Below are 72,089 nucleotides of genomic sequence, written 5' to 3'. Positions count from 1 at the left end.
TTAAATATTCCTTTTTATTCAGTTATATGTTGACGTTCCTAGTTTGTTATACTGTAAGCAGGCCAGTATGTAACCTTTAATTTCCTCTTTCTAGGTCTCCTTCTCCTCGTAGGCATTCTCCTTCCCAGAGGCGCTACTCTCCTCCAATCCAAAGAAGATACTCCCCTTCTCCTCCACCCAAGAGGAGACCCTCCTCTCCCCTTCCACAGCCACCTCCAAAACGCAGAAATTCTCAATCCCCGCCACCATCGAAGCACAGATTATCGCACTCGCCACCTCCCAAGCAGAAAGGATCTCCCCAAGGGAAGAGGCATTCCCCATCAACTTCTAAACACCGAAAAGGCTCTCCCCCGATCAGGCAGGTCAGAGAAGCTCGCTCACCACCGCCACAAGCCAAACGACTCTCTCCCTCACCACGTCCTAGGGTTGCTCGGTGCTCTGAGAGTCCACCAGTACAAAGAAGGGGGCCATCAACATCTCCAGTCAGGAGACAGGAATCGTCTTCTCCATCTACAAGGCCAATCAGAAGGGTGTCCAGGACTCCAGAACTGAAGAAAAATAAAAAGTAAGATTTCATTTACCTGTTACATGTGGTGTTGTGTTTTTATATATTTTTTAATCGGTTGAAGTTGCTGATATGCACAAAACTGATTTCTGTGGAAATTTTGTACAGTGCCAATCCCAGACACATAGACTTATTTTTTACATATGTATTTTTGTTTTTAGCACATCTCCAAGTCCGCCACCTCCAAGAAGAGTCTCTTCCTCTAGGTCTGTATCTGGATCCCCTGAGCCACCTCCTAAGAAGTCGACACCTCCGTCACCAACAAGATCGCGCTCTCGTTCAGGAAACTGGTCTCCTGCTCCTCCACCTGGAAAGAAGGCAAAGAGCACAACACCTAGCCCATCTCCCGCTCAGGTATGCAATCCTTTATCACAAATTTGTCAAGTTTTAAGTTTGGTGTGATGGTGGTTTCCCCTATTAAGTCATAACTACTGAAGGTGCAAGTGAAACAGCAACATAAAGTATGCTAGAAGACAGGCAGTAAGAATGCTAAAACTTTTATAGTGCAGATCCATGCAATGCAGCATCCTTTGTGGTGCTTTACATTTAAGGCTTTGGAAATTTGAACCTCAGCTGTGCTAGTACATTTTGTTTGATTATTCATATTAATCATTTTATTTCTACTTAACAACATAATCTCTTCAGATTGTTTTGTTAAACAAAGTATTACTTTTCCTCCTCTTTAGACTTCAGATCAAGAAGGTGGTGGGAAGAAGAAGAAGAAAAAGAAGGATAAGAAACATAAGAAGGACAAGAAGCATAAGAAGCACAAAAAACATAAGAAGGAAAAGGCTGCAGTAGCTGCTTCTCCTGAGACAGGTGAACAGGATGTGGACACTGATGTAAAGAAGGTGAGGGGGGTGGTTAAGAGGCTAGTTTAACCAGTTGGAGTCCTTTTCATGAAATCCATTCAGTGCCATAATGTAGTATTTAGGCCGCCTCAGAAATATGATCTCTGAACCAAACTTGTGTGCAGTCACAAGTTTGTGTTCAGGGAGTATCATTCTCTGTACGCGGTTTGGGAAGGGGATCAGTACAATATAGCCCCACTTACAACTATTCCCGGTCGCCAATCATTTTTCTGCCTCCTTTTCTGTCTTCCGCTGCAGTGTAATAAAAATTCTGCTGATGCCGGGCGTGTACCATCCTAAACAAAACCCTATACATTTCCCCCCCACCAGGAGACTGAAAGCGATGGAGAAGACAATCTAGATGATTTGGAGAAGCATTTACGAGAGAAGGCACTGCGGTCCATGAGGAAAGCGCAGGTTTCCCCTCAATCCTAGTTCCGCCATTTTTTGTTTTGCTAAATGTAAATTTCATTTTGTTTTGTATTTACTCCCACCTGTTTTTCTTCAGAAGGCTATTAATGCATTTGAGCAATTTCAGATACCAGTTGTAATTAGGTTGAGATTGCCATGTAAGTCAGAACAAAGTGGTGTTTGTACTAAATTTCATATGTAGTGGTTGGGATGTTTGTAATGCTGGAGGCAGGAGCAGGTTTGTTGTTTTTTTTTTGTTCTTTGGGGGTTTTTTTTTTAAATATGTCTGGATATTCATTGTTTTGAAGAGAGATCTCCTCCTCCCCACATATTATGGCTAAACTCAACCCAAATGTGTGCCCATGCCACGGATTTCCTATGTTTCATAAATTGTACAGACTTATGGTTTTATTTTAATTGTTTCGAGGAGTATATGAAGTGATCCATTACTGACAGCTGGAGCACATTTCCGATTAGTCTATTAAGAGATGTCGGTAGAGTTGAAACGTTAACAGCCTTATTTTAATGTTGGAATGGATATATCCCAGTTTATAAGGTCACGAAACCAGTTTACCTCTTGCTCTATTAGTGACATAACTGTTCTGTCCCATATTGTAACAGGCTGACACTTCTTTTACAGAGCAATCTTGGAACACTGGATTTTAAGTGTGTTGTTTTTGTTAAGGGGTGGGGAGTTATGTTCACTCAAACCATTGTACTCTGTCAGCCAGGTTTACCTTTCCCCAAAACCTGTCAAACTGTTATGAGGAATAACCTGGACTTTGGATAGTGTAACATCCTTTTTTGTTATGTTTTTTCTTTTCAAAAAAATGAGCTGTCTAAAGCGTCTGGATTAAACAAAGGTAAATTTCTACATTAAAAGATTTGTCTCTTTATTTTAATCTGTTAAAATGTAAAAAAAAAAAGCTTGTGTTAACATAAAACAAGGGGATGGGGTTTGCAAGAGGTGGCATTTGAGTGAATGAATGGTTTCATTTAGATCTGATGAAAATTAATTTTAAGTTTAAATATCATCAAGATTTGCCAGGCCTGTGAAATTTTTTTCTCTACCCTCCCATTAAATATAAGGCTGAGAAACCTAGTGCTCAAGATCTTGTCTATGTAGGAAAAAAAAATCACTACCCCCTAAAGGCCAGAAGTATAACAATTTAAAAAAAAAAACCCACTAAATATTTAAAGGATGGATGTGGCCCTCAAGAACATACTTATATAAAATGTGAATTACTATCAAGATATGTTGCCATATATAAATTTGGTCATTGTTTAGCAGGGGCTGAAGATAAAAGCTAGCTCTGGAATTGAATACCAGTCCTGTATTTTATGATCTGAATGTGGAGTCCCACAACAAAGTTCTTTGAGATCATGGAAAGATGTAATAAACAGTACAAATATTAGAAAAAAAAAGGTACAGCTAAATATGTAAGGGGGGGGGAGTATGAGCTACATGCATGATCAGAGAGAGAGTGTATACCATGGCAAGAAAAAGTAAATGAACCCTTTTGGAATCATAACAAACAAGTTGTAACACACACCACGTGATACGCAAAGCAACAGCATAACCCTTTAACCCCTTCAATCCCAGGGGTTTTTGGTACCTCAAAGCCCAGAGCAATTTTGTCATTTTTGCGCTATGTCGGTTCAGCGATGATTCTCTTTTCCTGTGAATAGTGTACCCATATAAACTATATATTGTTTTTTCAAGGAGAGATAGAGCTTTCGTTTGATACCATAGTTGGATGATTAGCTGAAAATTTAGAATGAGAAATTTAGTAAAAACTAGCGAAGATTAGAAAAATAAACTAATTTTTTTTTACATTTTCCCTCTGAATCCTCACAAAATTAGGTAAAGTGATGGAAAATCCCCTCCAAGTTTATTAATTCAGGTGTCCTGATTTCAGAAATACCTAATTTATATAGATTTTCCAGACTTTCCCAGCACCAGGGAGCATACTATAAGGTGTACAATTTTGTATAATTTTTATGCCTATGGCTTAACGGGTTTGGGGGTTATGAACGGGGGCAGAAGGGTTATACTGGCTAGATGTTATGCTAGGGCAATGGGAAGTAAGGTTTTTTTATATATAAATTATTTTACATTTTTATTTTTTATATTTTTACACAGAAATGGTTAGAGGTCCTCCTAGGGACCTCCTGAACATGCCAGTGATGTCACAATGACATCACAGCTCACATTATAATTTTTTTTGTATTGTATATATTTTAATGATTTATTTAATATTTTTTAAATGAATTAACTTTTTTTTCTGCTTTTCTCTTTCAGGACGGGAGGGGGAGTGAGAGAGATGGTTTCTCACTCCCCTCCCCGCGATCCCCCTGCACCGATCACACTGTGATCTCTATGCAGGTCCTCACAGACCTGCATAGAGATCGCAGCGTCTCTGTGCCTCATCGGAGGGCAGGACATCCCCGCAGGGTCCGATGACCTTCCGGGTTACATCAGCAGTGACGTAACCCGGAAGGGAATGCCCGATCGGGCACTTTCAACTAACAGCTTACCGGCTTTCATGGCGGAAGCTGTTACGGGAGATCGGGCAGCAGAAAGCCGGCGATGCCGGCTTCTGCTGCCAGCGGTGAGTCCAGGCTGGTCTCCCGTGCAGCGGCAGGGATGTGTCCCTGACGCTGCACGAAGGGCTGGACGTACCGGAACGTCCATAGGGGTTTCTTTGTGGGCGTTTTTTGGACGTCCTGGTACGTCTATAGGGGAATGAAGGGGTTAAACTGTGAATGCTGCTACCTAACAAGTACTACTCCAACGCTTAGTTGCAAATCCCTTTTAAAAGCAGGGGCGCAAACACATGTAAAGGAAAAACAAAATAGTGTAGTACACTGCTCAAGATAATAAAGGGAACACTTAAACACAATGTAACTCTAGGTCTATCACACTTCTGTGAAATCACACTGTCCATTCAGGTAGCAACACTGATGGACAATCGATTTCACATGCTGTTGTGCAAATGGAACAGACAGGTGCAAATTATAGGCAATTAGAAAAACACCCCCAATAAAGGAGTGATTCTGCAGGTGGTGACCACAGACCACTTCTCAGTTCCTATGCTTCCTAGCTGATGTTTTGGTCACTTTTGAATGCTGGCGGTGCTTTCACTCTAGTACTAGCATGAGACTGAGTCTACAGCCCAACACCGTGCAGGGCGTTGGGCGTTTGGCATTTGCCAGAGAACACCAGGATTAGCATATTCACCACTGGCGCCTCTGTGCTCTTCACAGATGAAAGCAGGTTCACACTGAGCACGTGACACACGTGACAGAGTCTGGAGACGCCGTGGAGAACGTTCTGCTGCCTGCAACATCCTCCAGCATGACTGGTTTGGCGGTGGGTCAGTAATGGTGTGGGGTGGCATTTCTTTGGGGGGGCCACACAACCCTCCATGTGCTTGCCAGAGGTAGCCTGACTGCCATTAGGTACCGAGATGCGCTCCTCAGACCCCTTGTGAGACCATATGCTGGTGCGGTTGGCCCTGGGTTCCTCTTAATGCAAGACAATGCTAGACCTCATGTGGCTGGAGTGTGTCAGCAGTTCCTGCAAGAGGAAGGCATTAATGCTATGGACTGTCCCGCCCGTTCCCCAGACCTGAATCTGATTGAGCACATCTGGGACGTCATGTTTCGCTCCATCCACCAACGCCATGTTGCTCCACAGACTGTCCAGGAGTTGGCGGATGCTTTAGTCCAGGTCTGGGAGGACATCCCTCAGGAGACCATCCGCAACCTCATCAGGAGAATGCCCAGGCGTTGTAGGGAGGTCATACGGGCACATGGAGGCCACACACACTTCTGAGCCTCGTGACTTGTTTTAGGACATTACATCAAAGTTGGATCAGCCTGTAGTGTGGTTTTCCATTTTGATTTTGAGTGTGACTCCATATCCAGACCTCCATGGGTTGATAAATTTGATTTGATTGAATTTTTGTGTGATTTTGTTGTCAGCACATTCAACTATGTAAAGACGAAAGTATGTCATACGATTAGTTCGTTCATTCAGATCTAGGATGTGTAATCTTAGTGTTCCCTTTATTGTTTTGAGCAGTGTATATTTAACCCCTCAAAGTGAGCAAGCAAACAACAAGCAGCCAGACAGGAAGCTGCTGGAGGGAGGTGGGATATATGTGCTTGTGTATATGTATGTGAGCATATATGCATAAGGGGTGAGATGTGGTGTGTGTTAGAATGAATCTGAACATGTGTAAGTGTGTGTGCCTGAGTGTATATTGAAAGGGGCAAAGAAGCCACTGACCAGCTGTTGAAGTTGGCAGGCCCTGAACAAGTTTTGTACAAGGACCCTCTGGTTTCTAGTTATGCCCCTGTACCACTGTTTTCTTGATCCCTTTTTGAATGTCCTTGTTTTCTGCTTGATGATGGCATGCTGTCCAGACCCTGAGACAGCAAAGCAGCCCCAAATCATGATCTCTCCACCGTACTTCACCCAGTGGGATGATTTCATATAGGTATGTAGTGCTGCGTATTATGAGCCATAAACCCTTAGTTTTATCAGACCACAAAAAAAATTCCCAGCACCGTTGTGCAGTGTCAAGGTGCTCTTTAGCAAATTTTAGGCACGCAGTGTCTTCATAAGGTAGACTCATGAATAGGGATATTGACCAGTTCCAATGATTTCTTCAAGTCTTTTAGTTCTAGGGTTCTGTTTTTTACCTCATTGAGCACTCTAGGTTGCGCCCTCGGAGTAATCTCAATTTATAAACAATTTGTCTAACAGTATTTAGTATTAGTTGTATTTTTCCAAGAAGCAAAAATGAGTCCTATGATTTCTATTTTTTTACAAATGCAATAACGGGGAAATACCTGTGTATATAGAAACCTATGGAATAATACAGGGTTTATCTAAATTTCTCCTGTTTTGACCACTTCAGCACTCCATTGTGAATGCTGCTACCTAGCTTATCTTTATTACTTGTCACTCTACTAACACCTCTCAGGGGGGCTAGTCGGGGTACTGGCCCACCAAGCGGTTACCTAATTTGCCAGATGGATGTTTCTGGCCTGAACAACTCTCAATGTTTAAACACATTTTATAGCAATTTGCCTATCCATGGCTAATTCACAGAACACTGTTTTTTTCCTCCAACATAAATTTCCTCTTTTCTATTCTGCATAGCCTCATATGTCACTGGGCCACCCCCTAGACGATGAATAACATGGGAGCTGGAGCTTTTTCGGTTCTCTGTAAAATAGTTCTTGATAAAGCAGAAATAGATACTTAACTGGGAAACTCCTTAACTCAGAGGCCCAATGCAATCTCAAAATGAAGAGTCTAAGGTGTGACTCACAGCTAACAGGAGCTACTAAAATCTGCCCTTACTGAGTAAGCAGCCACTAAAGCAGGGGTGTCCAAGTTTTTTCTGCAGTGGGCCACTTCATCAGAATTGTATACGTGTGCGGGCCGCACTCATTTTTCACTGCGTGAAAATATGGCCTTTAATAATATATGCATATTAAAATAAAGTAAATGACACAAAACCTTTACTTTTCCTCTCACTGATTTCTGGGCCTAGAAAGTTTTTTGACTACAAATTCAGGATTCTGGATAAGTTAAAATGAAATTGTTCTATTTATTTTAGGGATACACCGAAATGAAAATTTTGGACCAAAACCGGAAATTCAGGGTTCACTTAGCCAAAACTGAAAATGACCCCCCCACACACATACTTTTAATAAAAGTAAGTTACACACCAAAATTGTACAAAAAAAATTATATATTATGATTGTTAACAGCAATCTCAGGCATACCCAGATTCCAGTATGTACTGGTTGGCTGGGCATTGTACCCGTAATTTTTGTCCAATTTTAGTGTGTAACCACACTTTTATTAAAAGTAACACACCACAATTGAACAAAAAAAAATCAACAATATGACTTGGCATGATAGGAGTGTGATTGCTAACAGCAAACACACTTTTCATACCCAGGCAACCAGTAAATGCTGGAACCTAGGCATGATGGGACTGTGATTGCGCAAACACACTCTTTTTATACCCAGGCAACCAGTACATGCTGGAACCTGATAATGGGACTGTGATTGCTGTTAGCAATCACACTCCTATCATGCCAAGTCAGCCAGTGCATGCTGGTACAGGGTGGCTGTAAGTGCAGACCCCATACTGCTGGCAGCATCAATACACAAGGGGGGCAGGTAGCCAGGTTTCAGCATGTACTGGCTGACTTAGCATGATAGGAGTGTGATTGCTAACAGCCATGCTATCACACACACACTCATTTATTCATATACTCTTTCACACATTCATTCCCTCACAGGCATACTCATTCAAACACCCTCCCCACCCCCTTACCTACTACAGCTCTCGATGCCGCTCACAGACTTCAACAGGGGGCGCGGCCTCCCTCGTTCTCCCCACAGAGGAGGCAGGACTGGAGCAGAGAATAGACCCTCCCACAAGTAAGCAGCAGGGCTTGTGATCCTGGCTGCCGATCTCACGCGGGCCGCACCTCGAGGTCACATGTTGGACGCCCCTGCACTAAAGCAACAAACTCTTCTAAAGAAGACTTTTTAAGGTCACACCACAGCAACTCAATCAGATTCAAGTCAGGATTTTGGCTAGGCCACTCCTTAATTTTGTTTCTTTTCAGTCATTCAAAGGTGGAATTGCTTGTGTGCTTCAGATCGTTGTCCTGCTGCATAACCCAACCGCACTTGAGCTTTAGGTCACCAACTGATGACCACACATATTCCTTCAGGATTTTCTGGTAGCGAGCAGAATTCATTGTTCCATCCTATGGCAAGTGGCCCAGGTCCTGAAGCAGCAAAGCCACCCAGAACATCACACTACCATCATTGTGCTTGATTGGTGATATGGTGTTATTGTGAAATACTGTCTTTCAAAATGTTCCACTTTTAACTCATCAGTTTACAGAATATAAAAAAAAAACATAGGGCAAATATGTGATAATCATTCGTGTTATTTTTGGTAAGCAGTGGTTTTTGACTTGCGACTCTCCAATGGATGCCATTTTTGCACAGCCTGTTTCTTATTGTGGAACCATGGACACTGGCTTTAATTAGGGCAAGTGAGGCCTGCAGTTCTTTACATGTTAGTGTGGATTCTTTTGTGACCAACTGCATGACTCGTCAATGCGCTTTCTGGGGAATGTTGGTAGTCCAGGCCCTCCTGGAAAGGTTCACCACTGTTCCAATTGTTTTCCATTTGTAGATAATGACTCTCATGGTAGTCCCAAAGCCCTAGAAATCTGTAATCCTTTACAGACTGACAATTGTCAATTACTTTTTTATATCATATCTTCAGGAATTTTACTGCATCATCATCTGCTTTTTATGATGTTTAGCCTACTTTGCTTTGCAAAGGTTCTATGTAATTTATATTTAAATTCAACAGGGCAGACAGTAGATGTGTCCAGTGAAATTGAACCCATCCTCAGTTAAATTTGGTTAATTGGTTGAATTAGGAACTAAGGCTATGGGGACGGTTACTTTTTGACAAAGGGCCCAGTAGTGTTGGATAGCTTTTTTTCTATACATGAGATAACTCACGCAATCTCCTTAGGTATAAACAATAAGTTACTTAAATGATTTGGAATACATTCAGGCCTGCACTAGCCATCTGGCCAACTAGCCAACTGCCCCGTGGTGCCTTCCATGTATCTTTAGTGATGATTGCATGGTAGATCCCCATCTGCTGATTGGATTCATGTGGTGCAATTCTTTGGGATGTGGAGGAGACAAGTGTACCAAGCAGTTGCTGAAAACGTTTTCATGAGTGACCGCTCGGCGTCCTTCTCTCCCCTCCATTCCCTGCCGTCGGAGTGCTGTGAACCTTTTGCACTCGCCTCGGCGTGGCCCTGTTAATATGTATATGTAACTGTGTGTTGGCATGGATGTGTAAGTCTGTGACAATGCATATGTGAGTTATGGGAGGAGTAAGCAGCTGATTGGGGTGCTAAATATAGGATCCGCCATGCCAAATACGCCTTTGAACTGTCCTGTAACACAAAAGCAGGCAGGGGTTATTCCCATAAAAATACAAAAGGTCACTGTATTCAGAGTAGAGGTCCATATGTGAAGCAATAGAATGAGTTTTGGCATCCTCAGGACGTCAGGATATTATAGGGTGCATAGAGAGTTAATCTGATGTACTCTATCTCACTTTTCAGCTTCCTTTCTGGTACTACTCCGCAGAACTTCCTCCTTTCAAGAATCCAGTGTTCCAAATTCCAGGAAGCTAAAATTACACATTCATGAGTGATAAGGACCATGCACATGGTCCCTCCCAAAATCCTGTTAAAACAAGAACATGATTAGATCATTGAAATAAGCCTTATTTTTCAAGGTTACAGGAACTTGAGAAAGAAAAATAAAATACATTAAAGTGGCTGGGTATAGATGAATTTATTGGTACAATCACAAAAACTGAATTTTTAGTGTTTGGACCCAAGATGTATAGTACTTTATTCTACAAATAAACATGTGGACATTCATATTTTCTCAACTCAGGATCTACATTTTGTGTGGTCCTTCAACAGATTGGTCTCTTCCACAGTCTACATAGAACAAAGTGCGATCCAGTGGCTTTTCCCTGAGTAGTCAATAACTTTGGGACTTATGGGAATTTACAGAGTGCAGATGCTCAATAAAAAGTACATTTGGAATGCTTCTACCCAAGTGACATCTCAACATACAGGGTGGGTGCCATGGGACAGCAAGTAACACATCCACTGAATGATGTTTCTACAGTGGACTTAAATCTGTGCTGCCAATCCCAAGATGTATGAAAGATATTTAAAAATGGGTCCACGTGCACTCAAGAAGCTCAGGGCCTATATTTGGTTCCCGAAACTTGTCCTAATGAATTAACCATGTGATGAATCATTAACTAGCATTCAAAAATATGCTCTAAAAGCATTGTCAGAGAAATAGTTACCAGATTTTGGGTCACTCTGCGATAACTGTTATCCTGCCATATATTTATGGCCTTATTATAATAATGAGGTCTAGCATGAGACAACTCTCATAAGACAATTTTGTATTGCCAGAAATAACCCCACTATTAAGACGGAGTAAATATAAGTGGCAAACGGGACCTCAGCTACTTATCTGCTAAAGGGCATTTGTGACGGAAGCCTCCATCACTGGGGCCACTGGAGAAGCCTGACTGCCAGCCTCCTCCCTATTGACTATGGGCCCTGGGTTTGTAGAGACTTCTGTGGCTACCCCCAGCAGTATCATCTCATCACTGGCTGAGGGGATTATCTCCAGCAGACAGCCAGGATCTGCCACCAGGGAGTGACCACCATTCTTTGATGTTTAATGTTGTATAAATCAGTCTCCCCCCCCACACACACCTATTGTATTGTTAATCCCGTTACTGCCCCTGTTGTCTCTGAGAGGCAGATTAAGGGGGCGGTTTGTGTCCCAATATCTTGTTTTATGTTAATGTGTGTTTTGCTGGATATATCCAGTCCTGTGTGTCCAAAATAAATCAGTCTTCGTTTGGTTTTCCCCTACACTGAGTCTCGGCTAGTGACTGGGGAACCGGGGAAAGTGTGTTGTCCCAGGCTAAGGGAGCACAAGACAGCGGAGGCAGTCGGTCGGACTAGCCAGCTCCGTGACATTGGTGGCAGAGGTGGGAATTGCTTCTTAGTCCGAGGGACACTTACTTTCTACCGGGATTAACCGACAGGACGGCAGACTTCGGTCGCCTTGACGAGGACATGGATGTGGTATCAGAATTCCAGGGGCTGCTGCGGGTCATCCTCTCCTGCTACACCACTGCCCTGCCTACAGAACAATACCAGAACCTGAGGCAAGTGGTTCGACGGTCAGTATGGCAGAGGGCTGTTATACGCCGGGGTCAGTGTCTTCCAAGCTCCGAACAAAAGATTAGAGACCAGCGGGAACTACGGATGTCATTCCTGGGACAGCAACCCCAGGAGCAATGGGTATCCGAATTGGACAAGCTGGTCCAACAGGAGGTAGAGCTGGAAGATCACTATAGGGCTCTGCAGTGGTATACAGAGCAAGCATATTGGGGAACTGCGAAAGAATGTTCTCCAGAGGGCTATGACTTCGGTGGCCTGGGATTATTATGGGATAGTCTTCAGGAGGATCCAGACTTCGGCAGCACAGCGGAGTGGCGGATTGAGGACATCCGGGATTTCAGGGAGTGGGACCTCCCAGATGCACTAGAATTTAAAGGTGATTTAGACTTTTTAATTACACAGGAGTGGGAACTGGAGAAGGCGTATAAAAAACTGTTCGAACGCGTTCAACAGAATGCCCCAGTGTCCAGGGATTGTGTGGATTTTGTGGATGTGATTGAGTGGTCAGCTGAGGATGTTGACCCAGGCGGGGTGGATGGGACTGCGGTCTCCACCCCTGAGTCACAGGGATGCTGGGCAGCTAATCCAGATCCAATACTGGAGCTGTGCGACTTTACACCACAACCAGAGACTGGGGATTTATTTGATTTATTGTCTGAGGATGTTAACCCAAGAGGGGTGGATAACACTGCAGTCTCCACACCTGGGTCCTCAGAATGCTGGGCAGTCTGCCCAGATCTCTTAGTCCCAGCTGAAGAGCTAGCAACAGGGCAGAGCGCTGCTGGCTTCTGCCCCACACCTGCAATCACTACAGGGATCCAGGGAGATGCGGCAGCCGGCCCTTCTCCCCAGCGGCAGCTCACATGTCCGGGAGCAGAGGAAGCGGCCCTCCCTCCCCAGCGGCAGGCCGACCCACAAGATGCCCTAACCCCAGCTGAAGTGCTGGCAACAGGGCAGAGCATCGCTGGCCTGTGCCCAGCACCTACCAAAGCTGCAGGAATTCAGGGAGATACAGCGGCCGACCTGCCCCCCCAGCAGAAGCAGGGAGGTGGAACAGCCGGTCCATCTCCCCAGCGGCAGAACCTAATTCTGGGACCGGATCAACCTGAACTCCCTCCTCAACGGCAGCAGGAGCACCAGGGAGGGGATGCAGGCGGCATCCCTCCCCAGCGGTACCCGGGAGATGGCGCAGCCGGCCCATCTTCCCAGCAGCAGCAGGAGCAACAATTTTGGGAGGGCATTGATGGGCCAAATAAACTGACTGACTACGGAGTCAACCCGTTTGGGGTCTCATCCTATGTCAGTCCAATTCGGAGGGGGAAGAATTGTGACGGAAGCCTCCATCACTGGGGCCACTGGAGAAGCCTGACTGCCAGCCTCCTCCCTATTGACTATGGGCCCTGGGTTTGTAGAGACTTCTGTGGCTACCCCCAGCAGTATCATCTCATCACTGGCTGAGGGGATTATCTCCAGCAGACAGCCAGGATCTGCCACCAGGGAGTGACCACCATTCTTTGATGTTTAATGTTGTATAAATCAGTCTCCCCCCCCACACACACCTATTGTATTGTTAATCCCGTTACTGCCCCTGTTGTCTCTGAGAGGCAGATTAAGGGGGCGGTTTGTGTCCCAATATCTTGTTTTAGGTTAATGTGTGTTTTGCTGGATATATCCAGTCCTGTGTGTCCAAAATAAATCAGTCTTCGTTTGGTTTTACCCTACACTGAGTCTCGGCTAGTGACTGGGGAACCGGGGAAAGTGTGTTGTCCCAGGCTAAGGGAGCACAAGACAGCGGAGGCAGTCGGTCGGACTAGCCAGCTCCGTGACAGCATTCATAAATTAACTGCTTGTGGAAGAAAGTGGTGCATTATCTAAATTGAAAAGCTTAGTATGTATACCAAGTATTTCATTTCTCAGGGCTCACGTTTTTATAACAGGGCCCCTGGAAGTTCTAGGCAGCCATTAAAATGTATACTTATCTGATTACTGCTTCACTTAGCATTTGTTTTTATATTTGTATGAATAGTTTTCATACATTAGACGTCCAAGGTAAATCCTGCAAAATTATTTATAAGGACGCAAATACTTCCTTTTCCATCCCCTTTTCAAAGATAACATTATCTACTAGCATTTCCTCTCATTCACTTTTCAAAGCTCATTATCTGCAGTTACTCCCAAATCCTTCTCCATCAAGAATCTTCTTAACACAATACAACTTTCTGTGTCAAATGTTATATTCATTTTTATACATAAACTTGTAACATTATACGAGTAGTTCAACAGTGGAAGAATCAGAGTATTGTTATTCCATGTTATCACATTTCTAGCAGGATATAGCAAAAAGCAATGATGAGCATATTCATAGCATTGGCCAGCGGATACAGCAAAGGTCTACACAATTTCTGTGCACATAAACAGTATACTGTGCATGCAGTGTTTTTAATCAATCATCATGAAACTGTGCAGTTGATATTGTGTTTTTTGTTAACTTTCACGCGGTGATGATTCCAGCATTACAACAGCCCATTTTCAATAAAATCTGAGGGGTATCAAATGTGGTGTTAAAAATATATCACAAAGGTTTGTCTACATTAACAGATATTTAATAAGAGACAAAAACACAGTAACCTACAATAGAGTGACAGCCCAACATGCAATGCAACACTTTCCAAGACTAACCTGCAGCCAAAAGGCCCAACATAACGCAGAACAGCGCAGATTGCCTCATCCATGAAGGATGGTGGTGGGCAGAGAGAGAATGAACTAAGATTTTGCATTCAAGAAGCATATTGAATTGATTGTGAGATCACTGGAGGCGTGCCCTCGTTAACATATCAAAAGACACATGGGATACAGGAAGAGTTCGACTGGCAAAAACATTGACAACAATACTTATGTCACCACATCATAGACTTTTTAAAAGTTACTTTATTTGTTCTTGGTTTATAAGTGAAACAGCCTCCCATTAGAAGTGGTGGAGGCTAATACATTAAGTCATGTAAATATGCATGGGATAGGAATAAAGCTTCCCCAAAGACGAGATCAAGGACTGATTAAGGTTGTGAGTCTTCACATCAGGAAAAATGAACAGACTAGATGAGCCAAATGGCACATATTTGCTGTCAAATGATGTGTTTCAAACAGTGACATAGTTCAAAACCACAACTCTCCTGCCAACTCTCCCATTTTGATTATCACTCATCATCGATTCTTGAATCTAAATAAATAATGATATCTGAAATCCAAAAACTACAGATATATGTGTGGAAAAAACACCTGCAGATTGCGCATCCCTATGCTAAACCCAGATTATAATTAGGCCAATACGGTATTTCATTTAGATAAAATAAATCTCAATTTTTAGATGGTCAGTTAGCTTTAATAATGTTATTCATTTTTGTCATAAGTGTCATAAGAGTAGGATCTTTTAGAAACTGAGCAACACCTCTGCTCAGCTATAACTGATTGTATAAAGCATTTATTTCCACTGCAATAAAGTAGCAATGTAAAAGTACAAAATGAAAGAGAACATTAGAAGTGTAAACCACATCTCAACCTCAAATGTTACAGAAATATTAAGTCTTTTGTCTCTTTCCTCAAAAATGTTTCTCCTATCTCTTTTTCAGTTTCTTTTCTCTCCCCTCTTATTTCCACCTTTTTTTACCTTCTCTCTTTTCTTTCTTGTTTCTTCTTTCTCCACTCTTCTAAACCTAACATTTTAGCCACACTCCTTTCAAAGAATGTCCAGGAAACAGCTTGGCAAAATGTGGCATCCCTAGTTATATTGGTAATTTATGACTCAGTGTCTTCAGCTTGTGCACACTTTCTTCTTTAATGTATTATTTTTAGATTCTACCCATGAGAATGACTGAGCTATTCCAAACAGACATTATGTCATAGGTTATGAAATCATCCTTCTGGAAAAAAGTTTCCAAAAAAGTCTTAGATCAACACTGTAGCGTGTCAGCCAGCCAGGACTCAGGATTGGAAATGTTACAGAAAGAATTGGGCTGAACTTCCTTTAACATGCAGCCTCTATTCATATCCTTTTGCATATTCTATTAGCCCGATTCCTTGTGTTCTAACTAGGTATAATTTTTTGACATAAAATTACTTTTTCTGTACTTATGTGATCTGATCTGTAATAGCCAGCCTCTCTTTATAGGGTGATACTGTTTTCCTATTTGCTGCATTACAACCTGGAATTAAAATGGATTTTGTATTGGAATTCATGTAATGGACATAGTCCATAGAAAATAGTCCAAGCTGGTAAAGTGAAGAAGTTTTTTTACAAAATGTAAAAAAATGGAAAAGTGATGCATGCATTTGTATTCACCTCTGGTAACACCAGTTACCTCCAGAAGTCACATAATTAGTTAAATAAAGTCCACCTGTGCGCGATCTAAGTGTCACATGATCTATCACATGATCTCAGTATATATGCACATGTTGTGAAAGGCCCAGAGTCTGTAACACCACTGAGCAAGGGGCACCATCAGGCAAGCGGCACCATGAAGACCAAGGAGCTCTCCAGGTCAGAAAAAAGTTGTGCAGAAGTACAGATCAGGGTTGATCTTTAACTTTAAGCCGTACACTCCACAGAGCTGGGCTTTACGGAAGAGTGGCCATAAGACTCTGGTCAGACAAAATAAGACTAAAAAAGAGCTTTTTGGCCATCAAGGAAAACGGTAAGTCTGGCGCAAAACTAACACCTCTCATCACCACAAGAACACCATCCCCAGTGAAGCATGGTGTGGTGTTTTTCATCGGGACTGGGAAACTGGTTAGGATTGAAGGAATGACGGATGGCCCTAAAAACTTGTCTTTAAGGGGGTGAATAGTTATGCAAGCTCAAGTTTTCTAGTTTTTTTGTGTTTTTACTTGTTTGTTTCACAATAAAAAATATTTTGCATCCTCAAAGTGGTAGCCATGTTGTGTAAATCAAGTGATACAAACCCCCAACAAATACATTTTAATTCCAGGTTGTAACGCAGCCAAATCAGAAAAATGCCAAGGGGGTGAATACTTTTGCTAGGCACTGTAAGTATAGGGTGGTATTAATTATGCTAGTCTATGTGCGGATAAGTTATATTGATCAAGAATGTCTCTCTTTCTGGTAAGTAACATGTTCTCTCCATGTGCATAACAATGCAGCCATAGTTTACTGTTTTTCTCTGAAGCCAACATTTTCTAAGAACTGTAAATATTTTTCTTACAGAATTGTGCTAACAGATTATCTAGCTAATGTGTAATTAAAATGTTTAGGTCATTTTGTAATGGCTGTAACAGTGAAATCACTTCATACATTGAGTAGTGCCCTAGGATTGTCTTTACATGTGTTGTTGAAGTATTATGATTGTATTATAGTAATTATAAAGGTTAGAAGCAGACTATATATTATATATATTAAGCACAATTTTTTGCGTTCCATTTTTTTGTGTTCTTGTTGTCAATCTTGAAGTCTTCTTCATTCATGCTGCCTTTGGTACGCATCCTCCCCGGCTAGACTGATGCTGACATTTCATATAAACAAAGCTCCAGTCGGCCTTTACCTGGCTAGCAGCACTTTGTGCACCTAATGTCTTTGGCCTAGAGGCTGGCGGCTTTCCACATGCATGTGTCTTCCAGAAGTCATGCGTGTGACTTAAAGGCACACCTCAGCAATACAATGTGACCTCCTATGAAATCAGCTTGTCCCTTCCTCCTTAACTTTAAACTGACTGTTCTCCTCAAAATCTGACCTAGCCTGTTTTACCATTAAGCTCAGCTTTTATATGCATAACTAGGAACATCCCAGGGTAGGCGACTTGGAGCTCTCGCTCTTCTGGGGCAGTGACTTCCTAATGAGTGGGGCTATCCACATGCAGGGGATCTCTCCACCAGAGAGGTGGAGGTTTATCTCTCCACCAGAGAGCCTGGAAAGTGGGCAGCGAAAAGGTGGAAAGTGAGCGAGGAGTAGGCACGTCAAAAAAACTCTCCCCTGTCTGAGGAAAAAAAAAATCTGAGATCTTGGGAGGCATTCATTCACCCGGGGACCCTGGGCCAGTCCCAGTCCCAATGATAATTTATACAATTTAAAAATCACCTATTAAGTAATAATGACAATAATAAATAATGATCTGCCAACAAAATCCTCTCATCAAATGAGCTGGGATAGCTTGTGGAATTGAAAGGCAGCAGCTGCCACAAAAGCTCTTGTAGCCCTAAACATACCAGGGACATGTATAAAAGTGTCACACGCGCATGACCAAACCAACTTAACCCAATCTCCTTCTGTAACACACATATACATACGCGTGTTATGGATGCAATACCCCTATTTCGAATGTGAGTTAATTTTGTTTGGTGTTTTTTTGATGGCCTAAAATCCCCCCAAAAATATTGGATGCACAAATTTTTATGACATGGTTGTGCGCCTTTTCACCACAGATCTACTCTTGATGAGACTGTTTCATTAGTGAATAGTTGCATGAGTACATTCACAGTTTTGAGTGGTTTCCAGCATTTCTGCAACCCAAAATGTATATCTTAGGCCCGCTATTAGCATCTGAGGTCTAAACACATGGCTGTCCCTGTTAGCATTTGGATTGACAAATAGGATTACTTTATACCCCTTAAAACAATCACATTAAAAAAAATCTGCACCGTTGGATTACTCAAATACGTGCCTACAGTAAAGTAATCCCTGAAGTGATTTCCTTTTTCTTTATACTATAAATATCCATATTATTGCATCATATTACAGTTTATCACACAGCAGTATAAACTCCTTAAAGCGACTACTTATGAAAAATGCATACTGCAGCATTACTAGGGAATAATACAACATTGCACAGTGCGCATTTTCACGTGTCCTCAAATAAAGAGGAAGTATGGTAATAGAAAAATTTGAATTATTTATTGGGGTAGTTTCATGAAATTTCTTTTCGGTCTCAAATCAAAACAGACTTATTTTTGCAGCATCAACAACCTAGATTGTAAGCTCCATGGGGCAGGGACCTCCTTTCCTAATGCATTCATACATATTGTATCCCGCCTTTGTTATAACGTTAACTGTAAAGAGCTAAGTAAATCTATTAGCGCTCGATAAGGGAAAATATAAATATACATCAATATTGTGAGAAAGAAATGGTTAATTAGTCCATTTGCCCTTCTTGTAGCTGCCCCTCCCTCTCTCTTGCTCTCCCTCTCTCCACCCTCTCCTCTCCTGAGCTCTGTGTAAAGTCCCGTTAGACAGTGTGCTGTACCAAAAGCTTATTCATCAGAAGCACAGTGTGGGTGAAGGAGGGGTGCAAGAATTAGGGAGACTCAGCCTAGAAAGGAACAAAGAAGATACTAGATAGGGAGTGCAAGACAATAAGTGGTAAGTGAAAGGGGGAGAGCAAAGTGTAGAGGCTGGAGAGAGAGAGAGATATAGACATATTTATAGAGGGAAGAGAGAGGGTTAAGGTAGTGGGCATTACAAGAAAATACAACCAAACAAGGATAAGGAGTAAGAGGGAAAACAGGGGGAGGGAGTGAATAAGGAGCAGCCCAGTAGGAAAGAAGTTGGCTGTTTTACACTATAGCGCCGACGGTGACTGGGAGCAGCAGCATTGTGACTGGGAGCAGCAGCAGGGTTACTGGGAGCAGCATGTCTCTGTCCGTGCCACAGAATGGAATGCAAGAGGACAAAGACAACCTCATCGAGCTCTTTGTGAAGGTGAGTAGCAGCCGCTCTTTCTGTGTTCTGCTCTCTTTATGGGTCCCTGGGACAGGGTTTGGTACAAACCCAGCGATCACATTTCAATTGGTAATGGGGCGGCATGTGGCGATCACCATCAGTAGCCTGCTGCAGGTCATCGTCTGATACATGATAGGGCTTACGGTGATCTATGATGTGTGCACGTGTGTGAAGTTCGCCTTATCCCTTGTAAGTTGTTATACTGAGTGGCATGGGGGGAGTCGCAGTGAATTCAGGCAGCCCATCTTCCCTAGCAGTGGTGCTGTATACTTTTCAGATGTTTTAGAGGGGACCGGTAAACGCTGCCTCCACCCATCACATTCACAGCAGGCTGGTGCAGACATGGCAGGATCTGCATGATGTCATCCTTATTACTCCCCAGAAAACGTGCTTACTGGTAACCGATCACACTGGACGTCTGATTGACCCAATCCCTTCTATTCTTAGTCTGTGTGACGTCATGCAGAATTACTGAAGATGTCTTGTGTAACAAGGGTTTTCAAGTCAGACTGTCACTGCCTTGTCCTATTTTCTATTTTATAGATCAGGTTGTTTTTTTTTACTATGGAAATACAGAAAGCTGGAGGTAATGGATGCTTTCAGATGACCTGATATCACTGCTTCTTTTGTCCTTATGTTATTTATTCAGACCACACACTGGGAGTTTGCTCTGGGGGGATCCTGTGTCCTATTTTTCTCTTTCATCCTCTCTAATAATAAAATAAAATGTCATATGTCTCATCTAACTATCTAAGAGCCAGCTGTTATTTCTCATTGGAACAAATCTAAATCTTGCTAACAATACACCATCTGGTATAATTATTGTGAAGAATACCTTTTTAGCAACTTTTAACATTGCACTTCTGTAAGTGTTTAAAATTTAGCAAAAAAATCTGTAAAGTCAGCGTCACAATCAGGAGTTTTCAAGCCCGTTGTACAGCGCTCCAGAATATGATGTTGGTATATAAATGAAATAATTAGAGGGTAGGAAGATTGGCCTCTCCTCTGGTGCTGGTAAAGACGCCATGGGGCGTGTATACCACTGTTACTATGGCGTGGCAATTCATCATAACACTGTGCTCTCCTCCGAAACCTAATTGGCTCCAAGCCTTTAGGGAATCTAATGTTCATGCAGGCACCTCGGGAACTAAAGGGAGAGAGGGAATGTATCAGGATATTTTCCACTTGGCGGAAACAACCAAAGATATATTCTTTCACCACATCCCTTATATTCCCGTATTTTTTTACATATTTAAAAATGACGGTAGAAGAACTTCCCAAATATATATATATTTTTTTAATTTTCTGCTTAAGCTAGTCTAGCGATGTGACTTTTATTCTTATTAGAATACCCGAAATACAAGCTCGATGCACATTTTTGGATTCAGTATTTTCTAGGTTATAAAGTTTAGCTTTAGGAAGTTGATTTTGGTGGTTTCCAAAAACCTTGAGGGAAAAAAATTCTCAATAGATAATAAGTCTTTGTCTGATTCTCCCTCTTCATGTCTATCTCTAATAAAAGCAGGGAGCATACTTAATCATGTGCACCACAGCTATCTTATAAGTGGAGGGAGAAGAGCCAGTGTTCACCTATAATACGCTCAAATTGTTGCCTCTTCCCCCATTCATTTCATGCATACAGCTTATGTATAAGAAGCATACCAAAGTATGCTTCCTGCTTTCAGTAGGGACAGGCAGTGGGAGGGGGAATGTGAGCCAGGAGTCAAATTTGTCTTATTCTAGTAGCGAAATAACATATGTGCTTTTTTTGTAAGCAGTAAAAGGCATTGGGTCTGTGCAAAACATACTTCAATATGAATTTAACATAAATAGGAGTGCAGCGTCCCTTTAAGGGGTTTGGTGTTTCAGTACCAAAGTAGCATATTATTATTATTATTATTATTATTAATAATAATAATGTCAATTATATTTTATGTATATGGTGCAAATAACAGCGCTTCTTGCAATACATAAGGGTACGAAACAACTAAAATTGACAGACCAATACATTAGGTAAATAAGGCCCTGCTCGCAAGTTTACACTCTATACGGTAGATATCTAGTGGTATATGGTTTTGGGAATATTCTAAAGAAAATAATAATCACATAAACATTTAATACAGTTTCAGCTCTTAAAGTGTTTTTCTTTTAAAGTATTGATGTTTTCAATCCTTGATGGGGGGGAATAATTAGATCTGGAAAGCAGTGTTAATCGTGTAGCAATGTAAATTCTGCCACAGTGGTGCCCATGAACATTACTGTTTGTAAATCCAATAAATAATCTTTCTGGAAAATAATCATGTTATTTTAAGGCTCAAGGGGTTGGTTGCCAGGAGCAGAGTACTCTTGGGATATGCTATTAACCTCTGCCTTGCCAGAGTTCTTCAAATTTGATGTGTGCAAAGTGTTTAAGGTGGGTGCCACAGTCATGCCAAGCAAGACACATAGGACTTTAATAATGTGACTTCAACAGCTCTGTTTATGAAGTACGGGGTCTTCTGCTTTTAGAATAATTGCCTAGTTTCAAGAATGGCTGTTTGTTGCTGTCTTTGTTTTGGATTTCAAAGCAGATTTCCTATTGAACTGCATAGACAGAATGTACAGAAATATTGGTATTTCGCAAAGCCAGAGTAAACAAATTTTTTTTGATGATTCTTGTCGATATTGTTTTGAAGGGAACATGAGCAATTTTCTTGGCTGTCTACTATTGGGAATTTCTTGGCTGTCATAGTAGTATGACATCATAGACTTTTGTTTCAATCCAAATAGATTTACCCCTTTTGGGGTCTAATAACAGATCTGTGGCATTCTTCCATATATACGCACCATCTCCAAAGACAACTATTGCGGTTGTGTTTGTAGGGTCAGGGTTGCCATCTCATATGTTCTGGGTTTTTTTGTCCACGTGCTGGCTTGTCCAGATTCAGTCTAGTTTATATATCCACAGGAAATTCTGAAAAATAAAAACTAAAGTAAAATAACATTTTCGACATCTTACATTTTATTTACAAGTAATCTATACCCTCCTTACAGAAGATGCCCACTGTGGAGCTTAATTGTTTTGTTCATGTCTCTGCAAAATGCAGCCGTGCTTTGTAAGGGACAGTGACAGGCAACATTTGAAGAGATTAAGTAGGATACCCGGCTGCAAGCTTCTTTTCTTCTTTACCAGAACTGGTAGTTTAGTACATCCCTCCATAAATGACCTCTGCACATGCAGTTCCCTTCCCCCCACAATGTCCTTTTTATTCTCTCCCCCCATACCATATTCTGCCTCTCTCTTCCCCCTCCTCTCTCACGCTCTCTTGACTTCTGTTCTTGTTCCCTCTCTCCTTTCCCTCCTCTGCTATGCTCCCACCCATAATCTCTTGTCTTCCTCTCCCATATACTGGAGTGTCTGGAAAACTTGGCCTATTAACACTATTCCTGCCAGGCCAGACATCACTTAAAATATCATTCGTGTCACTGGTGACATTCAACAACCTTTAAGTTCTAAACAAAATAGTGCCCCTGAACTACGTTGAATTATACTTAATGTTAGCAATGCTTATTCAGACCCGGTAGGCCATACACTCTCTCTGTATATAAAGTATGTATTACCATATCTTCCATAAATATTTAAGAGTATATGTATGGCTATGCGGCCGGTGTCAATGACCTGGCATTGTCCATTAAAGCAATGGGCTCCCAGGGCCCCTAGACACATGCCTCATGGACAGTCCCAGACTATCAACAATTCTGTGTCTAATGAATAACCCCCTGTGAGACTTTGCTTTGAAAATGAGTCCTTTATTTTTCAGTAACACTGAGATGTCCAACGGCTCATGTAGCGCTGTCAAAGTATCTTTGGAGTTCATGCCAACTTTTTACAGAGATCATTATGTAATAAAGTTTAAACAGCTCATTCTCTGTCTGCCCTAAAGAAACTGTTTATTATTCATTCGAAAGTGAATATAAAACAGCTCTCTGTAGGTGAATGTAATGCAACCTTTTAGAGGTGTTGTCAGCTAGCTACAGCCACATAGGATCGTAACTATGAATTTATTTGCTGACTTGTGTTTCTGCTCATTCATTCACTATTTATTAATGCCAATGTGTTTAGATGCACCAAAGGTATGGCTGTCCCTATATAATCTATCTCTAAATTAGCAACATTTCTTCTGTTTCCTCACATTGAATTATGCTTTATACAGGGCCAATTCAGCCCTTTATATTTAAGAAACTTTCAGGTGCCCTTCACAATGAATAGAGAAATAATTTTAAAAAGGAGTATAATTAAATTCTTCATTAATGCAAATCAGTGCCTATGTCTTCAGGGTGTACATCCAAAAGGACCCTGCTGTAAAAGCCAAAGATAAGCAAAGTGTCTGTACAAGGATACCAGTGTCATTGGCAAGGTTTGTGAAAGTCCTTAGAGCATCCATAAATTGTCCACCACAGACCCCAGTAAATGTCCACCATGAGCAGTGTTAGTGCTGACCTCTAGTAAAAGCTTGATATGGTGGTTACCCCTCTCAGTGTCCAGTAAGATTAGTAAAGTAAGTAAATCTTAGTAGTACCGTTTTGGCTTGATTATAGGCCGCACCCTTAAAGTTTGGTGCTATTTTAAAGATTTTATTTTTAAAGAAAAAAATACACATTAGTGGAATGGTAAAACAGTATTTTACCTAATAAACTGGAATACATGTATTTTAACAATTTTGGTATCTATTATGCAGTTGGTCAGCAATAGTCATTTTAAGGTCCCCCCTTCATAATGCACCTTACTTATAGATGAGCCACTCTGCCCCCCCTGATATGCCACTCCGCTCCCTAGATATGCCACTATGCCCCCCAGACTTACCAATGCATCCCCAGACTCCCTGGTGTCTAACGGGGGCAGCCGGTGGACGTATACGCGTAGACAACCTCTGACGCTGCTCGCCACTTCTGTCAGCAGCAGAAGTTATCGGCACTCATCGCACAGACGTTCACTGGCTGCCCCCGAGGAGGATACAGGTGTCTTCAAGCGCTCCAGGGCTTCTACGTTGGAGCATCGGAAGGCTATGTCACGCCGGTGCTCCGTTATAGAAGCCCCGGCGGAAGTGCCGACAGCGGAGGTTGTCTATGTGCATCGCGCAGACGTCCACCGGCTGCCAGAGAGGAGGATCCTAACCCTGCTGCTTGCCCGTAGCGGGGCTAAATAAAAGGGGGGGAAAAAACACCCGCCCGCGCCCGGAACTGCATGTCTCGGGTGGCGGGTGATAGGAATTGCACGTCCCTGGGCTAAACCCCGATTATAGGCCGCACCCCCACTTTAAAGACTTAAAGTTGGGGGGGGGAAGTGCGGCCTATATTTGGGCCAATACGGTAGATATAAAGTAGTTATTATGAACCTCTAGCCACAGGGGTGTCCACTCCTTTCTTTACTGTGCCACCGTGTTCTAATAACCTCTTCCTGGAGGACATTTTGTTGGTAGGAGAAGGTAGCCAGGATATGGTAGACTTGGGTTCCAAATGTGAATGAATTAAAAGATCCCTAATATTTTGTGGCCAGATTAATTGCATAACGGGAGGAAAAGTCCAGGGTTAAACCTATAATTAAAAGATCTTTCTTTCATCAATATTTTTCTCTTGGCCAGATTAATTGTATCCACATATATTATCCGAAATCCTTTTGTGGTCATTGCCGCAGGAAAAGTATTGACATTCTTCTGTATTTCATGTTTTAAACAAATAAGAGATGTTCTAAATGTCATTATATTTGTGAGTGAAAATTAAAACATGGCATATTCACCTAAGAAAAAAAGAGCCACATATATAGCTTACCGCAGGACTGCTCTTTAACCAAACGCAATCCCATCTGGTCGTCTCGGCTCATTATGAAACAATATTTTCTCGTAACTGTCATATTGTAATTGTTCTGCTGGGAACAGGTGTTATTTAAATTTCTGCCTCAGACAGAAAATCTTGCAGAGGGATTGCATCAGCTTTTTTGGATTTTTGTGGTTAAAGCATTAGTGTGAGACCTGCTCAGTGGGGGCAGGAAGTCTATGAGAGTTTGGGTGGTCATGTGGTGTTCTATCTTCTGCAAAATTAAAACACATTGGTTTTTGACGTATCTAATTTTATTTAGTTTCTGTGTTATTCTGATTTGTAGACCAAAGAAAATCTTGTCAAGATATGAGTGTGGTATATATTAAAAGGACACTCCAGAATTTTAATGCATATGTTAGCTGCGTGGTCCTTTTAAAAGTTTGTGCTGTCTCTTTTGCAAATGTATGGGGAGATCCTTGCAGTATGCCCCCCATATAAAGATATCTAACTTGGCTACATGCCTTCTGAGGCCTGACTCAGCAGCACCCTACCGCTTACTTCCATAGCCGCTGTTTACTGTGCTGTGTGCCGATATGATGTCATATCCTGGCGCACTGCATGTATGGTGTTTTGTTGCACCTTTTTAGGGCTGCAACTAACGATTATTTTCATAATCGATTAGTTGGCCGATTATTTTTTTTCGATTAATCGGATTAAAAAAATTTAAATTTTCATTTATTTAAAATAATTTAATAAAGTAACGTAAGATGTAAGAAACAAACTGCAGAATAAAAAAACCTGATAATGCATTTCTTGTTTTTATTTCCCAACCTGCCCCCCCCATTTATGCATATTTGAGCCCAGGCTTGCCACACTGCCCTCCCCAGATATATAGCCTATATGCCTTATACCCCCAAATATGTCACTCCGTCCTCCCAAGGTATGCCGTATACCCCCCTGATATGCCATAGTACACTCATAGATTTGCAGACTCGTTCACAGACAATACTTTTATAAATAAGTACTGGGTTAATCTTCACTGCCCCCAGGATTTAGATTCCCCTCAGTTTGCCCCCCTTTAGCTCTAACTGCACCTTAAGTTAACTTTATTTAATAACAACTGCCCCTAAATTAACCCTAAACACCCCATTAACTATAACAGCCCTTATGTTAACCCTAAACACCCCATCAACCACAATTAACCCTAAACACCCCACTAACTATAACTGCCCCTAAATTAACCCTAAACCCCCTCACTAACTATAACTGCCCCTAAATTAACCCTAAACCCCACTAACTATAAGGGTTAACTATAACTGCCCCTAACTTTCAGCAGCCCAAATATAAATTTTATACTCGCCAGTGAGTTCTTGAGCCATGTTGACGGTATTGGAAATGGGTGGGGCCAATCGGCACGTTGGCCCCGCCCCCTTTTCTCCCTGTCCCTCCCTGCAGTCCCTGCCGATTGGCCCCGCCCCTTTCTCACTGTCCCTCCTTGCAGCCAATCGGCAGTGACTGCAGGGAGGGACTGGAAAAAGGAAGTGGGTGGGCCAATCGGCGGTGATTACAGGGAGGAACTGTAGGTAGGAGCTGCTGCTGTGAGTCAGACACTAAACGGATTATAAAACGAGGGATATTTTTCAGAACCCTCATTTTATAATCGATAAAAATCGTTTCAACTAATCGATAATGAAATTCGTTGGCAACGATTTTCATTATCGATTTTATCGATTAGTTGTTGCAGCCCTACACCTTTTGTCATGGGTGCTTTAATAAAAAAATAAATTAAAAAAAAAAAAAAAACCCTAGCAAGAGATTCATTCAACTGAGTATAGCAAATATTGGAAGTTTTAAGTATTTGGCAGCTTATTGCAGGTGTTTCCTAACAGATGATATTACCTAAAAGTAAGAAAGTTTAAAGAACCTGTCAGTAACAGAAATGTTGCTACACTGGGTGAAAACAGTGAGTAAAGTAATTTAAAGTAAGTTGTATAACATATGCAATAATGAAATCTGTGGTGGCGGTCTTACTTTCTATTTTTATTTGAATAAAGTAAACAGCCCAGTTTATTATTAATAATAATGTGACAACATCTTGTAATCTTGAGTAATGCATTATACTGGATCCAACTGTGTTGTATATATGATCCCAGTGGATGGTGTTTAATGAAATGCCCCTTCTCAGAATAGTATAAGACTGCTTCATAATTACGAAACCGTGTCTGATTATGGGAAAAAGAAAAAAAAAAAGTATGTTATGTTTTTTATGATCAATGTTTTTTTTTAATTATTATTATTATTAAATAAAATCGCACTTGGGTGTAATATGTCTGTGTGCAGAGGAAATGCGTTTGTGCATTTAGATCCTGTGCAAATCAGAACTTGCTCCGCAAGGGGCCAACTGGAGATATCCATGGTTGGCCTGAAGCTGCAGCTGCACGTGCCAGATGATGCAGTCACCCTTATTCTGTTTTTTACCATTAGTCTGTTTTGGTTGTTGGGTGGCCTGACCTATGAAGTGTGGTCTTTTCTGTTCTTATTGTTTCGTAAGGAAGTTTCCAGGGTGAACAAGATATCATCTACAGCGTATAACAATGCTGTGGCTGTTTGCGGGAGACAGAAAGACACAACAAAAATGAATCTCTCTTTTGAGAGCTTTTTTGATGCTGTACACAAGCAGTATTTTTTTCTGCAGTCCTACAGGAAAGTCACTTTATTGCAGTACATTTAAAGGACATACCAAAGCATTTGGGGAAATACAGAATTTTGCGTTTTGTACATGTTTTTGTGGTTGAACTCTCTATGTATTGTCTGTTTTTTGGTGCAGAGAAAACTTGCTGGTTAATTACTGTATCCATGTGATTGTGAAGGATAAAGCACATATCTTGGCAGTATTGGTAAAGGGAAAGTAACCAGATTTGCCATATCCAAATTCAGTGCTATGAACTGCTCCAATATACAATAATTACCATATGTTGGCTTGCTATTTGGTAAGCACAAGTTATATCTAATAATCCATGATATACATACATGCACTAAACACAAGTAAGAGGTGTATTTTATCCCTCCATCACTAGCAATGTTTACCTTTTTGTTTGGTCCTTGATGTTGTAAACAGTCTAACTCTCAACATCTTTGATATGATGAGATCTGGCTTTAAAGCAGAAAATACCATAGAGAAGTACATAGTAGATATCCTTGTACCTGTATGTTACAACTTTGGCATGCTTTATAAGGACATCATTAGCTTCTAATTACAAAACTCCTACTCTGTTTCACACTGCTTCCTCTGGCTGGACGGATAGTAAAAAGACACACAAACTTACCGATAAACCTACCCTTAAAAGTTCAAAAAAAAGTACGTATGTGGCAGATGATTTATTTATAGTAGTCTCAGTTTTTTTTCCAATTAAATGTATGGACACTTCTTGAAAATGAAGTGGTAAATAATTTACTAAACCCTTGTAACTTTAATCCCAATGACATCTTTAACGTTCTGCAAAATTCATTTGTTAACAGATGTTCTAACAAAGAACCATTATTTGAGTTGATTGGTTTACAATGTGGGATTAATGGAAACTGGCTTCCTGCACATTATGTGTTACTAAACCCTATATAATCGTTTGTTTTCCGTGTTTTATATAGCCATTTGTCTGGCCTTGTTTTTAATAACTTTGGTAGGTTGGTCTCGATACACCCTTTATCTATGAATGGAAAAGTTCTGCAGCCTGTCATTGGGTCATTTACTTCCCACTTTATCTGTTAACATAATAGGTAACCTATAGGTACTCCATAGCCCTTGAGTGCAGCTCTCATTATGCTCTGGTGAAGGGCCAGCATTTTATGAATTGGATGTCATTAGCGACATTTAAAAAAACTAAATAAAAAAAAAATAATTATATATATATATATATATATATATATATATATATATATATATATATATACACACACCGTATTTGCTCGATTATAAGACGACCCCCCAAATCTGAATATTAATTTAGGAAAAAAAGAGCCTGAATATAAGACGACCCTATAGGAAAAAAGTTTTACCAGTAAATGTTAATGCATCTAAACTATTTTTTTTTTAATAAAAGCTATGATTGAGAAAAATATTTTGGTTTTATTTCCTTCTATTTTCCAACCTGCCCCCCAGTTATGCACATCTGCCCCAGAAATGCCTTATACCCCCTATATGCCACTGTGCCCCATGATATGCCTTTTGACCCCCTATGTACCACTCTGCCTCCAGAAATGCCTTATACCCCTATATACCACTCTGGCATTTAGAGGGTTAAAAGGCATATTATGGGGAAGAGTGGCATATAGGGAGGTTTAAGGCATTCAGGAGGCAGAGTGGCGTATAGAGGGTTAAAAAGGCATTTCTGGAGGCAGAGTGGCATTAAGGGGGTTAAAAGGCATTTCATAGAGCACTCTGCCTCCAGAAATGCCTTATGCCCCCCATTTAACACTCCCTCCCCCGCCCCCCCCCCAAACTTACCGGTGCTTCTGACTTCCCTGTCATGTAGCCGAGGCAGCGTGTAGATCCCATGCACTTACGCTGCAGCCGGAAGGAGGCGTGGCTAGCAGCGGGGGTTGTCTGCATCCATCGCGCAGACCTTCCCCGGCTGTCAGAGATCAGACCGCTCTGATCTCTGACAGCCGGGGAAGGTCTGCGCGATGGATGCAGACAACCCCCGCTGCTAGCCATACCTCCTTCCTGCTGCAGAGGAAGTTCTCTACGCGAATCGCGTAGACATCTACACCCTGCCCCAGCTACACACCGGGGACTCAGAAGTACCGGTAAGTGGGGGGGGGCAGGAGGATCCGGGTCCCCTACAGCTGCGGGGGATCTGGATCTTAGTCGTCTCATAGTCAGACCTATTTGAGGTCTGATTATAAGACGACCCCGATTATAAGACGAGGGGTAGTTTTCAGAGCATTTGCTCTGAAAAAAACCTTGTCTTATAATCGAGCAAATACGGTGTGTATATATATATCTGCAACTAACGATTATTTTCATAATCGTTTAGTTGGCCGATTATTTTTTCGATTAATCGGATAAAAAATATAAAATTTTTCATTTATTTTAAATTATTTAATAAAGTAACATAGGATGTTAAAAACAAACGGCAGGATACATTTTTTTTCTTGTTTTTATTTCCCCAACCTGCCCTCCAGTTATGCATATTTGAGCCCAGGCTTGCCACACTGCCCTCCCCGACATGCCACACTGCCCTCCCCACATATGCCTTATATACCCTATATGCCTTATACCCCCAGATATGTCACGCCGTCCTCCTCAGGTATGCCGTATACCCCCCTGATATGCCATAGTGCACTCATAGATTTGCAGACTCGTTCACAGACACAATACTTTTATAAATAAATACAGGATTAATCTTCACTGCCCCCAGGATTTGCCCCCTTTACCTCTAACTGCACCTTAAATTAACCTTATTAAATTAATTAAATTAACCCTCAGTCCTCAGCATTAAATTAATCCTGAAGAGAAGACCCCATTAACCACAACTGCCCCTAAATTAACCCTGAAGACCCCATCAACCACAACTGCCCCTAAATTAACCCATTAACTATAACTGACCCTAAGTTAACCCTAAACACCCCATTAACTATAACTGACCCTAAGTTAACCCTAAACACCCCATTAACTATAACTAACCCTAAGTTAACCCCCACCTCCCCTAACTTTCAGCAGCCCAAATATTAATTTTATACTCAGTTAGATGAGTGTCACAGCCATGGCGATGCTAAGGAAATGCACTTTCTTCCTCCCTGTCCCACCCTGCAGTCACTGCCGATTGGCCCCGCCCCTTTCTTTCTCCAGCAGCGATTGCAGGGAGGGACTGGAAAAGGGAAGTGGGCGGGCCAATCCGCAATGACTGCAGGGAGGAACTGTAAGTAGCAACTGCTGCTGTGACTCCTGTAAGTCACACTAAATGGATTATAACACGAGGGGTATTTTTCAGAGCATTTGCTCTGAAAAAACCCTCATTTTATAATCGATAAAAATCGATTCAACTAATCGATAATGAAATTCGTTGCCAACGAATTTCATTATCGATTATCATCGATTTTATCGATTAGTTGTTGCAGCCCTATATATATATAATGGTCAGTCTGTTAGTGTTTGGTGTGTGTAACCATGTTTCAAGAGGCAAGAAATATGGGATCACAGCGTTCATTACATGGTTACAAATTCCCAAACCGTTAAATCATTACAGTTTTTCGAGTTGGGTGGAGGCTCCATCTTTAGGAACCAACACACAGTATAGCAGAAAGGTGCCTTGCAACGTGTTTGGCATAAAAATACAAAGCAGAAGGCACCTGAGAGGGCTTGAATTTTATTACATTTTGGGTTATATGTTTTTTTTTCTTTGGTTACATGACCCTTCCCTTAACCTTTTAAACAGCCACAATGCACTCAGTATGCCAACCAGGTTCCATCTCCCTTTTTATGTATCCATTTCTGTAGGAAGAAGTCTTACATGTTTAACCGTATGCAAGAGACTTCTGTTGGAGGAGAAATCCTTGTGTTTACAATTAAATGTATATGCTTCCTCTGTAGTTAAGAGATGGCTGCAGATTGGTCAGCAGTGCCACCAACAAAATTATGAGGGGGAAAAAAAGGAATCCTGGCTAGCCTCAATGTACTCCAGCCCTTTGGCAAGAGTGCGGGTTGATGGGGTCTTGTCCAAACTGTTCAGTGTCTAACGATAAGAGGCAAGGATGTTCTCTGTCTCCATTATTGTTCATCCTGACATTAGAGCCACTAGAACATACTATACTATGGCCCTAATATCCATTGGGTTACCATGTGGACAACCTCACAGAAACTTAGTGTGCTGACAACCTTGTGGCTATATTCCTCGGCAGAATTGTGAAATAGTCAACAGTGAAAAGTGAAAAGGCGTGGATTGACTTGGAACATATTTTTCATAGACCTACCCCTTGACTCCACACCCTGGATTGCAAAACAACATAGACCATTGGTATGTACAACACACACTATTAAACCCACTCTCGTACACTGGGACAGACTATCACAACCTTTTCAACTAGGGCTGCAACTAACGATTATTTTAATAATCGATTAGTTGGCCGATTATTTTTTCGATCGGATAAAAAAATTTAATTTTTTTTCAATTTAAAATAATGTAATAAAAAACGTACAATTTACACTTTCATCTCTTTATCACAATGGCCTCTCTCTATTCACCTTCTTATTTTACTGACATAATAATAAAAGCTACAAGAACCCAAACACAGTGTTTCTCAAACTAGGTTTGAATACAAAGTTATTAGTAAATATTAATTCATATGTTAACTATTTTTCATATTTAATAAAAACCTATGAGAAAAAAGCCTTGTTTACATTTTTTTTATTTACCAAACTGCCCCCGGTTATGCACATCTGACCCCCAGCTTGCCACTCTGCCCCCATATATGCCTTATACCTCTTATATGCCAGTGATATGCAACTGAGCCCCCTGATATACCTTTTACCCCAGATATGTTTTATGCCCCCCTGATATGCCTAATATCGATATGCCTTATACCCCCTATATGCCACTGAGCCCCCTGATATACCTTTTACCCCCAGATATGTTTTATGCCCCCCTGATAAGCCTAATATCGATATGCCTTATATGCCCTGAAATTCATAATACCCCCATACACCACTATAACTCACCCATACACCACTCTGGCTCCTCCCCCTCCCATACACCACTCTGGCTCCTCCCCCTCCCATACATCACTTTGGCTCCTCCCCCTCCCATACTCCACTCTGCCTCCTCCCCCCTCCCATACTCCACTCTGCCTCCTCCCCCTCCCATACATCACTTTGCCTCCTCCCCCTCCCATATACCACTTTGCCCCCTCCCATACTCCACTCTGCCTCCTCCCCCTCCCATACATCACTTTGGCTCCTCCCCCTCCCATACTCCACTCTGCCTCCTCCCCCCTCCCATACTCCACTCTGCCTCCTGTCAGCCACGGAGGTTCACAAGACACCAGGGAGCCGGGTGGAGAGGCAGAGTGCCGTATGGGAGGGGGAGGAGCCAGAGTGGTGTATGAGAGGGTGGCTCCCATACACCCCTCTGACTCCTCTCCCCTCCCATACACCGCTCTGCCTCTCTACCCGGCTCCGTTACTGACAGGAACTTTCACTGCAGCTTCATAGAAGCCTCAGCGTAAGTGAAGGTGAGTAACGGAGGCTGTCTGTGCGATGTAGACCCCCACCGGCTGACAGAGAGGATGATCCTCTGTCAGCCGGTGGGGGTCTAAACGATGCGCACAGAGAGCCTCCGTTACTGCCCTTCACTTACGCTGAGGCTTCTATGAAGTCAGTAACGGAGCCGGGTAGAGAGGCAGAGTGATGTCTGGGAGGGGGGAGGAGTCAGAGGGGTGTCTGGGAGGGGGGAGAGAGACGGAAGTGAGAGACCGGCCGACAGTGAGGGGAATCCAGGTCCCCTGCAGCGTTGCGGGGGATCTGGATTCTAGTGTTATAATCCGATCTCTGTTTGAGGTCGGGTTATAATTTTTATAATCGATAAAAATCGTTTCGATTAATCGATAATGAAAATCGTTGACAACGATTTTCATTATCGATTTTATCGATTAGTTGTTTCAGCCCTATTTTCAACTATCTAGAACATCCTCTCTGATGACACCACAGCATATTAGAAAATCTACCAGATGACCTGACCCTATTCCTGCATCATATTGTCAGAGGGTACGCTCAGACCTTTGACCTCCTTCCCTTGTATAAACCAAACATTGTTCTCCGCAAAACTGAGATATCCCCAATTACATGTGAACCATTGCAAAAATACATATATACACATAAATGTTTAGTCATTACATTACATTATATTTATTTATAAATCGTTGGCCGATTCCGCAGCGCTGTTAGTCATTAGAACAATTTATAAACTCATACAATAACAAACTGGTGTAAAGGAGACGAGGGCCCTGCTCTTGCGAGTTTACAATCTAGTCGGTGGTTGAGGGGAGTGAGACAATAGGAGAGGACTGCTTGGATGTGGTTGATTGTTGATTTAATCAACAACAAAGTTCCGGAGACTTCTTTTATATATTATATTTTAGATCTGTTGTTAACCATTTATATTTCTTGATACAGATAAGAAATGCTGGGGATGCCAGAAGGATTTGGGGAACAGATATGTACGTTTGGACATGTAGCAGTCTTGCTAGACCAAACACCACACTCCTAATACCAAAAGACATGAACTACTCAATTACTAAATGCATCAAAAGCCCTAATCCCTATAAAGTGGAATTCCCCACATCCACTCCCCTACACAGAAGGGGTAGACAAAATACAATTAAACCATACCATCGAAAATATTTTACATACAGTTCGGGGAGGTGGGGGACAGAATGAACTGCACTGGATGGCCTGGGCAGACCACTTGAGATCTGATCTCCATAAGACCACCCTGAAAATATCCAAAAACCTAAAAAAAAACAAAAAAAAAAACAGGTGACCATGGCAACCAGCCACTTACACTTGCACTTACCAATATATTTCTCTTTCTTTCTTCCGCCTTCATTTTGAACCTGTGGTTAAACTTTCGCTTATTCCTAAGAGTGTACAGGGTGACCTGAGGTAGATGACAGACTTGTTGTATGCTTAATATTTAGATATTTGATTAACATGATGTCCTGTGTTCATCCTTTATCTCCCTTATATTTCTCTTGTGAAAACAAAATTAATATTGAATCAAGAAAAAGGGAAAATCCAATTATGGATGAGAGTGATAGGAATTGTAGCTCTCAGGCGTGTGCACGAGAGGTGCCATAAGGTTTTGGCATAATGAAGGAGTTTAACCCCTTCTTATATGTGCCCACCCTCTAATGTGTACTGTCAACAATATGGGCTACATGTGCAATCTACATGTATGTACCTCTGATGCCATCTCTCAAAGGGTTAAGAGCAGCTGTAATGCTTCCATTTAATTGTATGCACATTTGCATTTCTGCTAGTGTTGTTCTGGTAGGTAGTATAGGAGATAGAACTGTGGAATTTTACCTGATCGCTAACAAACATTATTTGATGTTTTGTACTCTTTTGTCATAAAGTAGTGGACTCTTCAACAAGCCAGTCCATACATGCCACCTCCATGATGGGGTACATCGACTATGTTGGATCCCAGAAATGAAGGGATGCATCTGCAAAGATACATAGGTTCAGTAGGAACAATAGGTTCATGAAGCAATGTTCATCTACCTACTATAACTGCAGTTGTATCTTTGGAGCAACTATTTACGCAGGTTTTACTGAATTGTGAGTGCTTTCTAGGAGTGGGTTTTCCATATGTAAATTGTTTATTTGCATAAGACATTCTATAACCCTGTACCCATATGTCTTCTAATTATATGTCTGATATTTAGCCTTTCAATGCTTTATGGATTTGTTTAAGTGGATCTGTTACCTTATATAATATTTGTTTTACTTTTTAATTTTTCAAGTATAGTTTCCCTGAGCTAATCTCCTGTATTCTATTTCTGGAAAATTCAGAACCTTTTTCTGTGAAATGGGATGGGTTAAGTTACAGAAATTGGGTTGATTACTGCACACATCTGGTCATGGTCGGATTTGGTTCAGGAAGGTTTTTTTGTAGTTTGAGGATAATAAAACATAAAAGGGAATCACTTGAAAGGTCATTTTACAGGTGTAGTGAGGTGCTGTTTTCCAAAACACTTGAATTAAAACATGACATATCCTTCTTGCTGTATCTCCATCCATGCTCTGTGCGGGAAACCTTAGCTTGATCTCTAAAACCCACTGTGGCCTGATGTATCTTTACAGAAGATAATCTCTTTAAGCAAGCTAAGCTAATTATAGTGTTATTCTTTTGTAAGCAGAAGCTAGCTTCAAGAAGAGCCTTCCCCCATTTTTTCTACCATCACAACTAGAATCCTACTGGTTGCACATATTTTCTTAAAGGTACAAGTCCATCTAATCTGCTAAATATAACATACATTAACAATGGCACATCCATTACTTATGAGTAAGGCTGCAACTAACGATTATTTTCATGGATTAATCGGATAAAAAAACAATATGCAATTTTTTTTGAATTTCAAACACTAGGTGTTAAAAACAAACATCAGAATAAAAAACTTAATTTTCATTAACATATCATTGCACTCTGTGCACACAATACTTTTATCTCTATCACAGCCTTATTTTACTGACATAATAAAAGCTATGTTTTAAAGAAGCAAGAACCTAAACACAATATTTCTCAAACTAGGTTTTAATACCTAAAATGTTCTATGGCCTCTATGGCGGAGCACAGGAAGGTCATGTCACGCCGGCGCTCAATCATAGAAGCCCCAGCGGAAGTGCCGGCAGCAGCAGAGGTTGCCTCCACACATCGCACAGACGTCCACCGGCTGCCAGAGAGGAGGATCCCGGTCCCCTGCAGCGCTGCGGAGGATCTGGATCTTAATGTTATAGTTAGACCTCTATTTGAGGTCGGCGTATAAAACGAGGGGTATTTTTCAGAGAATTTGCTCTGAAAAAAACCCTTATCTTATTTGATAAAATCACATGACAACAACAATTTTCATTATGCATTTTATCGATTAGTTGTTGCAGCCCTACTTATAAGTAAACAAATTGGACCCAGAGAATTTGAATCACTGACTACTTAAATATTCTAAATTAGCAGTACATTTCTAAATTATCCCAGTGCTTCAGTGCTATTTAACATCTTACTTGGGCTACATCGAATAACCTCCTCAAAGGTGATCTGTGCCATTCAAGACCCAACCTGAGTCTTCATTCTCTCTCTTCCTACCCCTGACAAAAATTTCATAATTGGCTCCATGCACCGGGCTCAGTAATGATTAACGTGGACATGTAACTTTTTTCATCATGTAACAGGCTTTTAAATTGGATTTGGAGGGGAAAATTAATTTGTTGTACAGAAAAAAATGTCTATTTTATTCTGCATCCCAGTAGCTAGGTAAGAATAACTTTTGCTTTTGTGAAACTTTAGCAAGATAAATAGTTTTTCCTTCTATTCAAAGCCACAATGCTAACAAGTTTTTGAAGAGCTTCACTAATTATAACATATATACATATAAGTGATTTGCGGAAGGTAAGCCAAAAAGTAGCAGTGGAAAGAAGGAAATCATATCACCTGGTCAATCACCCTGGGGTGATTTTTTTTTTTTTTTTTTTAATGTAGTTCTGCATATGTAACAATTCGCTAAATTAAAATTACAGCTGAATTACACTTTCTTTGTTAGTGATTGTGGTAGTCTAGTGTCAAGTAGTCAAGATGGCTGCTTTCACTGACTTAAGTTTAATGAAATAAACCTTAGAAATCCCAGGATCCTTGACCTCCGCCCTCACTTGAACATACATCTATTTATTTTCTGCGCCCCTGACGCCCGTCATTCATTTACATTCAGTCTTGGTGTATTACTCACTGACTTGGATTGCACACAATACAGGCACAGTTCTCTAGCTTGGATTCTGGCAACATCTGGAAGCCTCACAAACAGAACTACTGTGAACAACCTTTTTATGCACATCAGGTTTCTGTTTAGTTTTGGCACTTTAGGAAAACAGTGCTCCTAGTAACAAAACTGGCTACACATTACACATCCACGTGTACATCAAGGAGGGACGTTAATTAAAATGCTTTTTAACACCCTCCACACCCTGCTTTTTGTAATCTAGTTTCCTAACAGCGAACAACTTGTCGGCTAGTTATTTTGGCCCAGCCGACCTGATTAAAGCCATGTTTGTCTCATGGCTACAGATAACAAGAACCAGTATTTACATGAACTAATAATAGGGCATTGTGTTATGCAAGTAGAATGTGAAGGGGCTCATACACAATCCTTTTATAGATGGAAGAGTGTTTGGATAATTAAATGGCCATTTGCATTTCTGGTAGTGTTCTACCATAAGAGATAGAACTGTGGAATTTTACCTGATATACTAGCATTTTTACAAACATTTGATGTTTTCAACAAACCATACTTGCCACCTCCCATGATAAGGCACATAGATACCGCATACCGGCTGGACTAAGTTGGATCCCAGATATGAGAGAGGATGCATCTGTAAAGATCCATAGATTTAGGTATAATAGGTTCATAAAGCAGTGTTCATCCACCTACAATGACTGCAGTTGTCTCTTCGGACCAACTTTTTACCCAAGTTTTCTCAGTGCTTTCTGGGAGTGGGTTTGCAGTGGTTATGTAGTTGATTCCCCCTTTTCAGCTATAACCGTTCACACTCTTCTGTGAAAGGTTCCACAAGAGTTTGTGTTTCTATGGGAAGTTTTGCCCGTTAATCCAGTAGAACATTTGTGAGGTTAGGCACTGATGTTGGATAAGAAGGCCTGGCTCTCCAATCTACATTCATCCCAAAGGCATTAAATGGCATTGAGGTCAGGGCTCTTTGTGGGCCAGTCACGTTCTTCTACACCAAATTCATCCAGCACCGTTTTTATAGACCTTGCTTTGTGCACTCACAGTCATTCTGGAATAGAAAAGGACCTTCACCAAACTTTTCCCACAATGTTGGAAGCATAGAATTGTCCATTTTGGAAAATGCTATGCTTCTAACTTTGGGGGAACTGTTCACAAAGCAAGGTCCATAAAGACATGGTTGGATGAGTTTGGTGTGGAACAACTTCACTGGCTGCACAGAGCCCTGACCTCAACCCAATCGAACACCTTTGCGAAAAAACTGGTACAGAGATTGTGAGCCAGGCTTTCCTGTCCAACATCAGTGCCTGACCTCAGTCATAAATGCTCTACTAGATGAATGGACTGGAATTCCCACAGAAACACTCCAAAATCTTGTGGAATGCCAACCCAGAAGAGTAGAAGTGGTTATAGCTGCAAAGATGGGACCAACTACATATTAATGGCTATGCACAGTATTTAGAATGTACAGCGCTACGGAATTTTATGGCATATTTTGTTTTGAAGTAATAGAAAACAGAAATGTCAGTTCTCTATTAAAATGTATATTTGATGGCAGATAAGAACCATCTTGTCTGCCCTTTGAGCAGAAGTTACGGTTCAACAAGGCTTTTGTAAACTGCCTTTTATCCAGAGTCACAGGGCTTTATATCCTAAAAGGAGAGTTCACGTAGTTTGCAGGAGAGTTGTGGTTTCGGCTTCCTCACTTCATTATTCATTATGAAGAGACAACACAGGTACGTTTCTCCAACTAGGACAGAGCTAGCCCTGCAGAATGTATATTTTAATGCTAGAGAAGAACTCTGATTTAACTATACACGATACAGGGCCAACAAGCTATTCCTGAAGCATAAGCATGCTGATGTTGGCACTTTATAATGTAAGGTGAAATCAGGCTGTTGAAACCGCAACTCTTTGAAATTCTCCTGTCAATTTTCCCTTTAGTGACAATATCACACAGGCTTGATTATATTATATAATATTATATAAGAGCACTCTTGAGTTTATGTTTGAGAGATATGCGTAAGTTAAGACAAACAGTAGTGGTGAAAATTACAGTCCTCTATTGCAATGTATGTTTTGATGTTCCGACAATCCAACATCAGGGAGCCAGAATCAACAAACCTTTTAATGTATATTTTTGGTTTGAACCAGAAGGTCTATAGACCTATTAGAAAATGGCTCACTAAAGAAAAGAAATTCAGATAATTAAAAAAAAAATTTAATCGTTATGCTTTATTTCTCAATTGTGCTTCAGTTCTTTGCACTATATTACTTACGGATTTGCTTTAAGGTAGCAGGGCATGTAAACTAACCCGTTCCCTGATGTGGATAGCTTTGTTGAATATTACATCAATTTCAGTGGCTGTATGTTTTCCTTTTTAGGCCGGAAGTGATGGCGAGAGCATTGGAAACTGTCCATTCTCGCAAAGACTCTTCATGATCTTGTGGCTAAAGGGTGTAGTGTTTAACGTGACAACAGTTGACTTAAAGAGGTAAGAATTTGAACTTTATTTTCATAAAAATTTTCATTCCAGCTATATTTCAGATTTAAATATGGACTTTACTGCCTTTTACTGAATGTGGTGAAATTAAATTAACGTTAACAGCCACGGTGCATTTAATTATATGTATTACCTTTTTAAATGGTTAAATGGTAACTTGCCAGAACAAATACGTTGATATATGTTGATCATAACTTCACTTAATCACTGTAATAAAGGAACCAATATGAAGGATTATCCTTTGAAAGCTTAACTTTTTTCATTTTGAAATCAAATTATTCATTCTAGAACTGTTTTCCTTAAAGGGACACAACAGTTAACCATTTAAAGAAAGAATACATATTAAAGAACTTTGTATGTACTAACTACCAGGTCTAAATGCGTTTCACAAATGCCTCGCTTGTTAAAACATAGAGGGGCTAAAAATAACCACGTACAAACAGGAAAGCTTGTTTAATGGTGTAATGTAATGAGCTGCAACACTGAGTGAATGAATTAAATTCACAACACGCATCTGTAGGCCTGTTCATGTCACACACAGCCTTGTGTTCTCTAGTGTCTGCCCTGCAAGGGATTCTGGGAGATTCTTTACAGCGCTTAATTTAAAGACCATCTTATGTACTTTTAGGGCCAATACTAATGCTTCTTAAGTAATCATTTTTTGACAAGTTAGTGTAGACCTCTGACCGTTTATATAAAATGTTCCTCAAGTAGAGCTGGACAACATAAGTTGTCTATTTTCTGTGTAGTCTTTTTCATTACCCCCTTAGTCATATAGTTACACAGTTACATAGTACATAAGGTTGAAAAGAGACCTAAGTCCTTCAAGTTCCAACCCTTCTACCTAACCTTCTTACTCTTGATCCAAAAGAAGGCAAAAAAACCCTAATTAAGCTACTTCGAATTCTGCCATCAGGGAGAAAATTCCTTCTTGACTCCAAAAGGCAATCGGATTTCTCCTTGGATCAAGAGGCTCTAAAATGTTGTTCTATTTATATCCCTGTATGTCATGCCTTTCTAAAAAAAAAAATATTCAGAGCCCTTTTGAAGGCATCTAATGTATTTGATAACACCACCTCCCTTGGCAGTGAATTCCATACCTATTATTGTCCTCACTGTAAAGGATCCCTTCCTTTTGTCTATAAAATCTAATCAGAAGAAATTATTTTTTTTCGAGAGTGTTCTTCTAACTCATTTGCAGAAACTTTTTGCAAGTTGTGTGTGTTGGGAGGATCTATTATTTATTTAATTTTTTTGCTAAACGAAAACCTACTAGTGGTACTAGTGCAAACGATCTGTTATGTGAAGGAGGTGAAACCACTTTAACTCAACGCGTAAAATGAATTCTATGCATTGCATTACATATAAAGCGCAAACCGAATTTTTTAAACCCAGCTATTTTATAGACGCAAGTTACAGAATAAAAATGAAGTTGATTCTATACGCAGAATAATCAGCTGTGCCCTAAATAATTTCTAAATTGAAGCTTCAGCCTGCCATTCTGTGACTGCATGTTTTAAGAGGAAAGGAATTTGGGTTAGGAGTGATTCAACTGCTGGGACAAACAGGCTTTTGGCATCTAAGCGATTTCCTGCAGTTGTTCTAAGTGAATTTTAATTGCGTAAAATCCCTCTAATACTACTTCTGGGATTAGCTTGTTGAATTGTACTTGTTTGGGCATCTCTAAATGACTCCAAACATTTTGCTCCATTGATTGCCACCGTTGATATCTTTTCTCTACGTGGCCTTATAAGGTTTTCATACAGTTAACTGTGATTTTGTAAAGAAATTAAACATGTTAGGTTTTACGTTGTAAATAAATGAAATGCTTAGTAATCGTACTTGTTTTCTTGCAGAAAACCAGCAGATTTGCAAAATCTTGCTCCGGGGACACATCCGCCTTTCATAACTTACAACCACGAAGTGAAGACAGATGTGAATAAGATAGAAGAGTTTCTTGAGGAAGTATTATGTCCTCCAAAGTAAGCACAATTACTACACCTGTCCTACCTGAAAGTCCACATCTCTTTTCTAAGGAACTCACAAGCCCTTTTGATACTGTAGGTTGAGCAATATTGCACTTTAACAGAACAGGATTGTAAATACCATATTAATTTGTTTGGAATTGGTTGTTGGTGAAAACAAACTTTAAAACTATTTCCACTATTTAGCTGGTAAATCATTGTTGTTCATGGCTGAGGAAGATGATCCTGGTTTATTATTTAACTCTAATTTCAGTTGAAGTATGCAACTTTAAGCTAATGTTTTCTAATAGATGGTATTTATTATTAAGAAACATACTTAGATAGATCTGAATTTGTTGGCCCATCTACTCTGCCTTTTTGTCCTGTTTTAAATCACCATTCTATTAACATCTAGCCTTTCTGCTTATCGATCAAGCTTTCATTGAAGTAAAACTTTCTTACATTACATCCACGACCCTGTAGTTTTAGACTTTGACCTCTTGCCCTATATTTTTCTCTTGTAATTTGTTAAATTCCTTTACTTATTTAAATATGTATAACTTTTCCCCTTACTCTCGCTCCACTCTTAGCCAACTAGGCATAAGATGCCTCTATGCTTCAGAAGATGTGGTCTCCAGTACCGTACAACAAACTCTGGTCTTAACTTCCCAAGTGCCGAATTTTACATGTATCAGCATTGATCGACAATTCACTTAAATAACTAGCTATTTGGCTTATTCCACTAGGATTGTTGCAGACTTTTTTTTATTGATTTTGAAAAGACTAATTTAGAAGTGTGCTTTTTTTGTACCTTGTGTGAAAGCATAGAATACTGACATATAGCTTAAACTTGCTATAACTAGCACCATTATTTGCACATGAACTTCACAAGTGTTTAATAGCGTTAAATGCACTAGTGTGGGTCATTCCTATAACTAAGTAATTAAAATCCCACATACAATGTAATTCACTGAAATAAAAATTAATTGGTTATTATTGTGACCCCATGCCACCCAAGTGGCAACTCTTCTTGTAATGCTGCCCTGTAGTATAACTTACTGTCCATAAGGTGCCATCAAGTCAGTCTACTGTATATCCCACTGTTACATAGTATGCTGCCTTTGATTTTGGTTTTATAGAAGTAGAATTTTGTGAAAAACCTAAAGTTTGTCATTGGCATACAGGTGCCCACATAAAAATACATACTCCTCCAGCCAGAACTATTGTATTGTATTGTATTGTTTTTATTGTTAACAATCTATACCGGTTTTCTTCCTTGGAACTCAAACCTTCCTAGGAACTCAAACCTGTTTCAGACTTTCTAAATAACAATCATACTTGACAAAACAAACTATGTATAGTCATTAAATTATATTTGATTTATATAATGCTAGTAGATTATGTGGCGCCATTACTATACGGGAAGGTGGATATTAACAATAAAAACATTAACTTTGGACATAATGGTAAAGAAGAAGGCTCCTGTTCTTGCAAGTTTAGAATATTATTAGTTATACAGTACACTAATAGTCATTTTTTTTCAACATTATTTCATTAGAACGATGATACCCATTCTCTGTCAGATTCGCCATACCTTCTATACTTCCGTGTCCCTTTCTCTTTTACTGCATACGTTCTTTCCCCTTACTTGCTGGTTCCAAGAACCTATAAGCGACGTTAAGGACTGTCTGTGGTTCATTATCATTATAGAATTACCGGCGTTTATACTTTTGAAAGAAGAAACAGAATGTTCATCTAAATGTTCTCTTAATATTTATTTAAATCAGGTACCGTAAGCTATCAGCCAAGCACCCAGAATCTAACACAGCCGGTATGGACATATTTGCCAAATTTTCAGCTTACATAAAGAATTCTCGACCGGACGCCAATGAAGGTATGTTTCTAGATTGACATAGACAGTGGATGGCAGCCATGAGTCACTTGTTCCTTATAGTCTGCTTTTTTTTTTAGCTGCTCTGTAAACCTTTACATGACAGTAAATTCTTGACCTACTGGTATGTTTAAGATAGACTTGCCTGAATTAGCCTGGCAAGTTCCATTCAAAGATACTGAGTGCATGTGATGGTATTAAAAAGGCTAGAGGAAATTAAAATGTTTCGATGCTTCAAGCCGCCTGTTTTCATGTTGTGTGTGTGTGTGTGTGCGTACGCACAACAGATCAGATACAACTAACAAAAGCAAAAAACGGCAAGGGATGCTAATATTTTTTTTCAAATAACAGTGACTGTGTTCACATTTTGTTTAACCCCTTCAATCCCAGGGGTTTTTGGTACCTCAAAGCCCGGAGCAATTTTGCCATTTTTGCACTATGTCGGTTCAGCGATGATTCTCTTTTCCTGTGAATAGTGTACCCATATAAACTATATATTGTTTTTTCAAGGAGAGATGGAGCTTTCTTGTGATACCATTGTTGGATGATTAGCTGAAAATTTAGAATTAGAAATTTAGTAAAAACTAGCAAAAATTAGAAAAAAAAACATAAGTTGTTTTACATTTTCCCTCTGAATCCTCACAAAATTAGGTAAAGAGACAGAAAATTCCATCCAGATTTATCAATTCAGGTGTCCTGATTTCAGAAATACCTAATTTATATAGAATTGTCATACTTTTCCAGCACATAAAGCCAACATACTATAAGGTGTACATTACTTTATACAAAGCCGTTAAATTTTTACATTAGGTATGATGGGACTGCAACTCTAATTTTAAACAAATAAAACAAAAACACCCACAAAGGTATATATTTCTGTAAAGCAGACAACCCAGGCTATCCTATCAGGGGTATTTGGGCACTCTACATGCAGGTATTTGGCCACCAATCACTGTCAAAGGTGGCCACCGAAATGAGTTCCTGCGCTTTTTTTCAACAACGCGTCTTAGTATTTTGTAGTATTCTTAGGATTTTTTGTACAAGGTATGTGTTACGGCAGAGAAATTGTTCAGCCGCCTCTCCTGATTACGGAAATAGGCCACATGCCTAGTTTTTTTTTGTGGTTTTTCTGGACATTACAGGACTATGCGCGTTATAGATTCCAAACGTGAAATTTTCACATTTTGCTTTAGTAGACCTATGTTTCATTTGGGGCTGTTTAGCACCCCCCTAATTATAAATACCCCCATAAAAGTATATATTTCCGTAAAGCAGACAACCCAGAGTATCTGATCAAGAGCATTTGGACAATTTTCATGCAACCATGCAAAGTCAGCCGTAGCAATAATTTCATGCGCTTTTTTCACCAACACATCTGTGTTGCTGAGGATATTTTGCACATGGTATATGTTATGGCAGAGAAATCCAGCCTAAAGTGTTCAGCCTCCTCTCCTGATTACGGAAATACCCCACATGCCTAGTTTTTTTTTGTGGTTTTCTGGACATTACAGGGCACAAATGGGACCATGCGCGTTATAGATTCCAAATGTGAAATTTTCACATTTTGCTTTAGTAGACCTATGTTTCATTTGGGGCGTCGCTGGCTTCTGCTGCCAGGGGGGAGTCCAGGCTGTCAAACGACAGCCTGGTCTCCCGTGCAGCGGCAGGGATGTGTCCCACGAAGGGCTAGACGCACCGGGACGTCCATAGGGGTTTCTTAGTGGTCGTTTTTTGGACGTCCCGGTACGTCTATAGGGGATTGAAGGGGTTAATATAGGGAGTTTGTATAGTTTGTATAGTAATTATTACCATGGTAACAAATTATTACCATTATTATTAATTATGGTAATTAATAGGAAAGCCTTGGCCTCCCTTTATAATTGTATATACCGTTAATATGGCTAAATAAAGTGTAACATGCTGTCATTTTATACAACCCATACAACACATGCTAGGATTCGTGTCTATTGAAGCAGTGGCCGTTTATCTCATGGTTACAAATGTGTAATAGCTGTGTACAAGGTACACAATGCTGCCCTCTACTGTTCTGGAAAGAAATAACTCATTCTGTAACCAAAGTCTTGAAGTGGAAGAGAGATTTGGGGGAAACGTTAGCAAAATGTTTGAGTTTACCCTAGTAGTTTATAATATGTATCATCCATATAACTCACATTTTATTGAGCGTTATAATCAACTTCTCACTACTCAAGTTTGTTATTCTTAAGCGACTGATTATGATAGGGCTTACAGTCCACTGCAGGCTGTGTGCCAAAAATACTATTAGCTCTGCCTAACGCCTGGCTGAACCCAACTACCATGATGCTGAGCAAGTCTGGATTAGTACGATGGGAGTTGGAATTAAATACAACCCATTTGATTCTCATTTTTTTTTCAGTGGTGACCCCCGCATATGGAATAAAAAAATGTTTGTCCTACTGTTTATAATTTAAATGAAGAAGTTCCAGTATTTTAGGTTATTTCCTTTTTTCCGTGAAATAGCCTTCCCTTCCCTTTATACAACATGTATTTAATATATTTATTTATTTATTGAATTAAATGCATTATGGTTAAACTGCTTCTGTTTGCTGATGCTGTTTGTTTTGTCAAATAGGTGCCCAAGCCAGCGAGAGCTCTAGTTTTAATTCTCTGTAATTTGTCTGTATCACACCGAGATCTGTTAACAAAGTGTCTGTTCTATCCTGCAGCTTTAGAGAGAGGCCTGCTGAAAACCTTGCAGAAGCTGGATGAATATCTTAACTCTCCTTTACCGGACGAGATTGATGAGAATAGCATGGATGACATCACAACTTCCAACCGCAAATTCTTAGATGGAGATGATATGACTTTAGCAGACTGCAACTTGCTCCCCAAACTTCACATTGTCAAGGTACATTCGTCAAAAGTGTTGGGCACAAAGTGGTTGCAGCCATATCCTACTGTTCTATCATCTTTAGAATAAGTTGTAGTAAATAAGGGTTTAATGTCCCTGATATAGAAAAAATCATATTTAAACTATTCTGTGAGTACTGGTTTTAACAACCAGTTAATGGGACTTGGGTCAGGGCCCAACCAGGATAGATAGAGATTAGTTACCTGAAGGTGCAGCTGTGCTTCAGCAGATGTCATCATCCTCCATAGTCCGAAGCCGCCGATAAATTGGAGGAAAGTTCTGGTGCTTTCCCCACATCTACAGTGTCTGAACAGAGCCCCCTCCTGCAGCACGATAGCAGCACAATGTGCTTGCTCGCATCCATGTTTGGTCTTCATGCATGACCGCAAGAATGCAGGTAGTGATGAGGCCTTGGGACTGGATCAGCCTCGGCATACATAATGTGACATTAATTGTTATGGCGATTTTTTTTATTTTTTTGAACTGTGTTTTTTGCTTGGCAGGTGGTGACCAAAAAATACCGAAACTTCGATATACCAAAATCCATGACTGGTATTTGGAGATATCTGACCAATGCCTACAGCAGGGAAGAATTTATCAACACTTGCCCAGGAGATCGTGAGATCGAAATTGCCTATGCAGATGTAGCCAAGAGACTTACCAAGTGAACTGTGGACCACAAACAAAACAAGGCCTTAATTTCCACCTGAAATTTTATATATATTTAGGGGAGGGGTCACTAATTCTTACATTTTGTTTTCTCTATAATTCCGTTATTTGTGAATATTCAATCCAGAGCAAGTATTTTTTTTTCTTTTTAAGCATTTAAGTCCCACAAAGGTAAACTTGCTAATGTATGGCATATTTATTGGTTAAAGAAAGATGTTGATATTAATGCTAAAGTTACAGTTGTTCAAAGTCTACAACCTTTCCAGAAACATGTACTTTTAGTTTTAGTAAACGCTTTCTGTGAAAGGGTTACGTTATATTTATTTCTGTTAATATTTCCTTTTTCAGTAATGACTATGCTTTCACAAGAGGCCTCATCAGTGTTGTTGCCATAATTATTTTTAATGTTTTCTAAATGAGTATGTGCAGTGTTTATTCTCATGTTGGACAAAGGTTAATGGTATTGCATATTTTTGGCATTCATGTCCATATTGTGAGTTGACGTTAAGTTAGTGCTAGAGGGTTATTTGGTTATAACGCCTCCCAGTTGCACTCGGTAAAGATTTCTAAATTGCGTAACATTAAACAAGCAGAATTGGACCTTATTATGTTTAGCATTGTTACAAACCACTTCCGTATAACTAGCACCCAAATTATTTTAGGACTGATCTTACACCCACACCTCTACCTACATATTTCCCCTTTCTCTAATGTATCCTTTAAGCACTTGCACCAACTTGTGTGTTATTAGGAACCTATGCTAATTTCTAAAAACTCATCCAAAAAGAGGTCTAATAATCACTCAGTATAGACTCCACCTATTGCTTCATTTAAATTAACCCCATTTTACCTAAATGCCTTCAATTTTGTCATGTGTAACCCATTATGAACTATTACTCCTTACAGAATCTTTTATCTTAAATACATCATACACTCCCCCAAGCCACTTAATTAAACCATATTTAAATAACCCATACCTATTCCATGTTCGAATAGGTATGGAAATAAAAACATAAAATAACTATGTGGGGTTTTTTTCTTTGTCCCCAAAGAAAACTATTCCAAAAAACACATAAGGAAAATCTATTACATAAGCCCTTTTGCAGTCTTTTAACACTATAAAGGCAACTTTTTGGTCCATGGTTTAAGTGAGATGCATATTTAGAAATGGGATTGAAATCTTTCATCATTGGATTTACTAAAGAGTTGGCTGATGAGTTTCTAGAATTGTGCTTTTGATCACAGTTGACTATGCAGTGTGGTGGCCCTGTACAGATAAATTGGCTCTATGTATTATTGGCAGCTCACGTATTTTGTGAAAGAAACACTTGTCGGTTTCACCCCTTTATATTGCATAATAGAGAGTGAAAGTTCAAATGGCAACTCTCAGGGAAACGCTCCTTCATAGTCCTGTTGGTATTTACACCAATTTCCTGTGTTGCAAAAGAAATGCTTTCCACCTAGGGGCGCTCGTGTGAAATAAACACAAAAGCAGGACAAAAGAAAACAACACAATAATAGTGCAATAGTAAAGTAGATAGCTTAGTGTCACTGTATACCCCACATGATTTGAAAGCAAATGCATAAAGTGTTTAATCAGAATGACTTTTTTACATTTGCACAGTTTCCTGCCCCACTGCTCCTTGGCTTGCAGGAGATGAGTTTAGCCAAACGCATCTCTTGCTTACAAGTGTGCATGTGTGGAAACGTACCAACAGCCAGCTCCAGCGAAGCTTGCTTCATATCTCCAGGGAGCCTAAGAAGTCTCCAACATGTATACACAGAAAGTGCTCCATTGATTTTAATAAGAGCTGCTTTGTGCCCATAATTGCCTGCTCATACGAGACTTGCACACATCTTGGAGGCTGCATCTGTGGTGTTAGAGACTTCAACAGGTAATTTAGGTTTGTGTTTTTTTGGAAAGTAAAGAATGCATAATAAGTACTTATTAAGCACTTTAAAATGCATTCATCATTGGTGAGGCTATTCGGGACAGTGAACAAACCATCAGATCAACCATCAGATCAATGGATTGATAAACTAAGAGCACAGCTATTCTATTGTTTAAAAAAAAAACTTTAACAAGGCAAAACCTAAAAACAATGCACCTGTTAGTGTTGACTTTTTAAACTATATACTTCCAATGTATGTGTACATTTAGATATAAAATTCCACAGTCTGATTTGTTTTTAAAGATTTTTTTTAATTAATGCTGTCACATAAAACTAATTTGAATCTCTTATACTCCTGTATTTAAATAATGCAACAGCATATTCCATGTGTCATAAGTTTCATATCCAGTTTTTCTCCAGATGTTCTGGCATTTGAGGTTTTTACATATTAAGTTATTGTTAACCTGCATGTCTGTCTCACCTAGTACAGGACACCATTACTGCAATATCCAGCACGGAGTTAATTCTGTGTTATTTAAACCTGCCGTTTTAAAGTAAAATGTATATTTTTGAAAACTTTTTGCTTTTTCTCTTTGTTTATGGTGGATATTCTCATGTAGTAAGGGTTTCTGAAAACATGAAAATTTCACTGTTGCTACTAAGTTTATACTCATGTTGACAATACTCGGTTTTTTAAACAATTATCTGGTATTAACATCTACTTTCAAATAAATAATTACAGATACATTGTTTTTTCTTACTGTACATTTTTTATTTTTATTTGAAAACTTCATTTTATATAAGCAGTTTGTGCTTACGATTTCCTTGCTAATTTTGGGTTCCAAGATAACTAATTTCCTGACTATCCACAAAACCTGTTCCAAGGTATAGACCACTAGACTACTAGTTAAGTAGATCTATTTACTGTTTCACTATAAAAAATGACAAAATCTTCTTCTGATGACCAAACAGCTATACATTGAACAAATGTATTTTGCTAGTATTTTAATTTTAAATGTTACTCTCCCCTTTGGTCTCTTCTAATAGTTTGGAAATCTAGATTGAAAATTCGTTTGAACACAATACTTAATTATTTTAGGGTATGTTTTTATTAACAAATAAACAAGTGGTTTTATGATACTAAATGCAGTCTATGTGGTGTAAATATTTATCTTTAACTTTGTATATATTATATAGGGACAGCAACATACTTACCTTTTTCTCTGCCCTAAGGCTGTGCCCAAGCCACCCCCTCCGCAGCCGGGATCTTCGTTGTATTGAAAGGCACTGCCTCCATAAAGTAATTGGACTGGTTGAGGAGATCTCCCTAGTAACTAACCCATACTTGAGGGTCTGACTGTCCAAGAGGGGGACTGCCACCCCTGGCAGTAACATTTTTCAAAAACTTGACTACAGACACTACATTACAGTTGTTTCACACTTGGTTAAGTGTGGAGGTTTCCAACTGCTCTGTGTGGGCCAGGAGCAACCTGCTCTTTGAAGAATGGCAGTTAGGGCATCTGATTGGGGAGATATCTGTCGAACCATAAAGCATACATATTGGAGATATTCATCTTGATATTTGGTGTAAATAATAGACCAAGAAACTTTTTACAAAAACTGTCAGAAAATTACCAAAGGGAATGATGTGTAGTAGTTATTGCTAACATCATTGATACCCTTCAGGGCCGTAGGAAGGGTGAGGCGAGAGAAGTAGTTGCCTCGGGCGCAGCTGCGAGAGGGTGCACAGCCGCCCGATCAGCAGCTGCAGCCTGCTCCCTGACCAGTCCAACGTTAGGGAGCAAAAGGTCTGTCACTTTAGACCTCGGCTTCCCTGCTCCCTAAGCACTACATTACAGCAAATGATGCCGGGATATGACGTCATACCCCCGCGCTCTGCATCAATAGCCAAGGCATAGTGATGACGGAGCACTAAAGCAAAGGCCTGTTGTGACGGACCTTACGCTCCTGAAATTGGGTGGAGGATGGAAGATGAGAAAGGTGGGGGAGGGGGGATGTAAGGGCAGTGTGTGTGTGTAAGCTTGTGTGTATGGGCAGGTGTGTGTAAGAGCAGTGTATGTATTTGTGTGTTTGTAAGCTGGTATGTGTATATGCATATGTGTGTGTGTGTGTGTGTAAAGGGCAGTGTATATGCGTATTTATAGGCTGGTGTGTGTAAAGGGCAGTGTATGTGCATTTTCTAGGCAGGGGTGTGTATAGGCAATGTGGATGGGCAGTCATGTGTAAGGCCAGTGTATGTGTATATGTGTGTTTATGGGCAGGTGTGTGTTTAAAGGTATTGTGTAAGGGCAGTGTAAATAAAATAGCCTGGGGGGCAAATCTGGTTTTCTGACACGGTAGCATATTTTGATGCAAAATGCCTTGGTAATTCTCTGATTTCATGATTCCCTTAATACATTCAAGGCCTCCAGTACCAGAAAGGTAGCTTATAAGCTTAATTTTGTTGTCAATAAGCATCACTGGTCTTCATTGCCAAAGAGCTCTACTTTGGTTTCATCTGTCCATAGAATTTACCAATAGGTAAATTTGGGCAAAGATCACTTGTGACTTTTTTGTTTTAATTTCAGCAGTGGGATCCTACCTGGTTTAGTGTGCGTGGTGTATGATGTATGATACGAGTTGAAGCCATTCATTCCACGTTACTTTGTCAGCCATAGCCTGTGTGGATGTTTGACATGATTTTTCCTACAGATTACACCTTCTGTGATCAATCTTCCTCATGCCACGACATCCAAGGAGGATTTTGATAGTTCCAAACCGTTGAAACAGGTACACCAATGTCACGAAGCTGGATAATCCAACCGACTACCTCCGCTGACTTGTGCTCCCTTAGCCTGGGACAACACACTTTTTCCCCAGTTTCCCAGTCACTAGCCGAGACTCGGTATATAAACCAAAACGAAGACTGATTTATTTTTCACACACATGGCTGGATATAGCCAGCGAACACACATTAACATAAATCAAGGTATTGGAATACAAACTGCCCCCTTAATCTGCCTCCCAGAGACAACAGGGATTAACAGTACAATAGGGTCTCAACATCCACTACCTATTACTGTCTGAAATCCGTTCCAAGGTTTGGCCAGGGTAAATGTCTAGTGGTGGAACTGGGGAGGGAGGGAGAGACTGACATACAACATATTAGTACACCATGGGGGCAGACTTACACAACATAGTAGTGCACCATGGGGATGGGGGGATGACATACAACATATTAGTACACCATGGGGTGGGCACTGATTTACACAACATACCATATTTTCTGGCGTATAAGATAACTTTTTAACCCGTGAAAATCTAATCAAAAGTCGGGGGTCGTCTTATACGCCGAGTATACTTACTTACTGTCAGATATTTTATGATAGAAAACATGTATTCCATATATTCTGTACTTTACATGAACACAAAATGGAGTCAGAGCCATTTTATTTTACTTAATCATGTAGTGATTATTTCTTTTTGTCCTTGTTCCCTCTATAATTGAGAACAAAGGAGTATTCATGTATAATGATGTTTCAGCGTATATATATGATACAATTAATGTTATCTTCCATGAGAAAGTTAAGGAGTAGACACTGCATATCCTTAGGAATGTAAATTGGAATGGGGGATACATGGTAAAACTACCAGGACCTGAGTTATTATCTAGGAAGTAACACCTGGCGATAAGGGTGACCAAGGATAAATTCCAAACACATATGTAATGGTTTTAAGTTAATTCTTAGACCAGAGCGTCTCTCACAGGTAAATTAAGAAATTACAACGGTGTAAATATGAGTAGAAATCCTAATTATAATGGGTAAAACCCACCGTTATGATTGGAGAATTCCAATCAAGAGGTGGAGGCTTTGATAATAAGCCCTGTCTTTAAAAGCTTATGTCTTGAATAAAAAAAAACGGACCTTAAAAAGATCGCACCCTGAAACAGACAGACCCGGACGGACTTATTCACCAAATTTACCCCAGAGAATTGGAATCTTAAGATTCTGGCACCATATTTCACTCTTGGAGTTACTTTGAGTTCTAACCTATATAACTGGTAGAAAGTTATATTTCTGGTAGAAACTTAATTTCTTGCCAATGAACCTGGATTAATTTCTACAAGGACCGGTGGGACAACAGCAACAAGTGGTGGTAATTATAATTGTTTTATTATTCTGAACAGAGATTAATTTTGTCTTCTTCGTATAGAATTCCCTGTTTCTGGGAAGTACTATATTGCATTATTGTATTTGGCGGCTTGTGAGACTGCAGTTTATAACCCGTGATAATAACAATAATGAAAAGGTATTTTTACCTATAGATGAAGTTTGACATTATTTGCATCTATAAGGAATTTCACTAATACTCTTAGACACAATTAAATTATTTTTAATTTATTGTATTAGTTGAACTAATATTAGAGAGATAGTGATATTTTTATTACTGCCCTGATTATTATAAATTTTTGGTTGCTGAGTGGACTGGAAATTAATTGTGTGTTAGACTCATAAAGTAGTAACTCATATTGATAACTATCGATAATATACTGTATTTGAATTGATTCATTTTTGATATGTTTTAAGAACTTTGTGTTTTATATTATGCACTGTGTGACCCATATATAGATTTTATAAATTGTATTTACAATAAATATTTTTTGATTGATTATTTTGGTGATATATATCTGATTTGAATTATAATTTTCGGCGATCTGAAAGAATTTAGGATCGGAGATAAAATATTGGGTATCTCCTTAAATTCATATTGTGGATGTGGTACTACAATATTTGATAGCGTCGTTATTTTGCGTATGTGATAAAATATTGGTTTTGCCTATTTTGTCTCATTAATATCCCTAACATTACCGAGCCGGACTGGAGAATTACGAATCTTTAGGGGAGGGGCGAACGGAGAAGCAGCCTCCCCTGGGCCGGTCTTCAGGGCCGCGCCGAGGTAGGTGCAAAATCGTGATCTCCCCAACTTGCCCTGATCAGCGGGCGCCCAATTAGCAGGGCTGGTTGGGGAGATCACGACCTCCCTCTAACTAGCCCAACATTAGAGAGCTCAAGGTCTGGCACTTCAGACCTCGACTTCCATGCTCCCTAATCACTACGCGCCGGCTATTGATGCAGAGCGCGGGGATTATGTCATGTCCCGGCGCTCGGCATCAATTGCTGGCGCGTAGTGATGAGGGAGCAGTAAAGCAGAGGTCTGAAATGACAGACCTCACGCTCCCACAACTGGATGGAAGATAGAAGATGAGAAAGGTAAGAGATGGGGAGAAAGGTGTGTAAGGTCAGTGTATGTGTATGGTCAGGTGTGTGTAAGAGCAGTGTAGGTATTTGTGTGTTTGTAACCTGGTGTGTGTGTATATATATATGCGTGTGTGTGTAAAGGCAGGGGTGTGTGGTGAGGGCAGTGTATAAATGTGTATGTATGGACAGGCGTATGTTAGTATGTGTAGATATATATATGTGTGTGTGTGTGTGTGTGTGTGTGTAAGGGCAGTGTATGTATGTATATGTCTGTGTATGGGCAGTGTATGTGTATATGTGTGTTTGTAAGCTTGTGTGTATGTGTATATGTGTGTAAAGGAAGGGTTGTGTGAGGGCAGTGTATGTCTATACATGTGTGTGTGGACAGGCATATGTTAGGGAGAGCTGACCCCCCAATCCAAGCAGGCTTTGTATACAACAACCAGCCAATCACCGGTAAGGTACATTGCTTGCCGTGATTGGCTGGTTGTTGTATACTGGGTAGAGGGGTAGTCTTTTACGGCGAGTATAGCCCAAACTCTATATTTTAACTGGAAAAGTTGGGGGTCGTCTTATACGCCCAGTCGTCTTATACGCAGGAAAATACGGTAGCAGTGCACATGGGGTGGGGTCTGACAACAATGGTGGTCACTCCCTGGTTGCATATCCTGGCTGGCTGCCAGAGATAATCCCCTCTGCAAATCCAGGGGCCATAGTCTATAGGAAGGACGCTGGCTGTCAGGCCTCTCCAGTGGCCCCAGTGATGGAGGGTTCCATCACAACGAAGGTTTTTGGAGGTGGCCCATTGTACCCTTTAGAATTTAAAATGTGGTGATCATATCTTTCATGTTGCTATTTTTTCTTCACCATTGTAAAAAAGGAACAGGGGTTAAAAGTTGCCTTTTCTGCATTAAAGCCATCATCCATTGGTTAATTCAAACCATGTGAGCGCTGACAATTTATCACATGAGTATAATCTTACAGCGATGACATTCAAGTACTTTTTAAAAACAGATTTGAATTCTTCAAAAGGGTCCCAATACATGTGTCACAACGCACTTTTTCAGAAGATATTGTACCGTGACCACTCATATACTGGCTTTTTACTTAACCAATATCGCTCATCATGAAAAAAGCCTTATGTAAGTGACAATTGTTGAGGGATTTTTGGTTTGAGAATAGCCCAGATTACTGTATATGTATCAATAGGAGACACATTAAGGCTGAGAACCTGAATACCAGGCATGAAAATACATCTAGCTTCTGTAGCTGCCAATTCAGTTTCCATTTCCACAGCAGCAGTAGGTGCAAATTATTTTTCCATGGTACTTTACTTAGTTCCAAATAGAACAAACAAGCCAAGCTGGCATCCCATTATCCAGTGTATTGGCCACAGCTTCGTAAGGTAGGTGTGCATTAGGGCCTGAAAAGTAGTAGGGCAAGGTGAAGCTATGGGGAATTGGTCCATATCTGTAGCAGCTCTAATGAGTAAATCAGTCATCTATTTTATCCAAGTAATAACGTAAATGTGTAAAAGTGGATTGTCTTAGATGGTGGCCATTGATAAGCACTGTGTAAAATAAGCAGACTTAGATTTACATTTTGGTGGTAACAATTATTCAACTGATACCTGACATTTTGTTATACAAAGTTATTTTGTGATCTTAGATAACAATTGAAGTGGTAAGAAGGTAGAACTCTAATCTAAATTTTGTGCAGGTCCCCCAAAAGATAAGAATTAGTTCAGTTGTTTTGACCTTGTTTTGTCACGTTCTGACACTAGGTGTCTCTAAACCTTCAAAGTCTAGGTGCCCTCTCAACATACAGTATACTCTTCCATAGTAAGTTTTATTGGGTTCAACCTTTTCAAGATATTGCTAATTGCATTGATCCAGATGAAGGGGAAAAAAAATAATCAACCTGCTAGTTTTGCCTAGAAAGTAGGAAAAATCCTGTATGACTCCAGATGCAGAGTATTTCCTGGATTAACCACAATTTAAATTAAAATGTCTATTGATTAAAAAAAAAAATCAACCTTGAGGGCTAGAATTGCTATCCTTAGTTCCATTGTTTTCCATCTCCTCACAAAATAATTATTTATTGATTTATATAGTGCAATTATAACATAACAATTTTGAATTACAGAAATGAAAGGTACGGAGGGCTGAGCTTAAACAAACTTGTCCCTTTGCCCATCTCCTGTGACCCAGGAGCCTACTGTAATGCATACTTAATGTCTTGTGTGAACGTCCGAAGCCTGGCTTTCCATGTAACATAATCGCACAACACACTTTCTGACCACTCAGAATATAAAAAAGCACACAACTCTGCACAACGCAAAAGGTCAATTACCCCCTCTTCTGGGGGAATAGATTCATGAACGGACAGGGCTAGACAGTGTGGGGAGTATGAGGTAAATGAAAGTGGGGTCACTGTGCTACCCAGCTAGGAGAAAGAAGAAGCTTTAAGACTCCAAGTGAAACTGAGAGTTCCTAGGTACATCTGGGCACAGCTGTGCCTTAGGGCCATGGGCGAGCACAGGAACAACACCTTCCCTGCATAGGGGCACACAAGAGTTTTCTTTGGTCCCTTTCAATAGCCATCAGAGGTGCAAAGAGCAATGGAGATGGAGACCTGTGGTCTGCACACCAGCTAATGCTGCAGAGCACCGGAATATGATATCATATCACATATATGGCAGCTGCACAGCTGCATCGCACTTGGTGTGAAGGCTAATGGAGGCTTGCCCAGGCCCTATTTTAAAAGATAGCCCTGATTCATAGGTGGAACTTGATAATAATCGCATTTGGTTATTCAGGAAATTTACCTCAGCCTCTTAAAAAAAAACTAAAAATAATTTCAGATTTTGCATGTGGCCTTGTGATTAATCTTAAGCATAGTTGATAGATGTTGGATATAATAATGGGTTTATTCACTAAAGCAGGAGTTTGCAGAATAGTTCAACTAACTGACTTCATTATGCATTATGATGGCTCAAACTCGGAAAGTTTCTCCTTAACAATTCTTTATTAGCTTCCGTAATAAAAGTTGGACCATACAAATATAGCAATGTCATAATAAAAGATAGTTACAATATAACCCAGTCACCAGCTCCAAGTAAAGCTTTCACAAGCTGATAATTAAAATTGATAATCTCCTTAATAACTTGGGGAATTTAAAGTGTCATACGGTGTGAATACCGTAGACTCAAAGGCTAGTTCAGCTGAAATTAAACCTTGGTGTGGCCGAGCCTAAAAACAAAAATGTTTTTTTATAACCGATTTACCTGCCATTGTAAAATTATGTGACTTGCATTGTGTTTGGTAAAAGGAAAAAAGTTTAAAGGCTGGATAATTACTAGCTTAATGTTACACCGATGACAATACGCTTACTGCAAAGAGATACATTTTAATATGTTCTCATGGAAATAAAAAAAAAGAAGTGACATTCTATTCCACTATGTGGCTTTGATCTGATTGTATCTGAAATAATAGCAAAAAAGGCAGAACAATCGGGGATATTTTACACTTATTGTCAAGGCTTTCACGCCTTAAGTTCCAAAGTATTCATGTCAGGCAGCAGAATTTGGCACAAAAGCAACAACACAACAACGTTGGTTCTTTTTCCGCTAATAACAAAACAGTGCCTGCTAAAGACGATGCCCCTAAAGTCTGACGTCACAGTGATGCCAGCACCGTGACCACTTCAAACATAAAATGTCAAACAATGGCCAATTACTTGTTTCTTTTAGCAAAAAAACCTACTTTTCTTTGTATGGCTTCATGAGTGTCACAGTCTTCGGGTCCGCGACCCCCGTGACTGGGTCCTACCTGCCTCGAGGTCCCACGCACGGGTCCTCTTCTCCGTCCCTGAACTGCACACATAGGTGTTCCACCATCCAAGATGGCGGACGCATGCGTTCCACCAGTGGATTCATGCATTCCACCATCCAAGATAGCGGAGGCATGCGTAACACTGGCGTATTCATGCGCTCCACCATCCAAGATGGCGGACGCAGAATACCGAGACCTGTGCTCCAGCATCACCAGCTCCTATAGGAGCCTTTAGATCATGGCTCCTCCTCCTATCCCCCTGGCAATGGAAGAATGCCCTGGATACCAGGAGGCATTTAAACCCTCAGCACCCTACATTCAGTGCTAGGTTATTGAGCCTTTGTACAGAGATACAGAGATGGTCGAATCAGAGCTGTGTAAAAAAAAATGTCCACAAAGGAGAATTCTCCATGCTAGGGAATCTCATACAAAAGAAACCTTGTACCAGCATCCACAATGATTGTGAGGAGTGTGTAACAGCCTTTTTGGTGAATTTAAGTAGGCAAATCTGTGGCTGCTTGCAGTAAAATTGGCGGATGCAATTTTTAATATTAATATTATGCCCGCTTGTAACCAACATACAATATTAGTTTGTAACAGAGCTGCAGAAGAACACTTAATATATGGTTAATGTTTTGTTTTATTATCATTGAAAAACATGTAAGCTCTGTTACAGTAAAAAGGTCAGAGATACATACAAGAGAACTGTCATTCCATAGGAATTATACCATTCAAAGCCTTTAGAGTTTGTTCTGTTAAGGGAAAATTCGTGTATACATACTGTATTTATTTACTATGCATGTCCTATAATAAATCTCACATTCCCTTACATGCATATATTAAAAATCACATACACACACTTTCACCCTCAGTCATATTTACAATAATTCATACAGAAACACAGAACTCACCTGTCACATATTCATATTCAAATCGTACATCTTTCTGGGTTTATTCTCCACCACCCTTATTTTCTTAACTTTTTCTAGATGTTAAATAAGCTCAGTAATTTTTGGGTCTTGTTGCTGTAAGATTTATTTTGGCTGGATGTCAGCCTGTTCACAGTAAATGAAGTACATTCAGTTTACCAGAAGGGGGAGCTCTAAGGAATATACAGATGGTTACCCTGTTCTTTAAAGAAGACAAAGTGAAAATATGGCACATGCTGTAGGAGTAGATGTGACAAGGTTATTTACATCATGATATGGTGATCTTTAAAACTAGGTCACTTAAATGTTTAAATGTTAAAGCAATAGACAAGGCTTATTAAAATAAAAAAATAATTACCTTAGTTTCCAATCTTTCTAAGTTTAACACTGCGTTTCAATTATAGAATGTTGATATAGTTACCTTCCACACACACACCCTGCCTTAAGTACATGAATGGATATCTCTGTCAGGAAATGTGTTTGTTAAATGTTGGTGTTTGTGGGGCAAAAGGGCCAACTTCCCCCAAGACCAGACTTACCTTGAGGGTTCACCGCAGCCTCCTCTGTGCTGGCAGTTACAATGAACTCCACCTGTCCACACTGAACCACAAGGTATGATGTGGCTGGGGCAGGCACACATGGACGCTCACACACAAAAACACACATCCATGCGCACACACAAAGTACACATCCATGCTTAAACACACACACAGCAACACATCCATGGTCACACCCACACCAATTATATACCCATGCTCACACAGACACACACAATTACACATCCATGCTCACACACACAAAGTACACATCCATGCTCACACACAAAGTACACATCCATGCCTAAACACACACACAACAACACATCCATGCTCACACCCACACCAATTATATACCCATGCTCACACAGACACACACAATTACACATCCATGCTCACACACAATTACACATGGATACTCACACACAGACAAACACAATTACACATGCATGCTCACACACACACACACACAATTACACATATATGCATACATATAAAAATATATATATTTTATATATGCACACAAACACATATACATACATCCCACAGTGTGCACCGTGCGTGCTGGTCTGGGTAGGAGGCACCCACTGGGAAATCTCCCTATAACTGGTCCAACATTAAGGGGGCTCAGACCTTGGCTTCCGTGCTCCCTAATCACTATGCGCCAGCAGTTGATGCTGAGTACCGGTATATGACATCATATCCTGCCATTTTGCATTAATTGACAGCACATAGTGCTTAGGAAGTGACAGACCTTGCACTCCCATGACAGGATGGAAGACAGAAGATGGGAGATAGAAAATGAGGAGGATTAAGGTTAAAGATGGGGAGAAAGGGGGGTAGGAGATGGGGAGAAATGGGTGCTGTAAAGGCAAGTGTGACCCACTATATATGTGTGTATGGGTAAACGTCCATGTGTATGTATGTGCAGACAAGTGCCAGGGCAGTGTATTTGTGTGTGTAAGGGCAGTGTATGTGTATATGTTTGTAATCAGGCGTGTGTAAGGGTGGGCAGGCATGCGTAAGGGCAGTGTATGTGTGTGCGCAGGCATGTGTAAGGGCAGAGTATGTGTATATGTATGTGTATGGGCAGGCATGTGTAAGAGCAGTGTATGTGTATACGTGTGTGTGTGGGCAGGCGTCTGTAAGGTCAGTGTATGTGTGTGTATGGGCATCCACTGTGCGGCATCATATCCTTGCCACCAGAGTAAAAGCAGCTAGCCCTCCCCTGCTCTCCCATGTACACATATATGCATACTTCCTTTTTATTGATTAATCCTTGTCTCACATTATGTTTTTTGGGGAGGGTAGAGGCTCAAAAGATACAAAAGATTTGTCTTGCAACTCTCCCATGGATGCCATTTTTGAACAGTCTCTTTCTTATTGTGGAATCGTGAACACCATCCTTAACTGAGGCAAGTGAAGCATGCTGTTCTTTACATGTTAGTCTGGATTCTTTTTTAACCTCCTTGATGAGTCATCCATGTGCTCTTGGAGGAGTTTTGGTAGGCCAGCCACTCCTGGGAAGGTTCACCACTCTTCCAAACTTTCTACATTGGTTCATAATTGCTTTCACCGTGGTTCGCTGGAATCTTTGTAACATTTTTCCAGACTGATAGATGTCCAAGACTATGTTTCTCGTCTGTTCTTGAATTTCTTTCGATTGCGATGTGCTGCTTTTTGAAACTTTTCAGCCTACTTCACTTTGCAAGACAGGTTCTAATTAACTGATGTTTAGATTCTACAGGGCTGACGCTAATCATGTCTGGGTGTGTGTCTAGTGAAATTGAACCCAATTATCAATTACATTTGGTTAATTGGTTGATTCAGTAAATAACGGGGCAATTACTTTTTCACATAGGGCCAGGTAGGGTCGGATATCTTTTTTTTACTGCCGTACATGAAATCATCCTGCATTTTGTTTTTTTTGTCTAATATTTAAACCCTTCAGTCCCCTATGGACGTACTGGCACGATCATAAGACGCATCGCAAGAAACCCTTATGGACTTACGGGTACGTCCTGACCTTCTTGCAGCGGCAGGGACACATCCGATCGCTAGGATGAGTCACTGTGATCCCCATTGCAAGTCTATGGAGGCTTGCATGGAGATCACAGTGTGATCGGTGCAGGGGGATCGCAGGGAGGAGAGAGAGAAACCATGTTTCTCACTCTTCTCAGAAGCTGAAAACAAAACAAAAAAATAAAAAACTGTTTAACAATAAAACAAAATCACTATAATAATACAATAAATACATTTTAAAAATAAATTAAAGTGAGTGAAGTGATGTCATTGTAACATCCCTGGCATTAATAACATGTTCAAGAGGTCCCTAAGACAACCATACTGCACTGATGCAATTTAAAAAAAAATACAAACAAATAAAATAAAAAGAAAATAAATTATATATAAAAAACCCCTTACATCCCATTGCCCTAGCACAACATCTAAAAGGTATAACCCCCTGCCCTCTTTCACCCCATGAAACCCGTTAAGCCCTAAGTATGAAAAATAGGGTATTATATGTAAGGGATGGATATGGCCCTCTAGAAAATAAAACTAAGGATGTGGGGTATTTCCGTAATCTGGAGGTGCAGCTAAACAATTTTGGCCAGGTTTCTCTGCCATAACACATACCCTGTGGAAAAAAATCTAAGCAACACAGAAGTGAAAAAAAGCGCAGGAAATTATTTCTGCGGCCACCTTTGACAGTTAGGCTCCATGCCGCGGTGCCCCATGATATGCCTTTTGACCCCCTACGTGCCACTCTGCCTCCAGAATTGCCTTATACCCCTATATGCCAATCTGGCATTTAGGGGTTAAAAGGCATATTATGGGGCAGAGTGGCATATAGGGAGGTATAAGGCATCTCAGGAGGCAGAGTGGCATATAGAGGGTTAAAAGGCATTTCGGGAGGCAGAGTAGCATTAAGGGGGTTAAAAGGTATTTCATAGAGCACTCTGCCTACAGAAATGCCTTATGCCCCCCATTTAACACTCCCTCCCCCTCCCTCCTCCAAACTTGCCAGTGCTTCTGAGTCCCCGGTGCGTAGTCCGGGCAGCGTGTAGAGCTCTATGTGATTCGCGTAGGCAACTTCCGCTGCAGCCGAGAGGAGGTGCGGTTAGCAGCGGGGGTCCATCGCGCAGACCTTCCCCGGCCTGTCCCCGGTGAGGGGAACTCTGATTTCTGACAGCCGGGGGGGACAGTTAAGTTAGGGGGGCATAACACAGGAGGATCCAGGTCCCCTGCATCCCTGCGGGGGATCTGGGTCTTAGTCTCATAGTCAGACCTATTTGAGTACCTTTGTATGCATTCATTGTTTAGGGGCCTCCCTGGTACCCTCTACTGTCCCTTTAACGCTAGATTGTAAGATTGTGTCTACTTTATGTATCCATTTGTCTGTCAGTTGTAATTGTCAAACCCAATACTGTATAAAATGACATGTAAATTGACATCAGTATATACCGTATTTATCGGCGTATAACACGCACTTTAACTAAAATATGAAGCTGAAACCCTACCTGCGTGTTATATGCCGATAAATCCTAGAGCTGCACGGTGTTAATGAGCCGTGAGGAGCTGCACAATTTTCCCCTGCACAGCTCTCTCTCGCGCCCTTTCTGATGCCGGGAGCCCGAGGATGACGTCACTCTGGCCCCGGCATCAGCACAAAAAGTAGAACGCTGGAAGATAAAGAGGACCCATACCAGATCTCCCAAAAGGTAGGGAGTCTGGATGGGCCTCTCAAGTACTGGCAATATTGGCAATATATAAAATTCATGTGTGTGTGTGTGTCTCTGAGTGTGTGTGTGTGTGTGTGTGTCTGTCTGAGTGTGTGAGTGTGTTTGCCAGTGTTTCTGTGTCACTGAGTGTGTGCATGTGTGTCTGAGTGTGTGTATGTGCTGACTCACTGAGCTCCTTCTTTTTGCATCACTATTATAATAAATGTTATAATGTAATAAATATTATTCCAACATTAAGTTCAGAGCTTACAAGTCATTCATTTTAAATGTATTTATTTTTACTAAAATTTCCTTGTTAAAATGAGGGTGCGTGTTATACAACAGTGTGTGTTATACGCCGATAAATACGGTAAATTATAATCATTTACACTTTTTCAATAAAGAAAAAGGTAAAACTTATTTAAAACTGATGCCATGGCTTTTTTATTTTTCTGACCAAAACTTGTACAATATTAAAACATTTAAAGGTCTGTGTTATAATTTTACCAGTTTGTGCTTAACATTTCTAAGCTCCATATTGTGATGAAAATAAACTACATGAACACCAGCAGTGAGTCTCCTAACAGTTTAACAGTGATACTGGAGAAGGCTTGGGGTGGGTCTGTGGTTTATGGCAATTATCCAGAGGGAGGTAGGAGTAGAATCAGCCTTCTGTCTGCAGCTACTGATTTACAGAACACACAGTGGACAGGAGTGAGGGAGGAGGAAGAGAGATTAATAAAGAGAAAAAAAACTCACAGTACACCTGAACAAGGAGTGGTTAAGCCTGAAAAACAGGATCATGTTGGAGTTTCAGTATGGCGTTTTGACAAAACTCTGGTGAAAAGTGACTTTGTTTTTTTTATACCGAGGTTGGAGGCAGCTGTATCTGTATCTAAGCTCAAGATCTATGCACGAGAGATCACCATGGTCAGAAGGAAGATGTGGTACTACTGAGTGAAGCTAAGTCTCTCCTTCCAAAGGGGAGTGAAGATCTCATCGCCTGCTGGCGTTCAGAGGAGGTGAGTTGATTTTGCACTGTAACCTGTACGGTAGATTCCGAATTACAGAATGAGAGGTCCCTCCTAGCCACATAAATATCATTATTCACATTGGTCATACTGGAATCGTGCAGCGTGTTTTGTTTTTTTCTCAGGAGAATTCAACATTTTTTTAAAAAAATCTTTCATTTTGTGTGTATTCATTTTCAGCTTACTTGGGACTAGCTCTCAATGGTTTTTGTTTCGGTGTCTACTAATAATTAAGCAGTATAAAACGACTTCATGTGATTTCCTAGGAAAGCCGTATACTTGTTTAATAGGCTGTTATCTGGACATTTTATTGCTTCGATCTAATCTGGTTTCAACCTCAGTTGTGCAATTATAGTTTTGTTAAAGAGTTGTAATTTGTATTTTGAAATTAAATATTAATTAGGGGTTTGAAAAGCTCATATTTCATATAAATATTTCCAGGGTGATCAGGTTTTAAGTGATCATTTATGCTTGATATGTTATATCATGCTATAATCCAACTTTATAATCCAATGATTATTACATAAACCGCATTGTAATGGTAGATTTGATAATGAGAATCTGCTTTTCTAAGCAGCGCAAAATCAGTGCACCAAGACTCAATGAAACAAAATTCAGAATACATTCAAGAGAACTTTTGTCACCTAGTATTTCTAGACAAAACAGACACATGGCGAGTGCACAAGCTGCGCAAAGAACCTTTACATTCTTTTAAAATGGCTCCAAAACAATGTAAAAATTGTTTGGCATGTTAGAAAAGCTTTGTTTCTCGGAATTGCAGAGAAACGATGAGTTTAGTTTCACATACACAGCTACCAATAAAGTTCCTAACTCACATCATCATAACCCCACTTAATAAAAATCCCCATTTTACCATTTTATTTCTTGAAATTATTTGCGGACATATCTTTCTGGTACAGCCAAAATTACAACCATCTGATATTTATAGGCTATGTACGGCACAGACAGCAGTAATTAAAATGTTATTAGTGGAATGTTATTGGCACTTTAACACGGCGAAGGGCTGAAAAATGTTTGGTTTTAATGTTGTAATGTTGGTGTGTGCCTTATATGAACAACATGTAGCTCACCATTCTGGCACTCAAAAGGTTAAAGACAATAACATCAAGAATTGTTTTATAAATCTACTTGTTACATATTATGTGTTAAAAAAAAACAGTGTGTAGGTATGAGGTATAGGACCCTACACAATAAACTCATGGGTGAGCAGACCCTCCATTGAGATTCATGGCCCATAGTTAAAAATAAATCAGGAGTCCTGATATGCCCATGTATTTGCATATTTCTCACATGAATAAAAGCATAGAATGTAGAATATTCTCTCTTGGGATGGTCATTGAACCCCTAAAGGGCTGTTTTGCTCATACCCCATCTTGATACATGTGCCAATATATATATATTATCACATTATTATCTTTTATTTATATAGCTCCAACAATTTATGCAGCGCTTCTTACAATACATATATTCAAGGGGTATGACTAGAATTTACAGGCTAAGACAAACCGATACATTAGGTGGAAAGAGCCTAATTATATGATGTTTGAAATGCCAGAGCCAGCTCAGGATAATGGTATACATGAATTAGTTACCTTTTACCCTAATCTAGTACTGGACTCACCAACCCGCAACCTTGTTTTAAAGAAGAATAATCAAGATATGTCTAAGGAGCATACTTTCCCAATTTAACAAACAATGTAGCTTTACTATTGGGAAGGTACTTTGATCTCTGTTGTGTAAGATTGTTAAAACCAGCTGTCTACATCGTGCTTATATAAGGATCTGCAAATACGTATATACAGAATATTGCTCAACAGGATATAGATATCAACAGGTTCGTATACAGTAACAATGAGATTTTTATTGCAGTGCAACTTTCTTGAATCATGCAGTTGATTTGTATAGGAATGCCAGTTTTTGTTCATTTGTTTTTGGCACCAGCCAAACGGGGATTATTATTCTAAGAATGAAGACGTGGGTGAATGAATTGCATTATAGGGTGGAAGACAAGAATCCTTATGTCCCCCAAAACGGTGTCGCTACAGCTCTTGAATGGTTGTTGGTGTAGAATTGTGATGCCTTTCTCCTAGAAATGTCTCTATTTTGCAAAATGTATTGGTTAAATCAATACATTGTGTATGCAGTGTGTTACATGGTGACTTTGTAACACTGTAACGTCAACCCTCTGGAGAAGCATTGTTTTAGTCACAAAAGCAAGTGCTATGATATCAGTTACAATGTAACCTCTCCTCTGTAAGATCCAAGCAAGGCTTCTCAATGGCGAGAGTTGGTTCTGTAGGCTCTGATTACAGTCCGGTAGGCATGCAATTATTTTAGAGTTGCAGAGGCTTTTTTGACTAAACACAACAATCTAGATTTCTCTTGATCACAAAAAAAACCCTGTTTTTTTGAGACATGGGATCCATTCCTTCTCTCTAAACTCTGAAGGAAAACTCATATTTTCAGTTATTGGTGGACTGCTACTAACATCATGCTTAGCTAGCTACTTGTCAGCAGCCTCAAGGTCGCTCACCTTACTTTCTATCAATATAATCTGCCTCTATGTATATGTTTGTGTGAAAAATAATAAAATACAATATATATATATATATATATCATACATACAGAGAGAGAGAGAAAGAATATATATAACATAGATACATACAGAGAGAAAGAAAGAGAGAGAATACATGTGTATTTTGAAGTCAAAAGCTTTTCATTATAATAATAATAATAATCTCAAGGTATATATAATTGTCACCACCACATGATTAAATACTCCAGACATATAAATAAATGCAGATACTCCTCTAATTTATTACACCTGACTCTAATAACTAATGTTATAAATTGTTCATTGTTGGCATGTAGGAAATTTACTATGTTTGAACTGCCAATGAATGGATTGTTCATATACCTGTAATAATATGTGGATATTTGGAGGTGATGACTACCATGTGCATCAAGGTCATCTCAGGAAAAAATGACTTTTCACATATTTCTTGTTGAGTGGCTCTTATTTGCACCCCCCCTTTCTTTAAAAAAAAAAATCTATTCTGATCAATTGATTTTGTCTCTAATTCTCAGTCCTTTTTTTCCGAATGTAGGGGCCAGTGATAAGCACATACCACACATCATGGTTTAGATAAAGCGTTATTCTGGTGCAAAGTTTGAACCATTTTACCATCCAACCAATGATAATTCATTGGTTGCTATGATGCTAAAACCACATTTCAAATTTCATTTCAAATGACACCAGAATCACTTTGTATACATAGCCATCATTGACATCATAAATCACATGATTTAATCTAACCATTCAGAAGCAGTGATGTATTTACTTTGAGCACTGCCCTAGGACTGACCAACCGCAGTGACCCAAGCTGCCCCTTAATGTTCGCCATCCCCATCTTAGAGTGCTGAGATAGAATGTCATTAATTAGAGTTCTCCCTAAGCAGCCCATTAAGCAGTGACACAGAGATCAAAGAGGCTGCTGGCCCCTAGGCCAAAATATGTTGCTGATCAGAACTATAGATGTTCTCTTTGGTTCACAAGATGCAGTCAACATATCTCAATAACAAGATTTTGTGGTATTGAGGACTGTCAATGCATACTGGCATACTGTCTGAGCCTAACATCAGTCAGACTAGAAACAAAAGTGCATCTACCATGAAAAGGAATGAAGACTGAAATACAGTGGATATACAAAGTCTACACACCCTGTTAAAATGCCAGATTCTTGTGATTTTAAAGAATAAGACAAAGATAAATCGTGTCAGAACTTTTCCCACCTTTAATGGGACCTATAATGTGATTAATTCAATTGCAAAACAAGCTGAAATCTTGCATAAGTGTGCACACCCTCTTATAACTGGGGCTGTGTTCAGAATTGTCAGGCGCCACAAAACAACTCAGACTCTCATGCAGGGCCGGCCCGACAATGGGCGAAAGCGAAAGAGAGAGAAAGGGGCGCCGAGTGGTTTTCGCTTACCAAGCTGTCAGTACCCGCTCGGCGCCCCTCTCTCTCTCCTCTGCGGCGAGTCTTCCTGTTCGGTCTCGGTGCCGGCTTGTAATGCTGAGTGCCGGAAGATTTCCGGCGCTCGGCATTACAAGCCGGCACCGAGACCGAACAGGGAGACTCGCCGCAGGACTGCTGAAAGGTAAGTACAAGGGGGGGGGGGCGGCATGGACGGAGGGAGAGGAAGGGTAGATAAGGGGGGGGCGGCATTTTAAAATTCGCCCCAGGCGGCATTTTGCCTTGGGCCGGCCCTGCTCTCATGACTTACATTCCCAAGGGCATCGTTGGGTTCATTGATGAAACCAGCTGCAATCAGTCCATGTCACAGATCCCTAGTGTTCTCACACATAAAGAGCTCCTGGACACCAGTAAGTAGCCCCTGGGTTAGTAAGCAAGCAGACGGCAGTGTAGTTTGCTTTGTTGATCAATGATCAAAAACTGTCATGGGTTCCCCTTTAATTGTGCAAAGATTTTTAAATTATTAAAAGTGTTGTTGTTATTTTTTTAATCCTTTCCAATCCTATCCAGGTGAATCCCAAAATCCCAAACCCCACCCTCACTCATCCGTGCACCACCCAAGCCATTAAATATCACAAAAATGTTAATTGCTTCATAGCTACAGGGATTTTTGAATTGATTATATCCTCTCATGTAACACATGGTTAAAATGCATTAGTTAGGCTGATTATAAGGTTATACTATTATCATAGATACAGAATCTCTGCCTAAACAAGCAAGATACCCAATTAAACTAGTAAAGTGTATATCTGTACTTATTAATCCACCATACATTGTTTAAACATCCATAGTTAACTGCTTTCCGTAGTATTAGTACACTGTTCTGACAGTGATAAACTATATACCACGGAGGTAAAAGAAATCATAACCATCATAGCCATTGAAATAAGCTGTTTGTTTTTGGTTGTTGATATTATAATTATTACAGATTTTCGCTGCCCATATGTCAGCACTATGGGCTCTTAGTGTAGCTCCGGAGCGGCCATCTAGTGCACCAGCCAAATGCCCCATGGCAGATCGGAAAGTTTGTGTTCATGTTCGCCTGTGTTGCCATGGAAACAAGAAATAAACATGTAGAAGAAGTTGAATTAAAATGGGGAGATTCTCCTCCTCTTAGTATAGTTAAAATGGCGGCCACCGCAATGAACACATGATCAAAGATTTTCGTAATGCGCACATTTTTTTTTTTTTTCTCTTTCGTCCAATGTTGCATTCGGCATGAAAATGCATAAGTTTAATAAAAACATAATGTGCAGATGCACGTATCCAGCCCTTGGTGCTTTATGGTGAACTGCGATTTTATACCTTTGCTCAACAATTAACCCTGCATCATTGAATCCTTAGAAGCCTTCTGATTTGGTTGAGCTGGCAGTGCACTGCATAGCAGGTAAACCAAGTAAATTAAATTCAAAATATCTTTGAGCAGGTATCTGCCTGCCTTTTGAAATTCAGAAGATTCATATTGGTGCTTACAATATGACAACTGAGTCTCTGTCGGTTAAAATATCACTTACTGTAAGGAAACAGCGGTAAAACGACTGCTCAGTCTGTGTATAAGCAAACAAGAATTTCAAAATATTTATAGATATCAAATCTTAAAAAATCTATTTCCTTTTAGCTAATCCTTAAATGTTTTGTGCATGTGGGAGGAAACTTAATTTTATCTCCTGTAGTTCAGTTTCTGAAGACTGTCTTATCAGAGAAATGAGGCTCCATCAGCCATTCCACATATTCGTGCAAAGGTCATTCACATTCGTTTTTCAAGGGATTCCAGTGTTTGCTTTGGTGCGAAAGATACCCCTTTCTATCTCTTTTTACACACAAATTCAGCTGGTTTGAAATTAGAACCTCAAAAAATACAAACATAAGAAGCTGAAATTCTTCATCTAATCTACTCACTGTTCATTTGCATTTCAGAAAAATTTCATTTCATTTCAGAGTCTTAGGCACATTAATGCAGATTAATAATTGGACAGAAGGTTGCCCCAAAGGCCACCTATACAAAATCTTGTGTTACAAAGCACAACTCCCAGGCAAATCGTAACAAAACTTAATTAGAATAAAACTATCATAGATGTATCAGTGTCAGCTTGATTTTTGTGTGTTAAAGCATACATTATTCCCATGAGTATAAAGGTAATTAGAGTTTACCTCAAAGGGATCATATTAAGAGATAACTTTGCCCAGGACTCCATCTGTTAATCCAGCCCCAATGGTGCCATCTGTTCAACCACTGTGACTTTCACAATCATGCATTTTTTCGCATTTACAATGAAAAGTGAGTGAACCTTTTAAAATTACCAGAATTTTATGTATAAAGTTATTTTAAAATATGAGTTTTAAGTTACAATCATGAACAAACACAATCTGTTTTAGCTAATAGCGCTCAAATCGTTGTATTGTTCTAGTCCATATTGAATAAAACATTCAAACATTCACAGTGTGGGTTGCAAAAAATATGTAAACCCCTACAGGTTAAAAAAGAACCCTAAAGTAACAGTTAAAGGCTTGAAGGAATCATGAGAACTGGTTAACATTTCTGTTCATGAGTCTACCATACACAAAACTTTGAACTGGCATGGAATCAATGGCAGGACACCATGGGTCAAGCCTCTGCTCTCCAAGAAAACATTGCTGCTCCACAATGCTACTGGGAAAGTGTTTTGTGGACTGATGAAACTAATGGTTGAATTGTTCGGTAAGAACACACAGCACTACATATGGCATAAAAATGGCACCTGTAAGCGCACTGGGTGCCAGGTCAGGTAGGAGTCTCGATGCAGGGGCAGGTTCGGGTTCAGAGCATGGCTGTAGGCAGGCTGATGTATCAAGTTCAGGGCTGCACTCCACTTTAGCCTTAGTCTTTCTCTTGGGCTCCATCTAGAGGTGCTCTGAGCACAAGCAGGATAAAAACTTGGGGTGTCAAGCACAGTACAGGCAGGAACCTGGAAGCGCACCAGCAAGGCAAGAGGTGGGAGCACAGCTGGAAGTCCTCTGACAGGGCACATGGCAGGAGCACGGCTGGAAGCCCTCAGGCAGGGCACACAGCTTTGAAGCTCTCAAGCAGGGCACACGGCTTGGAAGCCCTCGGGCAGGGCACACGGCTTGGAAGCCCTCGGGCAGGAAATGGCTGGACAGGTAAGTAAGTCCGGGATACAAATCTGGATCATTAACGTAGCCAAGAGTCATACG

The 72,089-nt window shown here is 40.2% G+C and overlaps 2 protein-coding genes across 3 annotated transcripts in view; both read left to right on the top strand.

Annotated features, from left to right (window-relative positions):
- Window positions 1–1,851, top strand: part of LOC149281404 (uncharacterized) — a 12,946-nt gene extending 11,095 nt beyond the window's left edge. The window contains exons 14-17 of the mRNA XM_089499359.1: window positions 95–565; window positions 727–919; window positions 1,252–1,416; window positions 1,747–1,851. Coding sequence (XP_089355485.1) covers window positions 95–565; window positions 727–919; window positions 1,252–1,416; window positions 1,747–1,851 — 934 coding nt within the window. The remainder of the gene's footprint in view (window positions 1–94; window positions 566–726; window positions 920–1,251; window positions 1,417–1,746) is intronic.
- A 17,476-nt stretch (window positions 1,852–19,327) lies between these two features.
- Window positions 19,328–47,634, top strand: LOC149281403 (chloride intracellular channel protein 4-like). Of its 2 annotated transcripts, none has more exons than XM_089499320.1 (6): window positions 19,328–19,396; window positions 40,103–40,212; window positions 42,078–42,203; window positions 43,973–44,079; window positions 46,782–46,963; window positions 47,470–47,634. In XM_089499320.1, the coding sequence occupies exons 1-6, from the start codon at window positions 19,328–19,330 to the stop codon at window positions 47,632–47,634; spliced, it is 759 nt and encodes a 252-aa protein (XP_089355446.1). The 2 variants fall into 2 exon arrangements, with proteins under 2 accessions (XP_089355446.1, XP_089355448.1); XM_089499322.1 differs by lacking the exon at window positions 19,328–19,396 and adding an exon at window positions 35,005–35,016.
- The last annotated feature ends 24,455 nt before the right edge of the window (window positions 47,635–72,089 follow it).

This window comes from Sceloporus occidentalis, unplaced genomic scaffold (genome assembly GCF_023333645.1).
Source record: "Sceloporus occidentalis isolate IW3139 unplaced genomic scaffold, rSceOcc1.0.p SCAF_133, whole genome shotgun sequence".
Lineage (NCBI taxonomy): Eukaryota > Metazoa > Chordata > Lepidosauria > Squamata > Phrynosomatidae > Sceloporus > Sceloporus occidentalis.
Note: the sequence above shows the minus strand (reverse complement) of the source record. Positions and strands in the feature narration are given on the sequence as shown.

Excerpts from the sequence above, each read along its gene's own strand:
- LOC149281403 (XM_089499320.1), top strand. The coding sequence starts at position 19,328 with ATGTCTCTGTCCGTGCCACAGAATGGAATGCAAGAGGACAAAGACAAC. Across the intron at positions 19,397-40,102 it reads TCATCGAGCTCTTTGTGAAG|GCCGGAAGTGATGGCGAGAG; the intron begins GTGAGTAGCAGC and ends TTTCCTTTTTAG. Across the intron at positions 46,964-47,469 it reads CCAAACTTCACATTGTCAAG|GTGGTGACCAAAAAATACCG; the intron begins GTACATTCGTCA and ends TTTGCTTGGCAG.